The following is a 72,089-nucleotide window of genomic DNA, read 5'->3' as shown; positions in this document are numbered from 1 at the left end:
CTCATCAATATGAATTCAGCTTTTGGTGAGTGTATCTATATTGTCCATGTCAATAAAGCTCACTCATGAGTGGTTACTTCCCTCATCAATATATGAACTCAGCTCTTGGTGGGTGTATCTATATTGTCCATGTCAGTAAAGCCAACAGACTTTCATATCTTTTTTATGTTATTTGATTTTTCATCAGCATTTGAAACTGCAATTCTCCTTTTTGAAATACTAATAATCCTTGGCTTGTTTGATAGTATTACTCTATTGGTTTTACTTTTTCTCCTCATTTGACTATCTCTGTAGAGAGATAGTGGGTGGGGAGGGCAGATGTACACCCAAGTTATATGACCTGTGGTGTTGCCGATACTGCATCAGTTTGTAGTCATTCCCTTTTCCAAGTAAAATAATGTCCACAAATGAGAATGAAAAGCAGGGCACAACTTGTCTAGGCAACCATTGTGAAAATCAAGGAATAGAGGAAGGAAGAAGAGAAAATACTATTAGAGAAAAGATGCTTAGGATGTAAAGAAGATAATTAAGTCCCTCAATTGATTTCACGTTCATCTCTGCTATCTTTATTAGAATTCAGAGTTGCCCACACATAATGTTCTAGAAGTAAATATGCAATTACCTGGGAAGCTGGTTAAAATTGATTGATGATTATATCCTGCTTTGGAGTTTTTTATTGAGTAGATTTGGAACAAGGTCTAAGAACAGATATTTCAAACCAGTTCTATGGGTAATTTTCATGAATATGGTTTGAGGACTCTAGTTTGACAAATGGGGTTTAAGTTTACATTTAACTTGAAGGAGATTATTGGAACATTTTGATACCTTCTCAGTTACTTGAAACTCTGTGTTATGGGGGAAAGAATAGTCTAACCATGTATTTCTAGGATATTGGAGCATATCTTAGTAGTAATGGAAAGGTATATTTTGAGATTATTATAAGAAAGAGACTTCTAAGATCAGAGACATAAAATATTGAAGCTGGTTTCTTTAAAAATTAGAGATACCTTTAAGCTCTAATAAATTAGGATGGACATAAAGAAACATAAGAAAGTGGTTATAGTCAAAGGAATGTTTGCATTTGGAGAGGGGAGGAGCTGACATCAGGATGGAGCACACGGCATAGATTTAGAGGTGCCTGTCATAGTTTTATTTCTTGATCTAGGTAGTGGTTGCAAGGGTAGCAATCTTTGTTTTTTCCCTATAATAATTATTTAAGTTTTATATTTGTTTTATATAGTTGCATGCCTATTAAAAATATTTATATAAAGACTGAATGATTGTCCATTGGTAAGAGCTATAATAGAGACATACATGATGCATCCCTAAGGAAACATCTAACTCAAATCTTGTAATCCTAATGATCAAAATGCATGCTTAAAATTTTGCAGCTTGATGGTTTTTCTGAACTGTAATGTACTTGGAAAGAAAAATATTGACTAAAGACAGAAGGTCCTCCACACCCCCCAAACTGTTACTCTGTTGTGCTTTTGGTTCTGGTCAGGGTGTGATTTCATAAATTTTATTTTCTTACATGTAGGTTTTTGTTTTTTGATGACCCAATTCTGTCTTCAAAGTCAACAGGTTCTACTCAAAACGATTGAAAATTTTCTTCATATTTTCAATATTTATGAATATGTGGATGAAAATAAACACTTTAAGTCATTAAAATCTATAAAAGAATAAAGGAAATAGTCTAAGGAGAATCATCACTAGAAATATAAGTTGTCACCTGAGTAAATTAGAAATATCTCATAAATGTCAACAATTAGCAAATTTATTAATAGTCATTGACTCTAGGAGACATATTCAGACTAGTAATTAAAGTGTATTTATTCTTAAAAATTATTCAAGAAATGTTACACTGTACGTGGAACTAGAAATTATATAAGAGATTAGAATCAAACAAATGTTAATGTTGAGGACCATTTTGAGTAAGTGAGAAACTTTATATATTTGTTCAAAAGCAAATTAAGACACTATGGAAAGATAAATTCCTTTAATACAGTCTATTCCCAATTTTGGTATTCCTTGAATTTCATAATTGTCTTTATTATATTGCACATTGGTTTACAGAGTCTAATATCAGAAATAAAGTAAATTGTGTTGAATTCTGAAGCACTTTCTTTGTAGACTTAAAGATTAAATTTCTCTCTTATGACTGCAGAATGAATATTGCATTTTCAGCTGGTTAATCCTTATAATCTATTGTTCAATCTCAATTCCCACAAAAAATAAAAAGCTTGTTAAAAGAAGATAAGAAGTTATCACCTCACTGAGGACTAATTCTTAGGTTCTGAAAAAACAAAACAAAATAAAACATACTCCAGTGAAATTCTCATGTAAATTAAATTAAAGGTAAAAATGCACCTAATAAACACAAGATAGTTCTAAAGAGATTAGTACTGAATTGAGATCACCACTATGTCCCAGTTAACTCAGTTGGAGAATGTCTTTATGAGACCAAGATCACGTACATCACACATCACGGGCTAATTAATTTTCTCAGAGAAAAGCTGTTTCCTCTTAACTGACTTCAGTGGAGCCAACAGTTGCACAAACATGAATCATTTATTGCAAATAAGAGGTGAAATATTTTAATAGATTTGTATAGGTCAGTGATTTTTAAGTCTTTGGGGGTTACAGAGGTCAAAAAATGATCTGACAAATGTTGTGGTCTTCTGCTTAGAAATTCAACTTACACTAAATAATGCAAACAATTTCATATAATCCATAGAACTCAGGGGTCCATCCATTGGCTGCCTGCTGTTTAAGGTTCAGAGTAAAAATACCCTAAAAAAATCCACTCAATAGAGGAAAAAAAAAAGATAAAAACAAAATTAGAACATCTATTACGTTTGGAGTAGTTTGATTTTCATGTATATAAAAGGGCATATTAATTCATACTATTTATTTTAAAAATACCACAAAGGTTGTTGAAGAGTTACAACACTTCCTTGCAGATCAATTGAAAAGCTACCCAAGGTGGCGATTTATTCATTTTGATTTATTTAATTCAGCAATTTCCTTTAGGCTTTAACACTTGAACAGGTTTTAATAAGAAATAACTTTCTTAAAATTAAACATTTGGAAACCAAAGCAGTGAGATGAAGTCTCCAATATCCTCACGAAGAGCAGTACCCTGACCTATCTGTTGCTTACCTCATGAGAGTATTTAATACAAAACTAAGGAGCATTATTGCAAACAAACCTGTCTGCAATTTATTCTCTATTGTCTAAACATCACCTTGCCTCTGGTCATCCACCAAAAATTCTATCAGAAAATTAACTATTAATCAGGAGTGCTTTTTTATTTCATTATTAATACTTAATTTTCCTAATTAGTAGCTAGGTATTGTAGAATGGCACACCAAAAGCTATTTCACCTTCCAAATGTACTCTCATGGACTACAAAGACTAGAAATTCATAAGCTGCATTGACAAATCTTCTTGCACCTGGGGTTTAGATGACCTCCTTGCAACTCAGGCTCTGGATGTGTTTTGACCACCAGGACAATTTATATGACCACTGAGTTAGAACCTATTTAAAGAGTATTTTAAATCTAGGCCTCCAGATTGCTACTAAGAGTCTTAGAGAGTCCAGGGTTAGATGGTTTCCCAGGGGAATTGTACCACACATTTAAAGAAGAACTAATACCTATTCTTCTGAAACTGTTTCAAAAAATAGAAATGGAAGGAAAACTTCCAGTCTCATTCAATGAGGCCAGCATTACCTTGATTCCAAAACTAGACAAAGAATCCATCAAAAAGGAGAACTACAGGCGAATATCCCTGTTGAACATGGATGCCAAAATTCTCACCAAGATACTAGCCAACAGGATCCAACAGTACATTAAAAGGATTATTCATCATGACCAAGTGGGTTTTATTCCTGGGGTGCAAGGGTGGTTCAACATTCACACATCAATCATTGTGATACATTACATTAATAAGAGAAAGGACAAGAACCCTATGATCCTCTCAACTGATGCAGAAAAAGCATTTGACAAAATAAAGGATCCTTTCTTGATTAAAAACTCCATAGTATAGGGGTAGAGGTAACATACCTCAATATCATAAAAGCCATCTACAAAAGGCCCACAGTGAGTATCATTTTCAATGGTGAAAAACTGAGAGCTTTTCCCCTAAGGTCAGGAACACGACAAAGATGCCCACTCTCACCATTATTGTTCAACATAGTACTAGAAGTCCTAACCTCAGCAATCAGACAACAAAAAGAAATAAAATGCATTCAAATTAGCAAAGAATATGTCAAACTCTCACTCTTTTTTTTTTTTAACCAAACTCTTACTCTTTGCAGATGACATGATACTTTATGTGGAAAACCCAAAAGACTCTACCCTAAAATTGCTTGAGCTCATACAAGAATTCAGCTAAGTGGCAGGATATAAAATCAATGCACAGAAATCAGTTGTGTTTCTATACACTAACAATGAAACTGAAGAAAGAAATTAAAGAATAGATCCCATTTACAATTGCACCAAAAACCATAAGATACCTAGGAATAAACCTAACCAAAGAGGTAAAGGATCTATACTCTAAAAACTACAGAACACTTATGAAAGAAATTGAGGAAGACAGAAAGAAATGGAAAAACATTCCATGCTCATGGATTGGAAGAATAAATATTGTTCAAATGTCTATGCTACATGGGCAATCTACACATTCAGTGCAATCCCTTTTAAAGTACCGTCAACATTTTCCACAGGGCTGGAACAAACAATCCTAAAATTTGTATGGAACCAGAAAAGACCCCAAATAGCCAGAGGAATGTTAAAAAGAAAAGCAAAGCTGGTGGCATCGTGATTCTGGTCTTCAAGCTCTATCACAAAGCTGTGATCATCAAGACAGTATGGTACTGGCCCAAAAACATAAATCAATGGAACAGAATAGAGAACCCAGGAACGGACCCTCAACTCTTTGGTCAGCTTATCTTCAACAAAGCAGGAAAGAATATCCAATGGGAAAATGACAATCTCTTCAATAAATGGTGTTGGGAAAATTGGACAATCACATGCAGAAAAATTAAACTGGACCTTTTTCTTATACCATACACAAAGATAAACTCAAAATGGATGAAAGACCTAAAGGTAAGACAGGAATCCATCAAAATCCTAGAAGAGAACACAGGCAGCAACCTCTTTGGCCTTGGCCGCAGCAACTTCTTGCTAGACACATCTCCAAAGGCAAGGGAAACAAAAGGAAAAATGAACTATTGGGACTTATACAAGATAAAAAGCTTGTGCAGAGCAAAGGAAACAGTTAATAAAATTAAAAGGCAACCTATGGAATGGGTGAAGATATTTGCAAATGACATATCAGATAAAGGGCTAGTATCCAAGATCTATAAAGAACTTATCAAAAGCAATAACCCCCCCAAAATAATCTACTCAAGAAATGGGCAGAAGACATGAACAGACATTTCTTCAAAGAAGACATACAAATGGCCAACAGATACATGAAAAACTGCTCCACATCACTTGGCATCAGGGAAATACAAATCAAAACTACAATGAGATACCACCTTACACCAGTCAGAATGGCTAAAATTAACAAGACAGGAAAAATAAATGTTGGCAAGGATGAGGAAAAAGGGGAACCTTGTTACACTGATGATGGGAATGCAAGCTGGTACAGCCACTCTGGAAAATAGTATGAAGGCTCCTCAAAAAGTTGAAAATAGAGCTACCCTACAACCTTGCAATTGCCCTACTCTGTATTTACTACAAAGATACAAATGTAGTAATCCGAAGGGGCACCTGCATGCACCCCAATGTTCATAGCAGCAATGTCCAGTAGCCAAACTGTGGAAAGAGCTGAGATGTCTACTGACAGATGAATGGATAAAGATGTGGCATATATGTATGTATATATATATATATATATATATATATATATATACACACACCATTTGCATTGACATGGATGGAACTGGGGATATTATGCTGAGTGAAATAAGTCAATCATAGAAAGACAATTATCATATGGCTTCACTCATATGTGGAATATAGGAAACAGTGCGGAGGCTCGATCATAGGGTAAGAGACGGAAAACTGAATGCGAAGTTATCAAAGAGGGAGAAAAACCATGAGAGACTTTCAACTATAGGAAACAAACTGAAGGTTGCTGGAGGGTAGGTGGGTGGGGGATGGGGTAATTAGGTGATGGCCATTAAGGTGGGGATGTGATGTAATGAGCACTGGGTATCATATGCAATTGATAAATTATTGAACACTGTATCTGAGACTAATGATGTACTATATGTGGGCTAATTGAATTTATTTTTTTTCAATATTTTATTTATTTGAGAGGGAGAGAATGGGAGATAGGGAGCACGAGAGGGAAGAGGGTCAGAGGGAGAAGCAGACTCCCTGCTGAGCAGGGAGCCCGATGTGGGACTCGATTCCGGGACTCCAGGATCATGACTCGAGCCAAAGGCAGTCGCTTAACCAGCTGAGCCACCCAGGCGCCCGGCTAATTGAATTTAAATGAAAAAAAGAATCTTAGGGGTTCTGGCATAGTTTGGGAGCTAACAGAATTCGACAAGAGGTCTGGGAATCCCTGAATCCAGATTATAGATAATTAAGGGAGAGCCATCTTGGAGCCTTCTGGCTCTTGTGAATCAGTGGTTTCCAGATTCTTTTGCATCTAAACAGCTTAAAAATAGCAGCTTCCCCAGGAAAAACACACAGGTGGCTTAAGCTTGGCTTAAGCTTGCATCAGTATTCTGTTTGTTAACATTTTATTGGGCATATACTATATATCAGGCTCTGTTGCTAAAGTTATGACTTTGTAGGGGATGAAAAATAATTTTTCCTCTCTCCTGAGCTCTTAGCTGAGACTTCTGTAATAAAAGATGTATTAACAAGAAAAAAAAAAATAGCAGCTCCCTTGGCGGAACAATTCTAGATGCTGTTCGGAGAGTATCCATATAGTCAAGCCTGGAGTCTCTCTTCTCTAGCCATTGCAATATTTATGTAAGTACCTAAATCTCTGTATTAACTTCAAATCCACTAAATTTATCAGTTTATTTTCTCTTATGTGCATCAAGCACTGACTGACACACATGATATAGAAGCAAAAGAAAATACACTAGTGAGAGTGTAATACAGAATGTTGAGGTTGTATATTTTTCTTCTCAGTCTGCCACAGCAGAATACCACAGACGGTATGGCTTAGACATCATTTTATTTTCCCATAGTTCTGAAAGTGGGAAATCCAAGATCAAGGAGCTTGCAGGGTTGGTTTCTGATAAGACATCTCTTCCTGGATTGCAAAAGACTGCCTTTTTGGGGGGCACATGGGTGGCTCAGTTGGTTAAGCAGTTAAGGTCTACCTTAAGCTCAGGTTATAATCCCAGGGGCCTGGGATGGGCCTGGGATGGAGCCCTGCATCGGGCTCCCTGTTTAGCAGGGAGCGTGCTTCTCCCTCTGCCCTAACCCTTGCTCTCTTTCTCTCCCTCACTCTCAAATAAATAAATAAAATCTTAAAAAAAAAAAAAAAGACTGCCTTTTCTCTATGTTCTCACATTTCCTTTGTGCAGAGAGAAAGGTTTCTGATGTCTCTTCCTCTTACAAGGACATCAACACTTTCAGATTAGGTCTCCATCCTATGATTTCATTGAATCTTATTTACCAACATAAAGGCCCTATTTAAATATAGTCACATTGGCGATTAGGGCTTTAATATATTAATTTTGGAGGAGGGGCACAGTTCAACAGCTTGTTTTCATATTATATACCATATGATTTTTTTAATTTGAAGATTTAATTGGCTTTCTTAAATGATTTATGAATTGGGCAGCATCTCATCTAATATGTAGAGTGGAGCTCCACCGATCTAAACAAAAGAAAGGTTTTTGTTTTTGTTTTTTTAATTTAAATTCACGTTAGTTAACATATAGCATATTATTATTTTAATGGGTTGATACCATATAATATTTTAAACACACACACACACTCAGCCTGAGATGTACAAGAATAGAGAACACTTACCATCCTTTTACCCTCTTCCGTAAATGACAATCACTGTTGTTAGTACTGTTGACATTGAAGAGAGTTAATTTTCTCTCTGTGGTTGACTGCTATAATCTCTGAGGCCTAGAAGAACACCTGGTATTGAATATATGTTCAAACATATTTGCTAATATTGATTGTCAAATCCTCATCTTTCTACGTAAATTATTTTCCTTCTATATACTTCAAGAACTGCCCTGCCTTTTCTTCATTTTAACAATCTGTCAACATCTTAGTACCAACATATTTAAAAATAAAGAATCATATCAGATTCACTTTTATCATTGCCACCTGTGGGATCAATATCAAGATTTAACGTTGCCTCTTTCTTTTTATTTGAGAACCTGATGGTCTGCCTACAAACTACATCTCATTCCTCCTTTCCAGTTGCTTTTGGAGACAAAACAAAACAAAAACTTGAGTATCATTTAATCCATCTGAGAATTTTGTTGGCTCTACTTTGAAAATATATTTGTAACTTATCACTTCTAACAATTACTATTTACATCACCCAGTTTAAGCCCCTATACCTTTCTCTTTGATTAATGCAACAACCTCCAAAAAAGCTCTTCCTGATTCAGTTCTTGTCCTCTTCTCATTTCTTCCTCAAGAATAATCCTGTTAAAATTAAGTCCAGGGGCGCGTGGGTGGCTCAGATGGTTAAGCGTCTGCCTTCGGCTCAGGTCGTGATCCCAGGGTCATGGGATCAAGCCCCACATCGGGCTCCTGGCTCAGTGAGGAGCCTGCTTTTCCCTCTGCCTCTCTCCCTGCTCATGCTTTCTCTCTCTGTATCTCTGTCTCTCAAATGAATAAACAAAATCTTTAAAAAAAATTATGTCCAAACATGTTGCACCTTTCCAAAAATGTCACATTAATTTCCTTTCTCACTCATATTAAAAGCCAAAATCTTTATTGTCCAAGGCCCTCCCCATTAACACCCTGACTCCAGCCTGATTTACTGCCTGTACCCTTTGTTCATTCCACCCAGTCATCAAGGTCTCCTTGCTCTTCTGGAAACAACTCACAGATACTGCATTTGCTGATTCCACTGCTTAGAAGTATCCACTTGGCTAGAAACTTCATGTTCTTCAGATTTGTTTAAAAGCCATCATTCATTAATAGTCTGTCCTGGTAAGAGTTGATTTCTTTTTTTTTTTTTAAAGATTTTATTTATTTATTTGAGACAGAGAGAATGAGAGAGAGAGCACATAAGAGGGGGGAGGGTCAGAGGGAGAAGCAGACTCCCTGCCGAGCAGGGAGCCCGATGCGGGACTCGATCCAGGGACTCCAGGATCATGACCTGAGCCGAAGGCAGTTGCCCAACCAACTGAGCTACCCAGGCGCCCCGAGTTGATTTCTATAAGGAAAATTTTGCTTACTTACTGTTTATTATTTATATTATTTGAATGCTATTTAAGATTGTCCAATCAAATCTCTGACTCCATTTGCTTATGTAAAATTCTAAATATCTAAAATAACTTGAATGCTAATTTTCTTCTACATTTGTACAAAGTGTGTTATGTTTCTACATTAAAAATTGTGCAAAGAACCCAGTACTTACTTTCCATTTATGTTCTAGAGATAACTTTATGCCAAGATGACATAAATGTATTAAGTTTAGATTTTGTTTTTTGGTTAAAGCCTATATTTTCTTCTTTTAAAGTTCATTAGGCCTACTTTATATTTTCTATTTCTCAACATGGATGTTATAAAATGTTAGTTTAATATAACCCATTTAAAATGAGCAATAAAACAAGTTTGTGATGGAGGATGTGGAAAAACATGACTAAAGAAAGTCAAAATTCCAATAAATCTAACATACATACTAATATTCGCTGGATAAAAGCATGTGGAGAATGGAATCTCTGTCTGGAAGAATTTAAGCACTATTGCCCTGTCATTAGAATGTCCAATGGGATATGAGAGACTTTTGAAGAATTCAGTAATAATGAATGTCACTTAAATGTTTGTGTCTGTTGAATACAGCTATTTTATATCTCTGATTACTTGTTTTGTTATTGTTCAATATGCAGTGTGTTTAAAACCAGTTAAATAAAATTCAACATCTTAAATAATTATGTCTATGTGGAAGTTGATTTCTGGAAGAGGATTTTCCAACTTGCTCTTTCTCATTTATATGTTTTGAATGCTATGTAAGATTGTGTAACTATTTATAACTATGATTACCTTGGATTTTGCCAAATTTTAGAGTTATGCAATGTACAAGAGAAGAGGATTTGAGGGGATAGAATAGGAATGTTGATGAAAAATACTTATATTAATATTTGACAGTCTGCATTTTAGCAAGAAGTTCTGGGAAGGAAAAGAATAAAATGATTCTGATCTTCTTATAGTGGTAACAAGTATAAAAATTAATTCAGAGTTACTATTAGGTGAATTTTTTTTCCACTCAGGTATATATATTATGGAAATAATGCCATAGTGTTTGCTGAAAATGGCTTAGCATTCTAATGAGTTTTGAAAATCTTATATGCTAATTTTCTTATATAAATATTGCATCTCTGATTAGCCCAATAACTCTTGAACCCTGCAGTAAAAGAACATATTATATTAATCAGATTATCATGCCTGATTTTTTTCCTACTCCAACACTTAATTGTGTAGCATGCCCTTCCCTCATCTAGGGTCTAGATTTGAAAAAAGATTAGATAACAGATGGGGAATAACTTTGGTGTCGCAGGTCAAAGCAGATGCAGTAATAGAAATATCTCTTATGGAAAATTTGCTAAGAGGAAATCAATCTTGAAGACTTAAAAGATTTTATTGTCTTATAGTTACTTAGCATTAGGGAATTTATATACATATACATGTATATATAAACTTTTTGCTTTTCTGTTTTTTTGTTTGTTTTTGTTTTTTGTTTTTTTGTTGTTGTTTTTCCTTTGTCTGTTTGCCATTCATTTACTGCTGGTCTGAAATATGAACCTGGATATAATAGAGTAACTGGTAACACACACTAAAGACTGAAGAAAAAATACTAGGGAAGGAGACTAGGGATACTAGAGAATTGAAATGTTTGAGGATAATTAAAGGAGGTAGAAGAACAGGGTTCTAAAAAAACAAATAGATGTCCTACCAATAAGAGGAAAACTCATCCCTTGAGAGGGAGGATCTTAGAGAAGAAATCCCTACTTACTTAGGAGTCAGGAAAAATTGGACTAAGTCAGAGGACCAATCCAATATACTAACTCTAATTTGAAGGTCTATGGATTAGAAAATGTAATTCACACCAATAGAAAGAAGTTTTTTATACGTTTTTCTGGATTCTGTCCATGTGGAATCAGCTAACAGTAACTGCCATTAATTTTATTATTTCATTCTCTTGTGTTCTAACCAAAGTTATCATGAAACAAAGTTCCCCATCAATCAAGGTAAAATCCCTCAGGACTGATTCTTCTGACATCCAAGTTAGTGGAGAAAGTTAATTCTACCTGAAGAGATTGAAGAGTATGAGGTAATAGAGATAGGTTTAATGGACTTTAAGCACAAATCCTATTAATTGGCAAGCTATTTGTTATATTCTGAGGAATCTGACTTCCCTTTGCCTCTAATTCCTAAAACTTGGTTATGGTCAAGGCAAACCTACTTATAACTCAAATCACTTCCCCTGCCTATTGTCTATAGGGCAGCTATATTACAGTTGAATTCTGACCTCTCAACAAGAATCTTATTTCAATCTGATAGTCACACAATACATCACTATTTCACTTAACACCTGTATAGAACGATAATCACTTACTGGTACAGACAACTAAAATTATTTATGTTCTTCCCATGAAATGCCTACTTTAAAAAATATAGAGAAATATTAAATGCACATGTTTTATCAACATAACCCTAAACCTATGTTTAACAGCAAAACTAAAAATAGCATGGGAGATAAGTTTGATACTTTTACATCCTTTTAAATTTGCCACCAAGCCTTCGAGTTACAATTGATTAAGGAAACACCTTAAGAGAAAAAAGAAGTCTCCTCTTCAACCGAAGTGTTCTGCTTTACAGTTTATTACAAGAAGACACATTTAAAAGCATAATAAAAGCTCTGGAGATTAATCCTTAAACTGTACCTATTGTGTTAAAGATAAAAATAACTTCAAAACAGAGACTCTTCAGTATGGGTTTCATAGATATGTAGAGCCCATTATGGATGAGACACCAGAAAACAAAATCCTTTAGCTCTGCTATCAAAGATCTGAGATCTGAATGACATGATAGAAAAAGTCCATCTGAACAAACCAAACACATGTATCTTTCAAAGAAAAATTGGTATCTCAAAATGGAAAGAAAACTATCATTTTAGATTCTAAAATATGGCCTATAGAGTTCAAACAGAAATATTTTATTCCTTTTCAGTTAAAAATAAATCCTTGGTTATTTCTACAAAAATAGACTGTTCAACTAATAAGGTCAGAGTATGATGTTGCATTTTTATGGCTACTACCAAGGGAATGGCACAGTATCTGTCTGAGCCTGATTCTATAGTTCAAAGATTAAGCCAAGAAAAATTCTCCCTAGGATGGAAAATTGAACCAACAGCTTTCTTAGGAAAACAGGAAGATGGTAGAATCGGTGAGACCTATAAATCAAATATCATTTTTTTTTTTATTGGTGGGTAAAATTATGCCTTGCTCTATAATTAAAATTATAAATACCCCAATGTGCAAGTGCTTATCATATATTTACCTATTTGTGCTTGCTAATTTCCCACTGAACACAGCTTCTCTTACACAAATATTCTACATGGATATGAAAGTATTACTTGTATATAATGTGTAAAATAATCTTTCTTGTTTTGTCCCAATCATGTGACAAAAATATTTAAATAAATTAGGTTCAGATCTTAGGAAAGAAGGTGAAACCATGAACTGTATGATGGAAATGGAAAAAAAAAAAGGCCAAACAGAAGTGACATTAGAATAAAGGGTTAATGTACCTAAGATGTAAAGCAAAGTTCTTTATAGCAGGAGCCAACTTCCAGTAACAATTTTTGTTTCAGTTTGTATTCAGTTATCAGTATTCAGTTTCTAACAAAACTTTATTTCAAGTTTTGTTTCAGTTATCTATTTGTATCAGTTACAGTTATTTTCAGTTTGTATTGATTTGTATCAAATCAATACAAAATTTAGTTGATTACAACAGGGATCAGAAAACTATAGCCTGAAAGCCAAATGAGGTGCAACACCTGTTTTGGTATACCTCCGAGCCTAGAAAGGTGCTTTATTATTAAATGGTTATAAATATTTTGTGACATATGAAAATGATATAAAATTCAACTTCCCATGCCCACTAATAGAGTATTATTGAAACACAGCCATGTTCACTTATTTGCATACTGCCCATGGCTGCTTGTGTGTTACAGGATGGAACTGAGTTATTGGAACAGAGATTGTATGACCCACAAAGCCTAAAACATTTATTACCTTTACAGAAAAAGTTTATCTACTACTGCTGTAAAAGAATATTGATTTATTAATTTTTGTGGTTTTATGGGTCGAATGGGCTCAGTGTCACCATAGTTAAAGTCATCTACATGATTACACTCAGCTAGATGCTTGGCTAGTGCTAGAACATCCATGATGGTCTTTCAAACACCCTGGCTCTGTTTTCCAAACTCTTAATTCAGTAGTATTTCCTAAGACTTTTTGTAGCACGGAGGCTGATTTCTAAAAGGGAACATTTCTAGAGAACATACCCCAATGTGCAAATGCTTATCATATATATATATATATATATATATATATATATATATATACCTATTTATGCTTGTTAATTTTCCATTGACCAAAGCAGGAAAAATCATCAAACTCGGAGTCAATGTGGGAGATGGCTCAACAAAGCCTGTACACTGGGAGATATGAAATATTGGGGCAAGCAATGTAAAAGACTCCTATAATACTTAATTGTAATGCATTTATGTTTTATTTACTTTTTGTTACTTATAAATAGGAAAATACTTAATTCATATTCAGTTTTAAAAGATCAATTTCAGGCCTCTTTTTTGAGTGTTATTCAATGTTCCGTTGTTTCTACTATCTCTCACTTGTCTTATTTCCCTGTATGTTTTGTGATTTTTAACTGTGAGCTTATTTTCCATGGAACTTTATTCATGCAAATTCTTTGAGCATGCAGACTTCCTTCAAATGACTTGTATTTACTTTGTATCTGATTATTATTTTTCAACCAGATTAGCTGAATTCAGCGTGAAGAACTATTAAGGCTAACATCATTTATTAATTTTCAGGGAAAGTTTTTTCTTCCCACCTAGCTCTTCATTTTGAGGAAGATTTTTTTTTTTTTTTTATCTAGCATGGGGTGAGAGAAAGTGACCTGATATTTAGCGCACGCTTACCCTGAAGTTATAGTCGTTTGAAGTCCCAACTATATTTAGAAGTTCTGCTAAAAGGCTTACCACCTTGAGCCGGTCCCAGAAATACCTAAAAACAAAGTTCAATTTCCTTAGGTTTCATTTTACAATGTCCTCAGGGCAAGTAGCTTGTTCTAGTACAGTGCTGTTTATCTCTCTTCTTTCTTGCTTTTAAATTAGTTTTTGGTCTCAGGATTCTTTATTTCCTTGCTAAGTCCTTAATGCAATTACAAAGTTGGTTTACTTTCATTTATTTATTTTTTAAAATTTTATACAGTGTTTTTAATACTTCTCAGCAGGAGGATGGTCATGTATATATTCCAGCTTTATGCTGGAAACATAGAATAAGATTACTTCTAAAAATGTTTCTAAATTAAATTTTATTTTAAGGAATTATATAAAAGAGGAATAATTTTCTATAGAGTATTTACTTAGATTCAATTGTTATAAAGATTTTACAACATTGCTTCATCTATTCACATTCCTGTGGTATTTTAAAGAAAATTCTTGACTTTATATCACTTTACCATATATATTTTTATTAACATCTTGTAAAATTATGGAGCTTTCCTTGCATAACCACAGTGTCCTTTCTATACATCATGACATGGAAATTAGCTATTTTGTATCATCTAATATCATGTCCATTTTCAAATTTCCCCCCTTATCTCAAAAAATGACATTTTGTAACTTATTTGAAACAGAATCAATGTTCACATTTATATGTATTATGTCTCTTATGTCCCTTTTAATCTAAAACTGCCTCCATCCTCTGTTTTTATTCCCTCTTGCTTGTTGAAGATACATTTTTTCTATAAAACTTTTAATATTTTTCCTCATGCACTTTTTAAGCAACTTTAATCCTGTTTTTGTGTGTCTCCATATCTGTTCATATAGAAATCACCGTGGAATACATTTTGCCAATCCAATGGAGATTCTAAGTCCCCATCTTGCCTGACCTCTCAACAGCAAATGTGCATTTAGATAGAGACTGATCAGCCATCACCCCAGTAGAGGAAGCTGATATTGAGTGAAAAGCATGAAGTGAGTATAAAGATCAGCAATTACAAAGCAGAAAATATATGAAAACAAGGAATAGTTTTCTCAGCTAAATATATTGCTGTGCAAACATACTATATTCCATGAAATAAATTTAAAATGCATATCTTATATGAGTCTGATCTTCTAAGAAAATCGCCTTTTTAAATATGGAGCTTTATTTTAATATGTGTGAAATATACCATATTACATAAATGTGAGGCATTGGTAGTGGTTAATTCATTTGCACTATCTATAAAAGGCTTATTGTGTACACAATACTTAGTTACTGATGATAATAGAAGTCACATTTGTTGAAAACTACTAATGGAGTCACTCATATGGATGAATAACCCAACAGTATAATAACTATTTCCTCCTTCCAAGGTCCAAAATGTTAATGAATATATAGATGGTTGCACAAGTATTGAGTAGGAGATAGCATTTAAACCCTCCCTGGATTGCAGCATGTCTTTATTACTTTCTGAGGACCTTTGGCTTAAAAAAAAAAACCCTTCTAATTAGAAGAAAACACCAATAATTCCTTGCAGTATAGAATAGATTTTTTTTTCTTATTTGAAAAAGAGCTAATTTCCAAAATGCCTTTCTAATTTATCCAGTGTTTCTTAAATGGTTACTGAAGAGAAAAGTTTTTCATCTTATAGTATCAGCTCTGCATCCTGGCAGATAAAATAAACTAGTTAGATTTGAGTAAACTAGCCTGACAGCAGAATCATTCTTAAAGAGTACGGAGATAATGCGTAAGAATTTTTTTTAGATGTGATTCTTTGATAACATTAAATTTAAATATCACAAAAAAGTAAGTAGAAATCATTTAACTATTTCCATACAAAGTTTTCGTCTAAATTGAGCTAAGAGGTAAGAACGTTGTTCTTCATGTGTCTTTTTGTTGATGACTTTATGAAAATAATGTAAGCCTCATGTGTTCCATTCTTTCAATTACACCTGCCTTTCTTCCTCCTGATTTCTTCCCCAGTGAAAGGAAAATGTAATACAACAATGAACTTGTTCAAAATTTAACTGCCTTTACATCCTTTGAACCAAAAGTGATTTGAGGAGTAAAGAGTTTTTGACATGTAATTTAAATCTATCGTAGATAAATGAGTTAACTAGGGAGAAGTTGTTTTAGGAAAAATTAAGGTCAATGAAAATGGGAAGCACATTAGAAATATTTGAAAGGGATGTTCTCCATTATTTGTTCTATGTAAATGTGACTTGTTAAATGGTTTCTTACTTTTATTTTTTAATGCAAATATATTTTATTTGAAATAAACAAAAAATGCTTCTATAGCTCAATGGGTCACTTGGAAACAAACTTGCTTGACTGTATTACTGAGGAAAGAGAAAGCTGAAACAAAAGCCCCCTTCTTTTTTGACATGTATCTGGAGGCAAAGAGGGAGACATTACCTGTTTTTTGAAAAACTGACCCTCCGTTAAGGCCTGGCCATAGAAGTGTAAACAATATAAATGAATCTACCATTAGCAGTTGTCATATCATATCTCTGTTACCTGTGTATTCTGGGAGATCATGCATATACCTGCCAATAAGCCTGGGAAGAGTTGCTGCATCATAGTTACATTTGAGTTCTTGGCAGACAGGACTGAGGAAGAGTAATTTGGAACAAGTTGTGCATCCTATTTAGAACAAATCACTAGTATTCCCTTAAATAGCAGGTTACAGTAGAAAGACACTGCCTGGAATAGATCCTTTTCACTTTGGTTCATCTTTAGTTTTTGTCTGTGATTTACATAGTTTGATTCATTTGCTTAAAGTACAATCCCACCACAAAGTATTAAAGTACAAGATACCTATTATTACTTCAACATCTGCATTTTTCAAATTTTATACTCTACTACATCCCTAGTATGTCAGTAGTTCATGAGTAATAAAAAAAAATACTAATAATTGAGTAAAACTCTTCTAAAAATGCAAACTTATGTCTACAACTATAATGGTACTAGATGGGAAGGAGAAAACAAGGGAAGAGGAGAAAGCCAACACATTTATGTGCAGGGACAGTGGCTGAAGACTCTGGATTAAAATACAACTTCCCCATAGAAGTTGGTTATAATGGAATTTCTAGACAACTTCTTTTGCCCCCACAAAGGGACCTGAAAAACTCAAATCCAAACTTTTAAAAAACTACAGTTATGAGATGTTTATGTTTTTTTCTTTTTGAGAGAGAGAGAGGGAGTGAGAGAGAGAGAAGGCACAGACTTAAGGGGAGGGGCACAGGGAGAGGGAGAGAGAATGTTAAGCAGGCTCCAAGCTGCCCAGCATGGAGCCGGACATGGGGCTCCATCTCACAACCCTGAGATCATGACCTGAAATGAAATCAAGAGTCGGATGCTTAACTGACTGAGTCACCAAGGTGCCCCCACTTATGAGATGTTATAAATGATGATCAAAGGAGTTGGAAGGAGAAGGATGAATGTGTCTTCTATTCAGCTAGTTTATAGCGTAGCCTCTTTAGTTCTTGGTGGATCAGTAAAAATCACTGAAGCACCAGAAGTGCTTTGAAGGACATGGGTAGAAAAATACGGGGCACATTACCTGTCTATATCAGTAACAGGGCTTCATGGCTAGGAAAATGATCTAAACAGGAAGATGACTCCAGGATACATCACTCTCTTCATCACTAAATATGGCAGAATTAAAAAAAATTACAAGTAGACATAGTGAAAACATGAAAATTACAAAGCAGAGAGCACAAGAGAATCAAAATGATGCTATAGATTCAACAGTATTCTGTGAGGGCTAGAAAACGTGTTAACTAAAGCCCTAGCAAAATATCACTCTTGTTTATAAATCACTTATTTATCACAGGACCACATATTGAATCCTTTCTTGCTACGTACTGAAGAATACTTACATTCAGCCTTTAAGCATTCCACATTTCTTTACCAATCTTGTTTCAGTTGATTTTGGTGTGGGTAACTGGCAACTGATGGCACAAGGCGGTGAATGTGGTGTCTGACGTTGTGTGATATTTGTCACTAATTGCTGCCTGCTACTCATATTTTGCATGCTTTATGATTTTAATAAACTCTTTGGCACTTTGGACTTCCTTAGAAACAGTTACTGAGTCCTATACATCTTCATGACTAACCAACTGAACATTGCCATCTTCGTACTAGTGAACCTGAATCTTGAGTATTCCAACAACCAGGGCTGTAGATGGTGTGATGGTGAGCTTCCATTCTGATCTCGAATGACCATTCCAGAAAATTTTAGGCTGAAGCTAGTGGCTTTGATACATGCAACAGTGGTCTTTTGCCATCTATAGTTTTAACATAAAGAGTACAGAAGTCGTTGAAATAATGATCTTTCTCATAGACCATTTTAAAACATCATCACAGGATTCTCTGTAAGAGTTCCTACCTCCATCTATGTCCTCTGGCTGGATGGATGTCACTAGCTTCTTTAAGTGATCACACTTAAAGGAAATATTGTTTCTTGGATCTAAAAATCTGCTATTACCCAGGTCACTGTGCTCTGTAATTAAGACCTGACCTTCGCATCCTTCTATCTTCCCAGGCATGAACAGGGCAAACACATGTGCTGCCCCTTCCCTGAGGAGACTGTCATTATTAAGTAGTAGCCAGACATCCTTGAACACGTCTTTAAATTCCTTTGTGGGTGCATGAGTGATGAATTCACTCACCTGACACCAGATTCTCCAAATTAGTAGTATTGGGCTGTTCTAAAATTTCTCACTTTTAGAAAGCCTGCTTCCTTGATTAAAGATGTTATCCTCATTGTATAGCATATGTGTCAATGGTTAATTAGAGACACATTTAACTAAATATCTATTACTTGACCCAGAATGTGCTCCATTCTGAGGATAGATGAGTAAAGATAGTTCTGGCATGGCAGAATTTACTTAAATTCAAATAAACTTTACAGATGACTTAGCAGAAGTCTTCTTGAATATTTACTAAATGCTTGAAGGGCTTAAGAATAAGTGAAAAATATTAAGTTGAATATTAGTATTTGCAGTGAAGTTTTGTAACAGATTTCAGGAGAGGAGACATATTCCTCAAAAATAATCCCGATTTTATTTGCTTCAATGGCTTTTATAAAACATGTTATTATATTTGTGTTTAGTTCCTCATCATTCTCATTCTCTTTAACTATAATTTTACTCATTCTCCTGAAATCTCCAGAATATATTTCTGCCCATATTTGAACCATTGTGTGCATGTGTGTGTGTGAGAGAGAGAGAGAGAAGTTGATTGACTGATTAGTTCCATATATTTGACAATTGTATCCAGAGAGAGGGGAAAATCCTATAAAGAGCCCCTGAATAACAAAGGCAATATTTGGAGCAAAGCAAGCCCCAGTACGAATTCCTTTTGGGAAGATAAACATCTTATAAAATAGTATTTTCAGACAAAACTGCAATTAAATGGCACAACCATTTCAAAGAAACAAGCATAGCATCTCCTGTATTGTGAATGGACTTAAAATCAATCTAAAATCCAAAAGTCTTGGTGAAGCTAGTTCAAGTTAGGGCAAAGAGGAAAACAAAAAAATTAACACTCCAGTCTTGTAATATATTTCATATTTTTATTGTCCTAATCTTCTATATTTACTATATTTTGTCATGTTGCTTTAATTTTTTTATATTCCTGAATTCTAATCTGAACTTCATAAAATATTATGAATTATCTCATAGGATGACGAGAAAATGATAACTACCATGTATTATTACAGTCTGTTTCAAGAATTAGAATCAATATATTATCTTAAAACTTATTTTAAAAAATTAAATAAATGAATATTTTTGAAAATAGCAAAACAATTTTCATATCCATTTTAAATATTTTAAAGTCATTAATGTTAAAATGCTTTTAAATGCTTTTAATATTTCTTAATCCAAGAAGTGTCCTGTAATTGTCTTTAAAATTATTATATAACCACATTTTAAAAAATAATGAGATGGAACCATAGCTTCTTTTACTATTCTTGAAGAATGATTTTTTTTGTATTGTTGTAATTATGAACCACACACATAAAGACAAAAACTTTTTAACAATCCCCATTGGCAATTCACATGATTTTATTATTAGAAAATTATTGTTATACTGAATACATTTCAAGAATACATTTCTAGTCAAAAAAGTCTGAACAGTGTTTAATGAGGGAAGACACTGCATTTCACCACTGAGTTTCTACACAAAAGACATGCTCTGTTCTCACATGGAAAGGAGAATACTGTCACAAAATATCTTCTCACATTTTAAAATCACAACTCCTCGGATCTTCGTGTGGTTTTGCTTTTATAGATTGGGATTTTGAATGTTTGGGATGACTGGTGCGGGAAAAGGGCAGAGGTTGAGACCTTTAGAGCTAATTTTATTTAAAGATGCAAGAACAGAAATTGAAAGATCTCTGTTCCCCTTCACATTACAATAAGTGAGTGAATGGGTGAATAAATAAATAATAAATACATAATGAAAGAATACATAAACAAATAAAAGAGTACTATCTTGACATTAACAAGAACCACATCTGGTGGGTGCTAGACAGTAGTTTTAGGTTGGCCACAGCAGGAAACAGTTGGGAAATCCGAAGTTGGGATCATTCAAGCAGAATGTATTTACAAAAGATTTTACAAAGAGTCATGTGGCTATGCAATAAATAAGCTTCCACTACTCTTAGGCCCAAGGGAACAACATAGAGAAAGTTACACAAGGAAGCCCCCTTTGAGTGGAGCTGGACACATCAGTCAATAACAGAGCCACAAAGAGGCAACCTCAAGTGATGCTGGGTAGAAACACTCTGCTCTCACTCTGCTTTCTACCTGGTATCTTCTGCCAGGGCACCAACTGACAGCCCAACAGAAACAGAGCAAGGGTGTAGTTCATATAGGTCAGCTTCATGAGCCACGAATCTGTTTATTAATGCGGGGTATGGATCTGGAAGGGCCAAATACTTAGCTCAGGATATACAAGTGTATTTTGAATGGACAAACAAGGGATGAATAATAAATGACGAGTTCTCATTTGTTGTAGAGTGTTTGTTACCAAATATTGTGGGGAAACTAGTCCTTTATTTCTCAAGTTAAATAAATGCATTAGATGTTTAATTTCTGTATAGGAAATTATTATGATAAATATTTTAGTGGAATTTTATTCTTATTAACATTTAAGCACTTTTAGGATTATAAATAAATGTTATGTTTATGAATTTAGGGATATATATATATATGATTTTCTTAAGGTTTCTAAGCTAATTTCATATTTGTTTCTATTTCTTTTGAATAACTGGCAAGATCCTTCACCTGTTGTTTAAAGATAATACTAACACTAACACTAAAATTGCTTCACAAAACAAGGGAGTTTATCATAGCAGTGCTAATTAGAAGTAATATTTTTAAAAATGTCAAACAATGAACAATGTGACTTCCAAAATTAAAAATCAATGAAGGGGTGCCTGGCTGGCTCAGTTGGTTAAGCAACCGAGTCTTGATTTTGGCTCAGGTCATGATCTCAAGTTTGTAAGATTGAGCCCCATGACTGACTCCCCAGTCTTTGAGGAGTCTGCTTCTCTCCCTCTGCCCCTCCCCCCACCCACGCTCTCTCTTTCTTTCTCTCTCAAATAATAGATAAATTTTTTAAAAAAATCCATGAGGCATTTTGCACATGTATAAAATTTGTAGCAATTTGTTTTTGCTGAGTCTGTCAATATTGGTCCAATGTGCCAAAGAATACACACTTTAATATATAGCTAATTATAGTCATAACAAAACTTAAAGTAAACCAATCAAGGAAATAAATGTGAACTGTAAATTAATGGAAAATGGAAAAATGAATTATTATTGCAAATGATACAAAATTCTCAAATCTATGTAATTATTTCTTCAGATAAACAGTATCTATTTGTGAGAGGCAGATATAATTGGATGAATTCAATGTGCATGATCAAACACCTACAGATGATTTTCTAAGATAGAGCATCTAATTTGAAATGATAGAGTATAAAAATAAAATGATATTATAAAATAGAATTATAAACTAGTATATGTCTGGTATATAGTATATAACCATACTTTGCTTTTGAGAAGCATATTCTGGACTACTTTTAAACGGCACAAATATTAAATAAAATGAAAGGTTGCACTGTACTTTTTAAATTTTCTTAGTAGAGGGAGGCGTTCTTAAAATTTCTACAAGAGATTCTCAAGCCAAGGAGAGAACATTAATTTGAATTACATTCTGTGGAGTGCATCAAAACTTTTCAATAAAGTTTGTTCCATTCAAAGTCAAGGAAGTAATTTCTTGAGTAGCAATAATAATACTGACTGTTCTTCAGATCTTACCTCAGGGGTCAATTCTTTCCAATTGTAAAAGCAGAAAGGTTTTGTAAGTGTCACTCTAAATTACTCAGAATATTTTGAATTAATTTAGCTCCTGATCCTTTTCAAAGTTTGCTTAGCCTCATGCATTTTAACCATTCTAAAAGTAATCCTCTCTGTTATTAAATATTATACAAGTCATTTAAATAACAAATTCAGTAATATGTTGGCAAAATATCCAATTCCAGATTTATTAAATTTTTAATTGAAGAAGAAAAATACTCTGCTGCTTATATCCAACAGTTTGATAATTTGAGGATTAAGGCAATGAGCATTTATTATTTTTTATTTTTATCTTTTTTTAAAGATTTTATTTATTTATTTGACAGAGAGAGAGAGAGCACAAGTAAGTAGAGTGGCAGGCAGAGGGAGAAGCAGGCTCCCTGCTGAGCAGAGAGCCCAATGCGGGATTCCATCCAGGACACTGGGATCATGACCTGAGCTGAAGGCAGACACTTAACCAACTGAGCCACCCAGGCACCCCAATGATGAACATTTTTTTAAATAAACTATTTTAGTGTTGTGGTTCAATCAAATTTTGCTCATATATTTATATATTTCCCTTTACAATCAACTATATCTTGGTCAAATTAAACTATTAAAGTAAACTTCTACATGTAAAAGAAATGTATTACTATAAATATACAAAATTAAATTTTAATTGTATGTTAATAATTTGGTGGAAAATATTATTAAGTGTGCAGTTAAAACAGTTTGCCTTGATAAAGAAACAAATAAGGGAACATTCATACTTTTTTTTTAAAGATTTTATTTATTTACTTGAGAGACAGAGACTGATAGAGAGAGAAAGCACGTAAGAGGGGAGAAGGTCTGAGGGAGAAGCAGACTGCCTGCTGAGCAGGGAGCCCGATGCGGGACTCGATCCAGGGACTCCAGGATCATGACCTGAGCCGAGGGCAGTTGCTTAACCGACTGAATCACCCAGATGCCCAGGGAACATTCATACTTATCTGAACATTTTGATTCTTTCATCTTTAAATAGGAGAACTGAAATGTTTAATAACCATTGCTTATTACCACACCATGACCACTAGATTTATTACATGTGCTTTCTTTCACCTAAGGCCAATTAAGTATGCAGGTAACTTTTATATCCATGGCATTGTATAAACCTCTGCTCTCTGAGCTTAGACACTAAGCCATTTAAGATTTTTACTAGTGGCAGGAAAGGCTGTATTAGCAGTACATACTTCTCAACCCTTGCTTTTTTCCTATTCTGTTATCATTGTTAAGCTATTCTTTTCTGCTTCCACTTGTGATTTTTCATTATTCCCTTAAAAAAATCAGTTGTGGACTCTACAGTTTGCAATTTTGAAATGTCTTTGAGATTATTATTTCTAGAGAGTCCTGGGATCCATTTAGTTTAAGTGACAGAATTTTAATTGTCACTGACATATGAGACCACAGTAGTTATCTTGTGAGCTCACTCATTTGAGTAAGTTCTGCTTAACTTGCCACTTCTTCCTAAAAGAAATGTGGGGGAGGTACAGAATGGGAAGGAAGACCTGAACGCAGTAATGTTAAAAATAGAATATAATGGGGAGTATCAGTGATTTTTCTTCAAGAAATGTTCCTTATCTGATGGAAGTACTAACCACAAACGACTGGAATGCTCACAAATTCTCCAATCAGCAAATCTGCAAGTGCCTAATAAGCGTATTGTCCTAGAAAGTGGGAAACTATGAAGTATAAAACCCCCATGGCTTCTGCCTTCGTGGAGTTTATCACCTAAGAAAAGTGACAGATATTTGTAAATAGTAAGTAGACAAATACATATAAAACAAGAAGCTGTGATAATTGCTCTAAACCAAAATCACAGGGTGTTCCAAGCATATACATCAAGGAACCTACCAACCAAGTTTCAGAAGTAATTTTCCTAGGAAGTGATATTGGCACTAGGTTCTGATAAACTTGTAAGAATTGAGTAAATGAAGGCCTACAGGAAGCAGTCTATGCAGAGGGCCTGGAGCTGTAAAGGAGGTAGATCAACCAAAATTAAATCTGATGCTGGAGGATGGGGAAGAGGAGCCTGAAGAGGTCTGAGGGGGTAGAGAACATAGATTAAAAACCTATCTCACTACATCAGAAACTAATGATGTCCAGCAACCCTCAGGTTGTTTCCTGAGAGTGGTAGGTGGTGGGGTGTTGGGAGGGATGGGGTGGCTGGGTGATAGATATTGGGGAGGGTATGTGCTATGGTGAGCACTGTGAATTATGTAAGACTGCTGAATCACAGACCTGTACCTCTGAAACAAATAATATGGTATATGTTAAAAAAAAAATAAGAAGGTAACAGGAAGGGAAAATGAAGAGGGGGAATCGGAGGGGGAGACGGACCATGAGAGACTATGGACTCTGAAAAACAAACTGAGGGTTCTAGAGGGGAGGGGTGGGGGGATGGGTTAGCCTGGTGATGGGTATTAAAGAGGGCATGATCTGCATGGAGCCCTGGGTGTTATACGCAAGCAATGAATCATGGAACACTGCATCAAAAACTAATGATGTTGGGCACCTGGGTGGCTCAGATGGTTAAGCGTCTGCCTTCAGCTCAGGTCATGATCCCAGGGTCCTGGGATCGAGTCCCACATCAGGCTCCCTGCTCCTTGGGAGCCTGCTTCTCCCTCTGCTTCTCTCTCTCTCTATCTCTGTCTCTCATTAATAAATAAATAAAATCTTAAAAAAAAAAAAAAAAAACTAATGATGTAATGTATGGGGATTAACATAACATAATAAAAAAAACTAATAATGTAATGTATGGGGATTAACATAACATAATAAAATTAAAAATAACTATTTTTTTAAAGATTATTTATTTATTTATTTGACAGAGAGAGACACAGCGAGAGAGGGAACCCAAGCAGGGGGAGTGGGAGACGGAGAAACAGGCTTCCTGCCGAGCAGGGACCCTGATACAGGGCTTGATTCCAGGACCCTGGGATCATGACCTGAGCTGAAGGCAGACGCTTAAGGACTGAGCCACCCAGGCACCCCAACCTATGTCTTTATAGCAGGGAATTCATAAGCCCTAGAAGAGTTTCCATTAGGAAGGTGACATGGTCAGGTTTGCATTTTGGAATTTCACTGATTAGATGATGTAGATCAGATTACTGGGGATCAAAACAAAGTGCCTATAGGTTGAACAAAAATGGTAGATTATTACAAAAAACTAATCACAGCATGGGAATCTAGATAAAGGAATTATTTCTGGGTTTCTAGTGCTTAAAGTAAGTAATCAAAAATAATACACATTTTCCTCACTAAGAGGAATGGGATTATTTATACAGACCTAATTTAAGAGTATTTTCATCCACTTTGAATAGTTTGAATTTAGAGAAAAATAGTAATTTGTTTAAGGAGATTAATTTAGGTTGTAGTGGCCAAAACTTTTGGGAACAGAACTAAAATGGAGAATTATGACTAAGAACATGACTCAGTGGGCAAAAGTAATCCATGATGTGGAGAAATTAAAATTAATACATTAGAAAGTCTAAATCAAAATATAGCATATGGGAAAACCATTTTATTTTAGTTTAGTTTTTTTATTTTTTAAAGATTTTTATTTATTTATTTGTCAGAGAGAGAGAGAGAGAGCACAAGCAGGGGGAGCAGTAGAGGGAGAGGGAGAAGCATGCTCCTCACTGAGCAAGGAGCCCGATGTGGGACTCGATCCCAGGACCCTGGGATCATGACCTGAGTCGGCAGATGCTTAACGACTGAGCAACCCAGGCATCCCTGGGAAAACCATTTTAAAGTAGTAAAGAGCGGTGCCCGGGTGGCTCAGTTGGGATCGAGCCCCACATCAGACTCCCTGCTCAGCAGAGAGCCTACTCTCCCTCTCCCACTCCCCCTTGCTTGTGTTTCTTCTCGCTGTCTCTCTTTCTCTGTCAAATAAGTAAATAAAAAATCTTAAAAAAAATAAAGTAGTAAAGAAAAACAATTCATTTATGACAAATACTTTTTGTATGGAGTATTTCAAACTACATGCAAAAAGAAAAAAGACTGTAATGAACTCCCATGGACCCACCACTCAGCTTCAATAATATTCAACCCACAACCAACATTATTGTATCTACACACCACACACTCCTGGGTAAGTTTGAGGCAAATGCCAATAGCATATTAATTTATGTGTGAATATTTCAGTGTGTCTCTAAGTTATAAGAATTCCCCTTTTCCAACACAGCATCAGAAACTTATTCCCGCCCCACAAAAAAAGAGAGGAATTCCTTGTTTTAATATTACATGTCCAGTTGCGTTCATGTTATTTCTGTAATTGAAACATAAATGTTCTTTTCCTTTGTTAGTCTCTTAGTTTGAATTGGAACCCCAAACTTCCATATTCTATTCTAGATGCTTCCAGGGTCTTTTACTTTTACTTCAAATCTAATTATTTTACCAGAATATGTCTTAGTGTTGGAAATACTTGCTTAACTTCCCAAGGAACTCACAGTGTTCTGTCATTATGTAGTTTCACATCATTTTTTTGTTGATTTCAGGAAATTTTCTTGGATTATACTTTTCATATTTGTTCTATTCCATTTATTTGGTTTTCTTCTTCAGAGGGGTCAATTACATGTATTTTGTTTTATCTTTCTTTCTTTTTTCTTTGAGTAGGCTCCACACCTAATGCAGGGCTTGAACTCACAAGCCTGAGATCAAGACCTAAGTTCAAGAGTGGGATGCTATACTGACTAAACCACCAATGTGCCCCAATTGTAATTCTTAATGAAGTTCATTCACTTCTGTTTTCATATTTTTCTTTTCTCCAATAATTTCATTCTGATCTTTTATAATATTGATTTATGTTGTTGGCTTATACTTCTGTCATTTCCTTTATTTCTCTTTGCTCATTTCAAAATATTAGGCTGTATTTTTCATTTGCTTTGCCAACATAAATTTCCAACACACTTTCCTCATTTGTAGGAGGCTAATTCTTTTTTTTTTTTTTTTTGGTAGCTTTTAAAGGACAAAACCACAATCTTTTTCACTGGTTCAGTATGAAGTGAGATGAATTTTCATGTACCTCAAAGAGAAAGGAATGGACCAATATCACTTTTCTAGTGTCACTAACCTAAGGCTCCCTTTCTTCTCCTTTCATGCAGATTAAAACAGTAGGATTCAACTTCTAGAGGTCTTCACCCTTTCATCTGAACTCTTCTAATTCTTTGCCTACTATCCAATCCAACTCTTTGGGGATATTCTACTCCTCACCTTGACTTGGGAGACCACTTGGTTTGTTAGCCTCCAAGGTTCATACTCACAAACACCTCACTACAACTTGAGCACTAGCGACCTTCCTTTATGTCACTGCACTCATTGGGAATTAGAAACCTCAAATGCCACCAACCTCCACAACCACCAGTTTCAGATGCTGTGTTAGGATTGCCCCCTGACTCTTCCAGTATGTACATGATGATGATTTTCAGTGCTCTTCTTCTCAGAACTATCACATGATTTTCTTCCATATATTTTGGTAACAGTTGTGTCTTGTAGGTGTTGGTGTTTATCCCAAACCATTATATTTGGGGGCTCATGAGAATGAAAATGCTAGTTTTGGAATAGGAGTTGTCCTACTTATTGTCCTACTTGATTCTGCTATTCTACTTGCTTATTTTTTTATGAGTGAAATTCGAATAGATTAACAATATCTACCACTATCAATGTTGCCTTCACAGAATAACTTACTAAAAGAGTGTTTTAATTTTAAATTAAGTGCTATAGCTCATTTAAGAAAGGATCTGCAGCTGGTTTTCTTATAGTAAAAAATCATATACAAGTCCTTTTATTCTCAGCTCTGGTTAGATATTTATAAAAATAAGAGATGCCTTCAATTTAGTGTAATATGCATTATTGAGCAACTACTATACTGCCAAACTCCTTTTGGGCAGAATAAATGTTAACAATCAAATATTTGTATTGAAAGACTTGAGAGAAATGAAACACTGTGCAGCTGGTACAAAAATATAAAATAATATTCCTTAACCCAGAAATACGTCAACTCTGTACTTCTGAGGAAAAACAAAATCTGTACAAAACACTCTATAATGAATGATCTAATTTTAACAACAACAACAAATATATGGATGAAAGTAAAGATGAGTGTTTGCCAAAATAGTAGATAGTAATAATCTCTAAATTTTGGGATTAGACTTTCTTTATACTTTTATCATGCTTTTGTAATATTTTATTATTTTTGTTTACTAGTTTTTTTGCAATGAGCCAGCATTATATTTAAAATTAAAAATAGGCTCTATTTTTGCAGACTAGGAACACTGGAAAATCAGTGAAAAATCCTTTTGCATATCTACAAACTATGTAGGATGTATGTGTGATCAAGATATTATAGACAGTGTGTTCAAAATATGTAAGAATCAAAAAAAAAGAAAAGATATGTAAGAATGGATTATTTTCCTATGGATACATTTCAGTCCTATTGTGAGTAAGAAGGAGAAAACGAGGAAAAGGAGGGAGAAAGAAGACAACATAAGCCATTTGTTCAAGCTCAGGTCCTATAATCTCTCTCTGGGTGTGTCTCTCTTTTTTCCTCCTGCTCTCTCTCTGGTCAGCCACCTACACAATGCAGGACCTATCTCAAAGTCTTCTGATGAACATAGAAGAATTGCAGTATGCATGGAGGGTAACATACATTCCTGAATGACTCCATGAAGCTAATCTTACCTGCCATCTTCACTGGACTATGATAAGATAGAACTATCTAAATCACTGAGTTTTGGGAATGTGTCTGCTACACAATTAAGAATACCATCTTCAAAGTCATTTTCAGATACCTGGTTGCATTTTTCTTGTATTTAATTAAAAAAGAATTCCTTTAGCAGCGTAAGATGTGAATCAACCAATGATTTGTTTTTCATTGATTGAGCTAAGTATTTTACCTTAATAAGCCTTGCTTCTAAAAAGTGCATACTTTAAAGGAAATGGAAAGAATATATGGTTTCCATAACATTTTCATGGATTAAATCATTTTCTCCAAGTTACTTTTCTTAATCTCCCATTGGGTTGCAATATAACTGTGAATTTACACCTTTGAGTCTTTCAGTAAATTCTACACAAATTCTTGACCTCTAACTTAAAGTAACTAGGGTAAAATAATGAGTTAAAGGTGTTGTAAGATATTTAAGTATAGTTTATGCTTTATATAAATTTAGAAGATAGATGTGGCCTACCTTGCTCCATGTGGTTATTTTAATTCAGAGACTAAAATGGTGGTTTGAAAAGTTCTTCAGTTGAGAAAAACCATAAATCTGCTAGCTAAAAATCACTGTCATTTTTTTGGAAACAAACTTTTCAGCCTGAGAGGTGTTGGCAAGTTAATTTTCAAAGTGTTTGCAGTGCCCTAAGAAAATATCAATTTATATTAAAAACCAACAGAAATATTTTATTTTCTCTGCTACCATAATAAGAATCATTCCAAGTAATTCCTTTTATAATAAGCTTATCTTGATATTTCACTTTTTGAATTTTTGGTTTCTCTCCATTTCTTATTTTAATAAATATGCACACCTGGAACTTAAAAAAAACTCATATGATTGAGAATATTGGACTTGTGAGAAGCATCAAATAATTTAATATGAGTTTGTTTTGCTCTAAAATTTTATTTGCTTAAAAGTATTAAATACATTTATATCAGTTTCAGAATTTTGTTAAAATCAAAACAATTTTCCTACAGAGGGCAGCACTGGTAGAAATACAGTGAACATATATATATATTTTTTTAAGATTTTATTTATTTATTTGACAGAGACACAGCGAGAGAGAGAACACAAACAGGGGGAGTGGGAGAGGGAGAAGCAGGCTTCCTGCCGAGTGGGGAGTCCGATGCGGGCTCGATCCCAGGACCCTGGGATCATGACCTGAGCCGAAGGCAGCTGCTTAACGACTGAGCCCCCGAGGCACCCCTACAGGGAACGTATTATATTAATAGGTCAAAGAAAACTTTAAAAAGCACATCTGCTATGACCAAGGCAGTGTTAGCACAGTATCCCAAAACAGACTGCTGGGAAAGAGAAGCAAACAGGCAATTGTGTTTGTATCTTGAGGTCATTATCCGATTTTTTCCTATATAAATTCAATTTAGAACAAATTGATAACTTGAAAATATGAGCACCTAACATTCCATGTAGACAACTGTCAATTTCTCTAGATAGTTTTTCTTTTTTTTTCCTCATGAGTTGTGATGATTAATTTTATATTTCAACTTGACTGGGCTATGAGGTGCCCAGATATTTCATCAAATTTTTCTCTAGGTATATCTGTGAGCATGTTTTTGGATGAAATTGACATTTAGATGGGTAGAATGAGTAAAGTAGATTGGCTTGCTCAATATGGGTGACTTTCATCCAGTCAGTTGAAACTTGAATGGAAAAAAAATTGCTGACCCTCCCCCAGATAGAGGGGAATTCTTTCTGCCCAATTGATCAGGTGTGACATTGCTTTTTTTTTTTTTCTTTTTAAGACTTTTTTTTTAAAAGAAGTTTTAGTTTCAGAGCAGAATTGAGAAGAAGAGATTTTCTATATACCCCTGTTCCTTCACGTGCATAGTTTCCCACATTATCAATATATCCAACCAGATGGTACATTTGTTACAACTGATAAATCTACATTGACACATCATAATCACCAAGGGTTATAGCTTACATTACAATTCACTCTTGGTGTTGCACATTCAGTGGGTTTGGACAAATGCATAATGATATGTATCCATCCTTATGGTATTATACAGAGTATTCTCACTGTCTTAAAGATCTTATATGTTCTACCTAATTATCCCAAGGTCCCTACTTACAACCCCTGGCCACCACTGACCTATTTACTGCCTCCATAGTTTTGCCTTATTCAGAATATCATATAGTTGGTACCATGCAGAATAACACATTTTGGTTTGACTTCTTTCACTTAGTAATATTCATTTAAGTTTTCTCCATTTCCTTTCATGGCTTGATAGTTCTACTTCAGGATTCATTAGGAATTTTGGCTCTTCAAATAAATTTTAGAAATCAGTTTGTTGTTATCCACAAAAGAGCTTGCTGGGATTTCCAGTAAGATTGCATTTAATTTATGGATTAAGTTGAGAAGAACTGACATCTTGACAATACTGAGTATTCCTATCTATGAACATGGAACACCTCTCCATTTATTTAGTTCTTTGTTTTGTTCATCAGAGTTTTGTAGTTTTCCTCACATAGACTTGAACATATTTTCTTAGATTTATACCTAAGCATTTCATTTTTGGGGGGTGCCAATATAAATGATACTGTGTTTTTTGTTATTTTTTTCTTTTAATTTCCAATCCATTTGGTCATTGTTTGTATATAAGGAAGCAATTGACTTTTAAACTTTAACCATGTTTTGTGTTCCTTGCTATAATTGCATGTTAGTTCTAGGATTTTTTTCATCAATTCTTTTGGATTTTCTATGTGGATGATCATGTCATCTATGAACAAAGACAGATTCATTTCTTCCTCCCCAATCTATATGATTTTATTTCCCTTTCTTGTCTTTTGCAGTATCTCAAGCTTGCAGTACAATGTTAAAAAGGAGTGATGAGAGGGGACATACCCGTTTCTCATCAAGCACAATAGTGTCTGCAGGGTTTCTATAGATATTCTTTATCAAGTGGAGGTAGTTCCCTTTTATTTCTAGTTTATTGAGAGTTTTCATTATGAATGGGTGCTGGATTTTCTCAAATACTTTTTTTGGCATCTATTATATGACCATGTGATTATTCTTTTTTAATCTGTTGATGTGATGGATAATAATTAATTTTCAAATGTTGAACCAGCCTGGGATAAATCCCACTTAGTCATGGGCATTCTCTACTTTATCCATTAGAGCTTTTAGGATATTAATCATAGTTGTTTTAAATTTTTGGTCTGATAATTCTAACATCCCTATTATATAGTTCTCACTTTTGCTCTGAGTCTTCAATTTATTTTTATTTTTAGTTTTTGTTTTTTGGTATTCCCTATTATTTCTTCTTGATTGCAGGGCATGATATACCTGGTAAAATGTTTTGCTTCTGAATAGGCCTTTAGTAATGGGGTGCTGAAATGTGAGGAAAGTTTTCTATGGTCATATGTTTAAGTCTCAGGGTTTTAGTTAAAATTTGCCTCTGCACTGCGAACTTCACAAATAGTTCTTAGGCTTTTTGTTTTTTGTTATTTTTACCCTCCTTTAGGTGGAACAGGATGACTAGAGCCAGCAAGAATTGGGTATTTTCTTCCCCAGGTCAGTTAGTTTCCCCAGCAAATTAGGCCCTTTTTATTTTTTTGTTTGTTTGTTTCAAGTTTTTATTTAAACTCTAGTTAGTTAATGTATGGTGTAAAATTGGTTTCAGGAGTAGAATTTAGTGCTTCATTAATTACATATAACACCCAGTGCTCATCACAACCAGTGCCTTCCTTAATACCCACCACCCATTTAGCCCATCCCCCACCCACCTTCCCTCCATCAACCCTCAGTTTGTTTTCTACAGTTAAGAGTCTCTTATGGTTTGTCACCCTCTTTTTTTTTTCCCTTTCCCCTATATTCATCTGTTTTGTTTCTTAAATTCCACATATGAGTGAAATCATATGATATTTCTCTTTCTCTGACTGACTTGTTCTGCTTAGCATAATACATGCTACTCCAGTCATGTCATTGCAAATGGGAAGATTTCATTCTTTTCTATGGCTGTGTAATATTCCATCTATATATATATATATATATATATATAGATGGAATATTACTTCTTTATCCATGCAGTAGTCAGTGGACATTTGGGGTCTTTCCATAATTTAGCTATCATTGATAATGCTGCTATAAACACCAGGGCACATGTGTACTTTTGAATCAACATTTTTGTATCCGTTGGGTAAATGCCTAGTAGTACAATTGCTGGATCGTAGGGTAGTTCTATTTTTTACTTATTGAGGAATCTCTATACTGTTTTCCAGAGTGGTCGCACCAGTTTGCCTTCCCACCAACTGCGTGAGAGGGTTCCCCTTTCTCCAAATTCTCACTGACATCTATTGTTTTCTGTGTTGTTAATTTAAGCCATTCTGACAGGTCTGAGTTGATATCTTATTGTAGTTTTGATTACTATTTCCCTGATGATGAGTGTTATTGAGCATCTTTTCATGAATCTGCTAGCCATCTTATGTCTTCTTTGGAAAAATATCTATTCATGTCTTCTGCCCATTTCCTAACTGGATTAAATATTTTTTGGGTGTTGAGTTTGATAAGTTCTTTATAGATTTTGGATACTAGCCCTTTATCAGATATATTATTTGTAAATATCTTCTCCCATTCCATAGGTTGCCTTTCAGTTTTGTTGATTGTTTCCTTCACTGAGCAAAAGCTTTTTATCCTAATAAAATCCTGATAGCTTATTTTTGCTTTTGTTTCCCTTGCCTCCACAGACATAAACAGTAAGAAGTTGCTAATGCCAGGGGTGCCTGGGTGGCTCAGTTAGTTAAGCATCTGCATTCTACTCAGATCAAGATCCCAGGGTCCTGGGACTGAGCCCCACATTGGGCTCTCTGCTCAATGGAGAGCCTGCTTTTTCCTCTTTTTCTGCCTGCTGCTCTGCCTACTTGTGCTCTCTCTCTCTGTCAAATAAATAAATAAAATCTTAAAAAAAAAAAGGAAAAAGAAAGAGGTTGCTAAGGTCAATGTCAAAGATGTTGCTGCCTGTGTTCTCCTCTAGGATTTTGATGGTTTCCTGTCTCACATTTAGGTCTTTCATCCATTTGAATTTAGTTTTGTGTATGGAGTAAGAAAATGGTCCAGGTTCATTCTTTTGCATGTTGCTGTCAGGTTTATCCAACACCATTTGTTGAAGAGACTTTTTTCCATTGGATATTCTTACCTGTTTTGTCAAAGATTAGTTGATCATTTCTGGGTTTTCTATCCTGTTCCATTGATCTATGTATTTGTTTTTGTGCTAATACCATATTGTCTTGATCACTACAGCTTTGTAATATAACTTGAAGTCTGAAATTGTGTTCTACGGTTTTCAGAGTACAGATCTTTTTCTTCTTTGGTTAGGTTTATTCCTTTTCTATGTATCTTATGGTTTTAGATGCAATAGTAAATGGGAATAATTCCTTGATCTCTCTTGCTGCTGCTTCTATTGGTGTATAGAAATGCCACAGATTTCTGTACATTGATTTTTTCACCCAGCAACTTTACCAAAATCATGTATCAGTTCTAGCAATTTTTTGGTGGAGTCTTTCAGGTTTTCTACATGGAGTATCATGTTGCCTGCAAATAGTGAAGTTTGATTTCTTCCATGCTGAATTGGATGCCTTTTATTTCTTTTTGTTGTCTGATTCCGGGGGCTAGGACTTCCAGTACTATGTCAAATAACAAAGGTGAGAGTGGACATCTCTGTCTTGTTCCTGTTGGTAGAGGAAAAGCTATCAGGTTTTCTCCATTAAGGATGATATTAGCTGTGGGTCTTCTATATATATATATGTATATATATATATATATAGACCCTTGTTAATTAGTTTTCCCTGAGGGCAGGCCTTGTTAAGAAGCAGAGTGCTCTGGGACTTTTCAAAATGGTTTCTTTTTCACTCCCCCTGTTGGAAGCATGAAAGAATTTTTCTCTAATACTGTAAACATTGTAAATTTCACCATACTGTGTGGACTCCTTTATGAGTGGGTTTGCTTGGAGTTTTTAACTCTCAAACTTATTTTTATTGAGCCTCCAGCAATGTGTAAATTTTTTTTACTACTCTGGCACTGGTTCCCATGGAATTTTCCATGTATGAGTCTCTGCTGAAGGAAACTGTGACTCCCTGTATTCACTTGTCTGTCTCCAATTTTGGGAGCCATGAATTACCTTGTGTACTCCCCTTTCTTACAGATCCAAGAAGAGTTGATTTTCTGTCTGTTCATTGTTTTACTGGTTGTTAAGATGGAGTGGCGATTCCAAGCACCTTATATGTAGAAACCAGAAGTCTGGAATGATTTTTTCCTGCCTTCAGTGTCAGCCTGAAAAATTAGCTCTTCTTGGGTCATAAACCTGTGGACTTTAAGACTGGAACTTATACCATCAGTTTTACTGGCTCTTAGTCTTTGGTCTTAGACTAAAACTTCCTCCCTTTGATTTCCGGCTTACCTACTGTAAACTTTGGGACTTCCTAGCCTCTGTTATTACATGAACCAACCCTTTATTATATATATCTATATACATTTCCCATTGTTTCTTTTGTTTGGAGAACCCTGACTAATACAACAGTCTTTCCCATTTTACATTCCTCTGATAGCTAATTGAAGATAAATGAAGTAATTTAAGTTCTAAGAAAAAAAATCCTAAAATACCTGTTGCAGGTGTTAGAACAAACCTTTATTCAATAATTAGTACAAATAGAGTCTCTCTGTTTCTCTCATTCTAAAGAAATGTGTCTCATTTTTCTCACACATCAGGTGGCAATATAGTGAGTGGAAAACATGTAAGAATAGTGGGGGTGTGCAGACAATAATGGTAATACCTTCCCCTGCATTGTAATTACCCAAAGCATTCCAACATAGACTTTAGGCACACAAAATAACTAGACGGAGGGGAGAATAAATATTTTCATTCTTTACAGATGAGAACATGGAGGCATAGCAGAGAAAAAGTAAGTGGCAGAACTAAATTTTCAACCTGGATCTTCTGACAATAAATCAAGTGTTCTTACAATTGAATGACTCTGCTTATAGACAGAGTCTGCATTAATAATGTCATTCAAGAGGGAGTTGACAGTCATTCAAAAGAGAAAGGACAAATAAGACCCAGTGGATTTCTGCTCCAAAAGGCAAGAGTAATTTAAACTTAGAGAAACTAATAGCTATGTAAAACAATGTATGGCAGGGTGAATTGTAGGTCATTGCAAAGAGGTACTCACATATATTCTAAATAAAGGAAAAAGAGTTTAAACAAGTATATTAATGAAAAAATAATAATATTAAAAATAGTGGTAGCAAAATCCAACATTACCAAACACATATTAAATTTGAAGGCTCTTCCATGAATATTTGGTATTTGTAAAAATGATTTAGCCACAAAAATGTTACTCTTTCATTTTAACATACCTGGTAAAACTGAGGCTGAGAGATTAAATAACCTCTTAAAAGTTATGATATCAAGGATATCATATACCAGAATCACTGAATTCTACTCCTGAAACAATCAAACTATATAAAATTATATATATTTCAAAAACCAAGAAGTATTCCTGAAATGAATGGAATTATATATATTTCAAAAACCAAGAAGTATTCCTGAAATGAATGGAAAATAGACCAGCAAATTTATATACTTATTTATTTATTTATGAGAGAGGGGCACACACATGCCTGCACATAAGGTGGGGGGAGGGACAGAGGAAGAGGGAGAGAGTGCCTCAAGCTCACTCCCTGCTGAGCAGGGAGCCTGACATGGAGATTGCTCCCAGGAACCTGAGATCATGACCTGAGCCTGAATCAAGAGTCAGCCGCTTAACAAACAGCCACACAGGTGCCCCCCGGCAAAAGTTTTTAAGAATTCTGAAATTATTAAACAAATTGCTAAGTACTTAGTTTCTTTTCTCACTTATTATAAATGGAGTATTTAGAGCTTAACAAATAAAAAATTAGGAACTAACTAAAGTATGTGCTACCATCACTAGTTGTCTTAGATTTTACTCTCCAAGCCTGAGACAAGGGCTCAAGTAAAAATTTATTCATTAGGAAGATTTCCAATAGGCTTAATATTGGTCAGGGAGATGAAAAGTGGAAATAGGAAGCAAAGAAACCAAGGAAGACTAGCAAGTCAGCAAGGTTAAGTTTGGTTCATTTTTGATAAAGGAGATTTGGAGAAAATGTTAGTCATATCTCAACTTTCTTCAGTCAGAGAATATTTATTCCCCTGTGCCCCTAATTCCCTGGTTAAAAGCAAGAGTGTACAGGCAGAGAGGAGTCCTGTTCTTCTAGACTGAAGACCAAGAAAGTTGGGGGAGCCTAGGGCATCTCTGAAAAAAAGATGGAGGTGTTGGCAACTGGAGGAAAAAGTCACCAGATGCCAGTTACTGATATACAAGGACATGAAAAATTAACCACGAGGATATGAGCAGAACACTGACACACCTATTATTCAAGTGATTATTTGCTAATGCTTTTATATAAAGCATATGAGCTTATCCGTAGACACTTCTTGGCCTCCCTCACTTATACTGAAACTTGACTTCTCTACTCACGTATCAGTGACCATGAAGCAGTTATGAGAGATGAAGGAGGGGATTTCTCCTGGTGCATTTTAAACTCCACAACAATGTAAATCTCCTAAGTTAAATGTAGGAGTTCTAGAGAGTTTCTCCAGCCCACATGGCTCAACCATATGCAATCAATATTCAAAATGTGCCAGGCTGTTCCATTGGTGGCCCCCAAATAAACACCTTGTGTTATACCTTTCCACATTTTCTGTGGGCTTGGCTCTATGATTTGCTTTAGTCAATGGATATCAGCTAGCAAATGCACAGATACTTGATGAGCGTTTTCGTATTGGGGCCTGTCTCTTTAAAATAATTCCTCTGGGTATCAAGCTGCCAAGTTATGAGAAGTCACAGAATATCTTGCTGGGGGTGGTGCACATTGGGAGGCCTTGGGGGATGAGACACTATATAGAGCGAGAGAGCTCAAGGAGGAGAAACAATGTGTCCCAGCTGATTTGCCTACTGAATGCAAATAGGCAATCCCAACTCATGACAGGAGAAGTAGAATTGCTCAATCTCCAGAATCATAAAATTAAACAAATTGTCCTTGCTTCAAGCTACTCCCTGTGTTTTGTTACACAGTAACACATAATTAATGTAATTTTAATCTAAGGGAATAGGAACTCATATGATTCAAACAAAAAACACCAAAGTAGTAATAATCATACAGGCCTCTTTTGACATTACAACCAGTCATCCAGATCATGCTTTGGTTAATGCACCATTAGTGTAATTCTGAATTAGTCCTCCATATAACCTATTCCTGCCTAATCCTGGAGCTGAGGAAATTGAACCTCAGAGAGGTTAAGTAACCTAAAGCCACATAGTAATTTTCAGACTCATAATCTGAATCCATGTTTACCTGGCTTCAAAGTCTATTCTTTTCCCTAATTCTCTGCCACAAATTATAAAAGGGGCCCTGAACGTGAGAGCATATGTTGCCATTAGGCCTGTCAATTTGTGAAAGCAAAATTAATGCACATCAGTTATCTGCTTTTACAAGTCTGTCTTTGAAAAATCTTTACAACCCCAAAACAATAAAAAAATGGAAAAAAGAGAGATGAGAAGAAAATTCTTTACATCTAAGAAGGACAAGAATAAACTGGTGAAAGTGAACATTGATTCTTTTCAAACAAAAATGTTCTTACATTAGGAGTGAAACCCCCTAACCCCCCAAAAAGCACTCACTTGTAATGATGAGAAAATGCAAATGTGTAACTTTCCCTGGTATAATGCAATAGTGTAGTGTTGAAGATACAGGCTGTAGAGCCTAAAGTCAGTCCTGGTTCTTTCTCTTACTAGTTATGTGACCCTGGACAAGTTATTTAAACTGTGAGTTCTCAGTGTCTTCATCTGTAAAATGATTATATTAATACTATCAACATTATTAACCTCATTATTTGGGGGAATTAAGACAATTATTATATGTCAAGTGCTAAGAATAGTGCCCAACATAGAACATATTCTATGTGCTAGCTGTTATTACTACTATTATTGTTATGATCATTATTATTAACTTCCTTTTAGAATTCAAAATAACCTCACATTCATAGGTACAATATCTTACATTCATAGATACAAAATCACTCTTAAAAATTTTCTCAGAAGTTTAGTTTCTGAACAACTATTTTGTATATCAAGTACAACAGGTTTGGCAAAATAATGGGCTATTTTATTTAAAAAGAATAATTTTAATGAAAATTTAATTTTATCAATACATTTTAATAAACTGATATTAACATTTGTCTTTTATTTTCTATATTCAGGGCATCATGGGAGAAGATCAGAAAGTGAAAACAGTAACAATGGAAGTACAAAGAAAAGACTGCATGCAGCTTTGATGACTTTGGGCCATCCTCCACCATGAGTATCCTCATCTACGTTTACCCAGGGCCTCTGCTTTCCTTTAATATACCATTGAGCTCATTTGACAGAGATTCACTGGCATGCAATTGTCTCTTTAACTTGACTAGTTAGTTGTTCTTTGAATCCAGAGACAGCTTACTCAACACTGTTACTTTTGTGCTGAGATGTCTGCTAGGCACTGAGAGTCCTTTCAGTAACTATTTGCTGAAGGAATGAACAAGTAAACTATAATCTGTAGGATTCATTCCTGCTTAAACATAGGGTTCTTTTGGTTAATAATGATTTTATCTAATGAATCTTCCTACAGTATCAGTGATTGTTATAGGAGGTAATAAAAGACGGAGTTACATAAATACATTTACACTAACTTTAAGTATTTTCTTTCTTTGAATGGCTTTAGAAACAATTTTCCTTAATTCCTTGGGAACAAATGATGACAGAAATCCAGGGCAATGTGCTGATGGAATGGTCTCAAAGTTACCGACTTTCTAATAGAGTTTTAACATGAGGGAAGACTCATCTAGCAACATGAGTCTTCAAAATCCAGATGCACATTTCCCCAATCCTATGTGATAGCTTCAGTGAGGGCATTTTAGTAGTAGATAGACACTGAGACACTGAGACAAAAGGTAAAACAAAGTAATTGTCATGATTTGATTATTAATTTATATCCAGATCATGAGTACCATTCTTGATCAAAGAAATATCTGATATGATTGTGAAATCAAATACATACCTTAGCCATTACATCTTCCTCATATAATGCAGCTTTGTAAATCTTTTTTTATCTGTTTTGTTTTATTTTTATATCTCATTTCAGCAATGAAAAAAGTCTCTTTAACATAAGCTTATGGCAGCTATTACTGTCACTCTGCTCGTCATATCAGAGATAATATCCTTCTGTGATAATAATGAAAATGAGTGTAAGTCCACGTGTCTGGTTCTCTGTAATTCTCTGAGCAACTCACAGCTCAGAATAATGTTGTTAGGACTGAACTGAGGTTAAATATAAAGCAAACAACTTGAAGACTTTTATGTCTCAGTAATTAGTTGGTCTAATGAAGATGTTTTACATTTTTTCTTTCCCATTATTAAAGGCAATCAGTAAAATAATTTCTCTGTAGAGAAATCACAATATCAGAAAATCACTGTAATTTAAATTAGAAAAACAGACTGGCCTTGTGTTCTCCTGGAGGAGACACTGTCTTAGATCAGGAGGTTTTTTGTTTGTTTGTTTTTATTCAATTCTCCACTAGGTGTGTGACTTTACACAACTTACATAGGCTTCTGTCCTCAGTTGCCTTACTGATAAATACCTTCCTTCCCTGAGAGCAAAGAACTATACCTTAAAAGCACAAGTTCACCTCCAGGTTGAATTACACCAATGAAGTAGTTACAATAAGAACTACTTCATAATTTACTCCATCACTGATGTATTTATTATATTCCTCCCTCAACTTAATTTCTGAAAGATATTCAAAAATTCTCAATAAAGGGTAACTCTGTTCATCAATTTCTCAGGCTCAAAATCTTGTAGTTATTGTTGATTATCCTCTTCATCTCCCACTCCATATCCAATTCAATAGACAATTTTGTCAACTCTATCTTCAAAATATCTACTGAATCAGATCATCTCTTGACACCTTCACTGCCAACTACCCACTGATACTCAAACATATGTGGCATGCAGTATGATAGTGGGATTTTAAATGGTCAATTTATACCCACTCTTGCCCCATCCAGTGTATTCACAGCATGCAATAACAATGATTCTTTGAAAAACAAATTAGGGGTACCTGGGTGGCTCAGTTGGTTAAGCGTCAGGATCTTGGTTTCAGCTCAAGTCATGATCTTGTGGATTGTGGGATGGACCCGTGTTGGGCTCTGTGCACAGAGGAGAGACTGCTTGAAGACGCTCTCCCTCTTCCCCTCCCCCATTTCTCTCTCTCTATCTCTCTCAAACAATGAATAAATAAATCTTAAAAAAAGAAATAATATTATGTCACCCCTTTGCCCAAAGCATTCCATTGCCTTTCCCTATAATTCACAATAGAAATCAAAATCCATATTATGACTACTAAGCCCTGCATCTCATGGCATTCTCTAGCTCTTTTACCTTATCCCCTAGCATTCTTCCTGTGTTCACTTCACTTTAGCCACACTGAGCCCCTGACTGGTCCTCAAACAGTCATATTCTTTTTTGAGGACTTTTACTCTTACAGTTGCTTCTCTGGATATCTTCAGAGTTCATTCTTCACTTCTTTAAGGTCTCCCCTCAAATATTACATAATCTGAGAAGATGTCTCTTGTCACTTCAAGTAAACTAGAGCAATGCCTGCCATTCTTTTATATTGTGCACTTTTTTTAATTGCATGCATCAACTTAATATTACACACGTTCACGTACACACACACATACTTGTTTTCTGTCACCATCTTCCTCTTCCACTCCCATACTAGCAGTAAATTTATCTGTTTGGGTCTATTTTATACTCAGTGACTAAAGTAGTGCTTGTTGTCCAGTTGACATGAAATACATATTTTGTGGAAGAAAAAAGTGAATGAAGTGACAAGAAGAGAAGAAAAGGAAAACGGGACAGAAGCAAAAAAGGAAATACAAAGGAACAAGAAAGGAGTCAAGTAAGACACATCTGTTGGAAATCTGTATCAACAGACGTGTTGGGAAATTAGATCTCCATATGCAAAAAATAAGGTTGGACCTTTACCTTCTACCATATAAAAATTAACTAAAAATTGATCAGAGACATAAAAATGAGTTAAAACTACATAACTTTTAGAGGAAGACAGGGTAAAAAGAATATGACTAGGATTTGATAACAGCTTCCTAGATATTATCAAAGACAAGTAACACAAGAGAAAATAGGTTGGATTTCATCAAAATTAAAGGATTTGTGCATCAAAAAAAATTTTTTTAAGTACCCCATTGACAGAACAAATAAACAGTTTACAGAATGTGATAAAATATTTGTCTAATCTAATATATTTAATAAGGGATTTTTTTACCCAGAGCATATAAAAAATTCCTATAACTCAACAATAACAACAAAGAAAACCAGAAAATTAAATTTAAAAAATGAGGAAAGGACTTGAATCGTTGTTTTTCTAAAGAAGATAGAAAAATGGCCAAAGAGTATATGAAAAGATACTCAATATCACCAGTCTTTAGGGAAGTACAAATAAAAACCACAAAGGGATACCACACTGTACCCATTAGAATGGCCATTATTAAGTATGTATATATTTAAAGAAATATATATATAAAGAAATTAACAAGTATTGGCAAAGATATGTATAAATTGGAACCCTTGTGCATTGCTGGTGGGAATGTAAAGGATGGAAAACTATAAGACAATTCTTCAAAAAAAATAAACATCTTAAGCATAAAATTACCAAATGATCCAATATGTCTCTTCTAGATATATATCCAAAAGAAATGAAATAAGGGACTCAAGCAAATATGTGTACACCCATTTTCATAACAACATTATTGACAATAGCCAAAAGGTAAAAGCAATTCAAGTATCTTATCAATGGAAAGATGGATAAACAAAATGTGGTAAATCATATAAATTGTAAAATAGAATCTACCGCAGCTCTAAAACGGAAGGGAATTCTGACACCTGCTACAACATAGATGAACCCTGAGGACAAGGGATAAGACAAATAAGACTAAGATGTAATTTTCCCAGGTTACACATGTGTTAATTCCATCTTAGATGTACCTTGACCCCGAATTCCATGTTCCTTGTCTGAAATGAGCAAGTAAGCAAAGACATAAAAAAAAAAGAAAAAAGAAAGCAAGAAAGCTCTCTTTTTGTAGGTGTCTAATGTATGCCAGCTCCTATATGATTTTAATGTAAGAAATATTATCTTTTTCTTTAATTTTGAGTGATTTTCCAAAAATGCTATATAATTTGTTACAACAAATTATGTTTTTGTTACAACAAATTATTAAGGTGTATAATCAAGAGTGTGAGAAGTTGAAATTTGAGTGTATTGTACTTTTTCATATTAAGCCCCAAATCATGTTTATAATAAAATGCATACACTCTCAGATTTTAGGGATTGTTTTAATGAACATTTTCAAAAAACAATTCCAATGTTTGTTAAAACACATAAATAGATGCTATAATTAGAAAAATAGATATTTTATGTGCTAAAAATTGCCAATTGGATAGAGAAAGCAGACATGCCAAGGATTAATCCTCTGTGAACCATTAAAGAATGTATTGCTAAGAAATGTCATATTGAAGTAACTCACAAATATCTATAATATTTAATTTTGTGTATTATATTTTGTGATTCCTATTATTTCTTTATTTTGTAATTGAAACTTTCTAATAATATATAGCATATTATAAAACTTCATTTAGGGGCGTCTGGGTGGTGCATTTGGCTTAGCACCTGACTCTTGGTTTCCCCTCAGGTCATGATCTCAGGTGGTGAGACTGAGCCCCATGTTGGGCTCCATGTTCTGCACAGAGTGTGCTTAAGACCCTCTCTGCCCCTCCCTGGTGAGTATGTGCTTACATGTGTGCGCTCTCGTTCTTTCTAAAAAATAATTAAATAAATCTTTTTTAAAAAGCTCCATTTAGTAAATGTAATTATCCTTAGCCAAACAATATTCTTTATTTCTGGAGACATAATAAATTAAGAAACCCCAGGTTGAAACTACAGAGAGCCAATGTGGTTTTAGAAGACTTGAAACATCAGACTCAAATTCAGCCAGGCAAATAAATGTTACATGATGATTCACATATCAAAAATTTCTTTATTCCATGGATTGCTCCCAATTCTTTACGTTAACCACTCTCATTCCAGAGCTACATTTTCCCTAGACACATTGGCACCATGGTTGACCATTTCAATTTCTTAGTCATCACTTTTTTCATCATCATCACCATCACTACCATCATCATCATCATCCTCGTCCTTATGTTCAAAATGAACCACTTTCTATGTGTCAAGAAATGTACTAAGTACTTTGCTCCCATGAGAAGGAAATTATCATTCCTTTTTGCTGTTACAGAGAGCTTAAACAGCTTGTTTAACATTAGGCAGATGGTAAATCGTGGGACTGACATTTTAAATCCAGTTCTCACTGACTTATTACAATGTCCTCCTCAGAAACTTGCATTCACTCATTTCCATGCTTATGGGTGTGACCTAATTACAAAACCAATTTACAATAGATGCTATGGCAGCCATTTTATTTCTCTACATTTCTTTTCCTTTTGGAAAAAAAAAAAAGGCCTCGATTTCTTTCCTTCCTACACCAAACACAACTCAGTGTCTATGAAAGATACACACTTCCAACTTCAGAAAGCTAATCTCCTGAAGTGAGTTCTTAGTCACCTTCTTTCTACCTCCTTTGGGTTATTTCTCCACTTGACTCCTTCTCTGTGTCCTCAGTTGCTCACTTCCAGAGGATGGAGAGTTTCCTGATTAATATATCACTGCCGGGATTTCTTATACGGCCCATTGCAAAGAATTTCCTCTCAATTTCACCCAAACTACTTTAGAAAAATATCATAAATATATTCCTAATTTTCAAGTCACTTGGCCTGGTTTTTAATTGTCACCTCTATTATTTCTATATGTCATCACTATTCTTGACCATTGGAGCTTAATGATCATCTTTCTCCTCTTAAGAATACTTCTTTGCTTTCTTTAGTGTAATTACCTTTAATTTTTTTCTGTATTTTATTTATTTTTTAAATAATACCTTTTTTTTAACATCTACAGTTTAAATGTTGGTGGACAATGTGGACTTCTACTCATTCTCTGCATTCCCTACATGGACCTCTCATCCATTTTCATGGCTTTTAAAATCCTATATAATGGAGATAACAAAGTTAACTCTCCTGTAGAACTTAACATGAGGGAGATTCTATTATCTCCATGTTATAAATGGGAAATCTAAGGCATAGAGAGGATAAGTTACTGACAAAGCCAAAACACTAGTAGGAGGTGGTGCCAAAGATGTTTATAAGCAGAACAAAACAAATGGAAGAACACAGACTGCCTGGTTCTAAACCCAATTTCTGCTATATTCCTTCACCTTAAATCATTCAAAGACTGAAATTCTCATATTTACTTCAGTGTTTTCCTTTACCTGAAATGCCAAGATCAGTTATTAAATATAACTAATTACTTGCTTGTTGTCTTTCAGCTCCACACCCATCCTCAATATACTGCTCTTGGTTGCTGGGACTGAGCCTCTGAAGACTGAATTCCTAACACTCCTTTATCCCCTGATTTCTTCTTAGGTCTGGACAAATGGAAGCCATAGTGGAATATGTCAAATAGGGAGAACAGACTTCTTCTTTTAGAGTCCCTGTTGGCTTCACTTCAAAAGAATCAGAAAGCAGACTCAGCCCCTAACTTCTTTGAACACTCTCTGCATTAGATTTGCTGAGTCCCCTCAGATGGACCAGGAACAACTAGGCAGGACCCTCCTCAGAGGTCCAAGTGCAAATAGTGCTGAGGTCTGCCCTAAAATAATGAATGCCAGCCCTGTAGGGCTTGTCAACAAAATCCTAGGTTCTGATTATTCTACTTTTTAACCATTAAGGTGTAAGCTATTTCCTCCAATTATTAATTATAGTATATTCTTTTTACTTTTATAGCTTACCAACCTCTAGTAACCGATGGCAAGTCTTAATTTCTTTTGGTTTAAAATATTTAGTATGTTTTCTGTTTTCCTAACTGAACCCTGACTGACACCTTAACAGTGGCATGGCCTCAGAATGATTCTCATTCCTGCTGCCCACTCATGATATCAAAGTCCCACCAACTATACCTGGATGGTATCTCTTCAATCTGTCTCACCCCCTAACTTTTCCAGTCACTGCCTTAGTTTATACCATTGATCACATAGAATCTGATCAATCATCTAGATTCTATCAATCTTTTGACTGGAGATTCCCAACCATTATCCTCATATCACTTAAGAATATGCTTCATACTTCCTTCCATATTACTAAATAAAAAAGAAAAAAATGATAAAGCCATAATTACCATTGATTTCTCCTGATCCATAGCATAAATTTAAATCTTAATAGGGAATGTGAGGTCTTTCACCGCCAGCCGCATTTGATATCTATCTCTTTTACTGTACTTGCCAACCATACTAGGATTCTCTTTAAAGTCTCCTTCTATTTTTGGCTAGCATATATACTAATCCTTTGAGATGTAACAGAAAAGTCCCATCAAAAGAGTAAGTTTCAAGATTCTCTCTGTTTCCATAGAACCCTATGTCTACCTTTGCACTTATTACTTTTACATTTTTCAATCCAAATTTTACTACTGTCTATGACAGGGATAACTCACATGTTCTTCCATCTCTCTAAGCCTGAAACTTCACAGCACATTTTAAGTACTAAAAATGTGTTCAGTGAATAAGCTAATGGATTTTACTGGTTATTTTATTAATTAATCAGGGATAAAAAATAAAGAATAAATGAGGAAAATTGTGATACTTTGGCTTGGTTTATATACTCCAGCATTCACCTACTCTAGCTTAACACATTCTCACAAATGGTAACCACTGATACCTGGAAGATGTCAAAACTTTATCTGATCTAATATTTTACATTAGGTAGCTCTGCTTCCCTTTTAGCTGAACTTGTAGCCACACTACAAGATCTTGACACCAATAAAAGTTCTTGCTTTTATTACGTCTCTTTCATCTTTATATCTTTTCGGTGACTCTTGTCTGTCTTGAATTGTGGGTTATGTTATGTTAACTAATGGTTAAAATTAACAGACTGACCCCACAAGCATGAAATACAATAGACAAATTAAGTCTATTAAAAAAAAGACCAGTATTTGCACAGTAAAGTTGCTGATCATTCATTAAAGGCACAGAGACTCTGAACTGATATATGAGCCTAACATAAAGTAATGAATATTAGTGAGCTGAAGATCAGAAGAGTGAGTGACCAAAATCTATGAATGGAACTCATTACCTATTATGTTTTGTCAGATTTTCCACCTGCACTCTATTTATACCATTCTGAAACTGAAGCAAAGTTAAACAAGAAAAAGAGTGGTTTGCCTCTTGACCATTTAGATGTAATGACAAATTTCCTGCAATACTTAACACCTCCTTGAACACTAGAGTTGATTCAGCTGATGAGGGTTTCTAGGAGGAAATTTCTTCTTCCCTCATCACCCATACCTGGATTTGTTCTCCTAAGAGACCAAAAGGCAATTTCAGATTTGCATTTCATCACCATAACTTTAAGCCTGATTTAATTTTTTCCCCTCTAGGTTTGTTATCCCTAGTTAAAAATGTCAGATTCAATTTCAACTTTTTATTTTTGTCAGGCTGCTTTCAAAGTCTGTAGTTGCTCTGGTTAATAAATCAAATAGTTGTGATTTTTAAAGTACTATATTATGGAAAATAGAGAAATACAAAAGTATAACTGCAATGCTAAAGGAAAAGTCTAAAATAAGTAGTACATAGAAGCCTACAGATACCTACATCTTATATAGAAGCACCCAGTTTTATGTGTATACTATCATCATTATATCCTGAGAATTGTAACTCAAGAGCAGCCTACTATTCAGTTACTTGAAATTTTTCATTGTTTACTTTTTTAAAAAAATATTTTATTTATTTATTTTAGAGATAGAGACACAGAGATAGTGTGAGCAGGGGAGGAGCAGAGAGAGACAGATAAGCAGATTCTGCACTGAACACAGAGCCCAAGGTGGGGCTAGATCCCACAACCTTGAAATCATGACCTGAGCCAAAATCAAGAGTTGGATGCTTAATTAACTGAGCCACCCAGGTGCCTCTCACTGTTTACTCTTATTAGAAGAAAGACATTTTAAGATTTTGAGCCCATAAATATATGCATTATTGGAATGCATTTATATTATCCATATTTATTTATAATATATCTCTATGATATCTGTACCCAACTAATAAAGATACTATTTTTCTTCTTCTCAGTGATGAACTTCATTGTAGAGTAATTAGCTGCAGCATATTCTAACATTTTGTTAACTAAAAAGATCTCAGAAAATTATCGGTAAAGTTACACATTATATCACTGGGAGCAGAATTTATTAAATTTAATCAGTGCAAGCAAAATAATTACATAAATTATGAATATGGAAAAACTCCTTGACTGTATAGATAGACTCTCTGGACCATCTATAGTGGAGTATATTAACATATTTTAGTATATCTTAGTCAATAAATAAACGTTATCTTTAGGATAATTTGTTTTTTCCAAAAATTTAAGAATGCCAAAATATTATACACTTTTAAATTCTGATAGAGGAAAACTATAAATTTATATATATACATGTAAACTCTCATAATTTAACAAGATATATGTTTTGTGTGTGTGTGTGTGTGTGTGTGTGTGTGTGTGTATACACATCTAACTCTCATTATTTAACAAGTTAAAGAGGACATATTCTCAAGGAGTTCATATGTAGGTTATGTCTTTGATATTTAATGTATAATTTCTCATGGGGTTTTGGTAATATTGAATCACTCTTACTTAACTACTTAAAGGGAGATTTGCAGATCCCTGAAACAAAAATATACGAATTTCCAAAATTCCAATAATTTAACAAAATCAAAAGCCAGTTGAAATTAGATGATTAGAAATGTGTTAAAATAGTACATAATACTGCACTGTTATAGGACAACATGAAAATTTAGCTTCCTTCCTGGAAGACATGGTCATCTGTTTATCTCCTAAGTCAGAGTGACATATGAATACAAATCTGTTTACACACAAAGTGGGAGATTGGCAAGCAGAGTGTTGTTTCTAAGGTTTGTTTTGTTTGTTTGTTGTTATAATTTTCCTTCCTGATATTTATCTCAACAATGTGATTTTGATAGATCCCAGAATATATGTCCATATTAGGTCATAATTACAGTGCTTAATAATTTGCCAAACTATTTTCTGAATTTTTTACATATATTAACTTCTTTAATAATTACAAATAACCTTTAGACAGCAACTACCTTTGTCTCTATTTTACAAACAAGAAACTGAAGCACAGAGATATGAAGTTATTGTCCACAATCACACAGTTAATATGTGGAGGTGGAGGGGTGGATAGGGGTGGTCTAGGAATTAAATACAGATAATCTGTTTCTGAGATCTTTGTTCTCAGACATTATGCTACTCTCTCAATAAATATTAAATTTGTAGTTCTGGAAGAAATACATCAATTGTTCCAACCCAGAGAAAAATAAATTGCTACCGAAATCAGAGTTTTATATACTTAAAAACAGTAAAATAACACTAGGTGGGTTTCAACATTCTATTTTTATATGTTTCAATTCATATTAAACAGAATTTGAACAAAAGAGAATATTTCTACAAGAAAATTACCAGTTGGAATATGTCTCGAGCACTTGATTAGAATGTAAATACAGGTTTGAATACTACATTCTTTCATGATCTAAAGCATGGTTACTTGCTACTCAATTCACAGGTACCTCATCCACAAAATCCTTGAATTGCAGCACTTTTTTAAAAACTAATCTCAATTTTTAAAAGATTCTCATTTATTTATTTGAGAGAAATTGAAAGAGAGAGAGAGAGAGAGAGAGCAAGCAGGAGGAAGGGACAGAGGGAGAAACAGACTCCACACTGAGCAGGGAGTCCAACGCAGGGCTTCATCCCAGGACCCTGAGATCATGACCCAAGCCAAAGGCAGACACTCAGTGGACTGAGCCACCCCGGTGCCCCTGAGTTGCAGCACTTTAAAGTCATCTGAAGTTTTGCCAGATTAACTTCAGAAAGCCATAGAAGTGTTCTGTAGCACCACACTCTGTATTTTAAGTGAGCACTGTGGGTGTTCAGAAATGATTGTTTGATGGCACAAAGTGAAAATGATAAGCAAGATTCACTTCCTCCTACTTCACCTCTCTTCCATTACATAGCCTGTTGACATCTAGATTGTCAGTAAATAAATAAAACTTTCCAGATGATAAATCAAAATATCTGAAGGAAATTATTAAGTAGAAAATGATGGAATTTTCCACTGGTTTAAATTGTGTTATACAAATACTCACAAGAAATTCAACCTTCACAAATATCCGTGACGTGAAAATTAAGACTGCAAAAGTTAGAGTTGGAAGAAACAGAAAGTCTCCTTGTGCAAATACCACTTACAGTGGCAACGATCATGATTTTGTCCTAAGGCATCTAGCCAAGCTTGCTATTTGCTACTGCTGAGTCCTGGAATTTTGGCATGACATTTAGTTCTGGCAACTATTAAAGCCAGAAAAGTGTATGAATGTTTAGAGAGCAAAATGTATCACATGTAGGATAAATGTATAAAGGGGATATTTAAATGCAAGATTAGAAAAGCAACATCAAAATTCTAGAACCAGATGATTTATTCATAAGATCTAAAGGAATATGTTATTTCTTTTTATAAAATGATGTCAAACATTTCATTAAATTAAAAACTTTCTTCAGATATGTAGATCTTCTTGACTGTTAAGTAAACATATCACCCTTTTTCCTGTTTTTAGTTAATGATAAGAATCAGGAAAATGGAATTGATCCTTTAAAAACATCAGATTTTGAGGCATAATGAATTGAACATAAAGCTTTGAGTCAGCAATCAGAATATAATTGCCATCTCTTTTGCTTACTAACTATGATTTTCAGAAATAATAATGTCTTGAATATACGTATTGGTGGCTGGATATTAAAATTTCCCCAGGACTCTGCTCCCATTCCAAAAGGATATGATAATACTGCTCCCATTCCAAAAGGATATGATAATACTTTATGTGACATGTCATGTAATATTCAGCATCTCAAGAAATATTGTAATTGAAAGTGCTTTGTAAACTAGTAAGTATTCTACAGATGCAGGTGAATATTATCACTCATTTGTGGTATTTTATATTAAAAATGAAATTATACACATGTACAAGGGGCTCATTAGACTATAAAAGCACTGTTTTTCTCATGATTTGAAATGGAGTGCATTCACTACTACCATTTACCTCTATCTAATTGTATTAGATTCCAAGGCTGCTGTAACAAAATACCATGAACCGGGTGGCTTAAAAGCAGAAATTGATTGTCTCACAATTCTGGAGGCTAAGAATCTGAAATCAGGGTGTCAGGAGAGTCATATGCCCTCTGAAGCCTGCAGGTGAGAATCCTTTCTTGCTTCTAATAGCTTCTGATATTTGTCAGCAATCCTTGGCTCTTCTTGGTTTGTACACACATCACCCCAGACTCTGCCTCTGGCCTCTCAAGGCCATCTTCTTCCTGTGTATCTTTGCCTTTGCGCTGTGTTTTCCTCTTATTATAAGGATATTATAAGGATTACAACCCACTCTAATGACATCATCTTAATTTGATTATGTCATGAAGCAACCTATTTTTAAATAAGGTCATATCCACAAGATATGGAAGTTAAGACTTCAATATACCTTATGATGGTATTTAAAAACAAGCACTGGGAAGAACATTCAGGCAGGTTAAGGGCAATCCAAGGAAATGGGAAAAAGCTTGAACTTGATTCCAAAAGTACTTGGGAAGTAATTAGAGATAATACTGTAGGGCAGTGGCATGATGCAAAAATATTTTTGAGGGCACTGGATATAAATGTGGGTTAGGAGTTAAAGCTCAGACACAGAAAGTGCAAGAAGGAGGCTACAGCATGCATCTAGTGATATCAGGCACCTGCAAACTGTGTGCTGACATTTCCTGGCATTCACAGAGGGAAGCACCCCAGGGACATCTGTAAGAAAACCAACAATCTACTCCACTTAGATGTATAGACCCATTTCTTTAATGAACAGAGCTATTATGTTTTGGCTTAGGATTGTTGTAAAAAATTACTTAAACACTAGTATAGCAATGAACCCAGTTTATAAATTTATAGCATATTAATTAAATTATTAAAATGTATTTTTACTTCTTGATCTGTACCTAAGTATAATTTTATATACTCTTCAATACCTTTCTTAGCGTCTTCAGATAGATTATCCTTAATTGTAAGTCAAGGACACATGGGTGTCTAGTTGGTTAAGTGACCGACTCTTGATTTCAGCTCAGGTCATGATCTCAGGGTCTTGGTATTGAGCCAGAACCAAGACTTGGGCTATACACTCAGCAGGGAGTCTGCTTCTCTCCTGATTCCTCTCCCCCTGCCCCTCACCATGCTCTCTCTCTCTCTCAAATAAATAAATAAATCTTTAATTGTAAGGCCACATTATTTTATGTTGCACTGGTATAAAACTAGTCATCTCACTTTTTTTTCTTCTGGTATTTTTTATGAAGACTAGGGAAATGACATTTTGCCCAAATTCAGTCATCTCTAAATTTTATAAATTTTATGCATTTTATTTCAGTACCGTCAGGTCGTTTTGGCATTTTTTAAAGACCAGTTCCAATAGTATCATTGTTACTTTTGTATTTTAACTTTCCCCATTAGCTCTCAATTTTCTAATTTAATACACATATTGCATATTACTATCAGGTCTATTTGATTCCTGGGTCAACTCTAATATACTTACCTATGTTAATAATGAACATGCATATGATAAATAGAAGTTTGGTTATGATCTATGCATCTTTACAACAAACCTAATGGATTAAATATATCTAAAATCTAAAGAAAAAATAAGTCATTGATTCCAAGATCAATCAGAGACTATAAATAAGTCTACATAAATAAAAGTAGGGAGGTGTGGATAAACAATCACCCTTTCAAAACCCAGTAGATTTCAAAAAAATTCCTTGTTCATTATAATATATAGAAATATGTCCCCATTATTTCCCTTTTGTTGTTTTTCTTTTCTTTTAGATTTTCTTTATTTATTTGCAGAGAGAGACACAGTGAGAGAGGGAACACAAGCAGGGGAAGTGGGAGAGGGAGAAGCAGGCTTCCTGCCGAGCAGGGAGCTCAATGCAGGGCTCGATCCCAGGACCATGGGATCATGAACTGAGTGAAGGCAGATGCTTAACGACTGAGCCACCCAGGCACTCCATCTTTTTTGTTTTTCATTAGTAAGGTAACTAAACAAATGTAGGTTCTCACAATGATTGTCCATAATATTTTAAAATACTTTCCTCTTTGAGTTTCCTGTTTCTCCCAATGAATATATGCAGTGATTTTCTATAGATACCTTTCCCTCCTGCCATAGAGGAAACAACAATAATAGCAGAACTGTCAACAGTGATAAAAAGCAAAACAACGACAAACATCAATAGTTTTACTTTACAGTCCTGCCCTAACATACCAGGTAGAATTTTTTTCCATATATTTTTATACATTTCTACCATATATGGAGCTTTACCTGAAAATCAACTTGAAATACCTGTCCTTTTCGATGCAAGCAAACCTCAGCTGTTCAGTTGTACATCCACTTCTACTGTTTGCTATTTCTGGTTTGCTCCACTTATCAATACCCAATCAAAGCCTTGTCACCAGGACCATCCTTATACCTGGGCAAGAGTAGCCCTGCTCTGAACCCCCTGACTTGGGACCAGCTCTGGCACTGTGCCAGATCAGCACTTCTCATGATAGGAGGAGGAGTCCAAGAAGTTCAGGTGACAAATTCAGCACGGGTCTCTACCATACATCTAGACCACATAGATACTAACAGGACAATAGAAAAGGTGAGGATACATCCAAGGCCAAGAATTTGCTAAAGAGAAGGTAACTGAACTCTGTTCAAGCAAAAATTTAAATACACTTCAGAAAGGAAAGATATTAGATAAACAAATATCATTATAAAGTCTACATAAACTCATTTAATCTTTACAACATCTCCGTGTTATAGGAACAGTTATTGTCCTCATTATTCAGAAGAAAATGGAAATGCAAAATTTTGTACAACTTGCCAAAGCCATACATGGATTTTCATTCAGCAAGTGTAGCTCTCTAGCAACAACTAAGCAATATGGTCTCTAGAAATAAGCCTTAGAAAAAAAGAAGCGTATATCTCTGTTTCCTCATTTGACTGGAGCATAAAGTAGCAGGAAAGGAAACATAAGGAAATGTAACAAGAAACAAACCTAAGGAAAAGGAAGAAGATCACTATAAGGGAAGTAGTATAAAAATTGCATTTTCTAAAACTGATATTAATTTACCCATTTTGGTTCCCAAGAAGTATGAGAGTCTGTTTTTCAATAGTGTGCCTGTCAACTATTTAATTAAGAGTTTGATTTCAGAAAAAAATGACTTAGCCTCCAGGTTTATTCCTTTAATAAAGGGCCCCACAAATAACTAGAATTGTGCATTTTTCCGACACCTCTTTCAGCAGTCTGATTTCCTTGGAGTCATTTATTCCTGAGTTTGTTTTTTTTAAATATCACAAATTAAAAAAAAAATCAAAAGTAAATGTGATTCCATTTTTTCCAAAATAATGATGATGATGATGATATCCCATAGATTTGTTCTGGTTATTTAAGTAATTTATCTGAAAAAAAACATTTTAATCAAGCTCCTTTGATGGCCATTTAATCAAAGCTGTATGTTATATAAAATTAGAAATCTTTCTTTTATGATTTCTGGATGAGAAAGTTACGAGGTTAACCAAATTTTATTTGAATGATAAAAATCATTATTCCAGAGAAGGATTTATTTCTCCTTTTATATTAAGTCTTTATTAAATAATGCACATTTTCTGTATCTGCTTCTGTATCAAAATTGCAGAAGCTCCACTGTCATAGGAGATAAATTTAGGTGTCTTTTAACCAGGCCTTATGACTTTCAGATTCTCTAAAATCTAGTTCCGATTTCGAACATACAAAATTATTTTGGCAGATAGTTCCCTCACTCTTGTTTCTAGAAATATAGGTTAAGTATTTAATCATCAAACAACCACAGGTATTTAACAGGCTCATATTTTTCATGATAATAGAAATCCCTAGGGTTGTTTTGTAGTAGAACAGGTTATATTATTCCTAGTTCAAGTAATTGTAACATGTTATTGTATTCAAAATATTTGAATTCTTGTTGGACAGGGGACCTTTATATCTGGCCACTTGTATTGTTTTTATATTTTTATATGTTAAACCAAATTCAGAAGATGAATGTGTTGTTAATGGATATAGGAGTGTGCACCACTAAATTGGATTTGGGCTAGGCAGAATTTTGGATTTCTTTTCCCTTTTTAATTCCAAGTTTTCATTTATTACAAAATCAATTTGTACTGGATAAGCTATCATTAATATTGATTTGCTATTTTCTGCTCAATATATTCTATTCACATGCCTTTTGGTTAAGACTTTGCTGACATAATGAAAAGCATTCTTTTTAATTAAAGAACAAATGGTGCTTTCTTTTTTTGATGAATGCTTCAAGTTATGATATAAAAGCTTGCCAAGAAGTTTCCATTGTAAGTTATTTTTTTCTAATTTGCAGGAGTTTGTTTTGTAATGATTACACAGCATTTACTGGGAAAATGGCAATGTTTCTGAATATTCTGTTGTGTTGCAAACATTCATTCTAATATATAAACACATATTCAAACATGGTACACTATTTTTCTGATTTCACTCCCTCTCACTCTCCCCCTTGCTTCTTGCCCTCAGCCCCACATTGTCCTTCTAGCTACTTCATAAATATGTGAGGTAAAGATTCTGTATTAACAAGAAACCTTTATACTCAGAAGAAATACTTCTCTATTTGGATAGGTCCTTTGCCACTTCCTTCAGGTTATTGTTCAAATGTCACCTCATCAGTGAAATTGTCCCTGAAAATATTATTATAATGCATGCCCAAGAATTCATAGTCTACCTTCTTACCTTATGTTATTTTTCCTTCACAGCTTTTATCACCCCCTCTGACAAACTGTTTTTCACAACTAGAAGACAATCTCCACCGAAAGAGAATAATACTGACTTTGTTCTGTTCACTGCTGTATTCTCATGCTGAGGAAAAATGCCTGGTATAGAGTTGTCTCAATAAATATTTGTTGAGTAAATGGATACATGGCTGAAAAATCTGCTTTCTATGTCAGGAGAATAGTAGATAAAAGAGATAAGATTTACATAATATCTCATCTATATTCATTAACATCACCTCCACAACCACCGCCTCCACTATACCTCATCCCAAACACACACACAGATACACCTTGAATACTTGCTGACTGGCAGAAATTCATAGGCTCACTAGAGACCTAATCGTGGTACATGCAGGATGTTAGAAAGGTATGGGTTTTCCATAAAGAATGGTGAGCAGATAGAAATGTGGAGTTAAATGTTTTCTCCTTTCATGGAGAATTATGAAGGCCATAAGGGTTCATTGAATTTGCCTGTGATGTCAACTAGTAGAGAAGCAGTGGCTATAAGACAGCGTGAATTTGGTGTGGAAAGAATAAGTGAAGTTCCCCTGGGCAAAATGGATACCCACAGAAGGTGGCATGGTCTGAACAACCTTGAAAGGAATTTGCTCGGCAGGGTGAGAGTGTCTGAATTAGATGCAAAGGGGAAGGTTTTAAATTGGAATGTAGTAGAACTGGAATCATGTGAAAGTTGTTACTGCCAGAAAGAAATATTTTAATTGTAAATGAATAGAAGAATATGGGATCTGTCCATGGTCCTGTCTGGAGGAAGGGCATGCGCCAGAACATATTTGCAGGAAGTGATGGGAGAAAAATAAAGGCATTGAGATCTTCTGGATTGAACAAATTCAATAAACTCTTTTTATACACATGTTACGTAACATGCATCAAAAAGCATTTGAGTCTGAAATATGTTTATAAAAGTTAAGTAATAGCAAATGTTAAAGAAAATAGCGGGATCCACTGATACATACACACAAACACACAGGCCTTTGGAAAGCCAAAATCTGATACTCAAAAGAATATTTTTAGATTTATTCACACTAATAAATGAACTATTTTAAGTGAAAATGTATAAAACAGCAGTTGGAATTATCTGTCACTGTCATGAATAAGAACCAAATTGTATTTGACAATCCATGTTTCAGATGCATAGTGATCTTGGGTGATTATTTTAATTAAAAGCAAATGAAAAATATGTTAACTTTATTAATATATTATTTGTTCAGATGAGTCACTTCTATATTGATGTGACTTATGCCACAGATACACTACAATTAGAACATTTAGCTCTTGGTAGAGTTGATGGAAGTTTTTTCAAAAGTGAAGTGATTATCATCTTAAGGGAAATTTTCAGTTTAAAAACATAAAGAAATAAAGCTCTAAAAACAGACCTTCTAAAATCACTTCTTAAAAAAATGGATCGTTTCTTATTGCTTAACTTAGATTCTTTGATAAACCATGAAATCAATATCAAACATATTACCATTTGTACCTCTTTGAACAACTGTAACAAACCGTATATTGTTATAAAGCAGCAGAATTACTTACTATCATAATCTAAAAATGCGTTCAAGCTACTGAAAATATCTAGATTATTATAGGCATGCCAATAGAGGAGACAAATATTGGACATAAGTTTTACCAAACTAAAGTTATGGAGTTGGAACATTTTTTTCTTTTAGAATATATTAAGAATATGTGTTGAAATATATTTAACAAGTTTACTTATTAGAAACTTATTTATAATGCCTATTATCCCTACCTATATTTTATTCTTTTTATCCATTTTATAATGATTTGTTAGTAGATTCTACTTCTACAGATGGAAATGAGAAAAGAGAAACATCACCTAATTTATACAAAATTATATTATTCCTCAGGCAATTATTTCAATAAGAAACCAACATAGTGAACTACATATTTTTTTCATTTTTTAAACCAATCATTTAATTTCCATACTCAATGTACACAAAGTGAAATTCACCAATCAAATATGCATGTTTCATGTTTAGTTTTGATAATAAATTAATCTAGGAAGTATTTATAAAACATATACTATGTAAAGACTACATGTTTTATAAATAGTTTGGATATTATCAAATTGTTGCTTCATTCTGAGATGCTTCCCCAATAAATTTACGATATTAGTAGAGAGACAAGTTAACCACATACCAATTAAAAAAAGTACAATACCAGTGAATGCCACATGAAAATATGGGAAGTCCCAAAAGTAGGGTAGTGACATTATATTTGTGAATACATCATAAGAAGAGATAGTGCAAATATTTCTAATATGTTCAAACGTTGTCTTTTCCTGAAGACCTCCTTGGAAGAATGTATCTTGTTTAAAAGCACTGCCATCTAACTTGTCTTTTCTTTTAAGAGTATTTTACTTTTACGTATGTAACTCAAACTTACTGTTTAACTGCTGTGGCTCTTGTCCTCAGAATCTTTTACTTTTACGTATGTAACTCAAACTTACTGTTTAACTGCTGTGGCTCTTGTCCTCAGAATCCACTAAAACTCTTCCACGTAAATCACCAACCTGTCACCTTAAAACGTGATGTTTCCATATTCCCTCCCACCCTGCTCCACTGCTCTTCAGTGTTCTATGATGCATCTACTCTCAGTCACATTCCTGATTTTAACTGAGTTACAGCTACTATATTTCTCCATACATACACACAAACACTGTCTCTTCATTAACTTCCTCTAATATCTTTAAACTTTTATATTCAAATCACTGTCTAGATGTAAGCAATTGTCATGGTTTTCCTCACTCTTTTCCTCCCAGTGCCACTGTTTTCTTACTCATTGTTTCCTACTTTCTTGACCCAACTACTTTCTCCATATATACCAGCTCCTCCCATGTTCTCCTTCATTTTCATCCAAATCAAACCCATAATTGTTAAGAACCAATCCCATTCTTGACAATACTGTTAACTTATTGGTTCTATTTTGTCCTTCCCCTCCTTTGCATGACCCTTGATGTAATTAATGTTCTATTTATGTGGCTCCTACATCTGAGCTTTCTATCATAATTTATAAAAAAACATAGAAATTCAGAGTGTCCATTTACAAAGTTCTGTTTTCCAGCAGCAACTTAGTTCCTAAAATTGTGCTGAAATCTTTTATGTCTCTAGACAGCATTCTAACCAATTCAATTGTTTTCATTTTTTTTTCAGTCTTCTACTTTCCACAGTGTCCTAACTCAATGTGTACTCACACATGACAAGCATATGACTGAGATCCTCTTTCATGACATTAGAAGTCATTAGGTTACAAGAATCAATTCTCATCCAACTCACACAAATTTAGCAATGTCTATTCTAACCTGGTTTCCTCCATTCTATATCCTATCATTGATCATTGTACTAAATTTTGAATCCTTTTCATTCATATCCCAAAAATCTGGAAGAAAAATCATTTCCTTCCTTTCCTATCTGTCAACCCCTCCTCCACTATTCTCTTCTTCTGAGTGTTGAAACATATTCAGATTTCTTCCATCTAACTGAACAAGAAAACACAAAATATTTTTAGTCCTAATTTTCTCTCCAGCCTTTTCTTTCTTTGCCATAAGCATCACTCCTTCCATTTTACTTCCATTTCACTCCTCAACTCATTGCAGTCTGGCCAAATAATCCTCATTATTCAGCTGGCATTACTTTTCTAAGATCAACAAATAATTTCTTTACACTAAATGTAGAGTATCAAGACATGTCTTTTCTGACTTTCTACAATAGTTGACAGTATTGATTCAATTTTCATATTGTAAATAATCTGTCCTTGGCTTCAATATCAAAAATTCTATTGTTTTGTTTTGCTCCTACCTTTTGGTTATTTCTTAATAAGCTCTTCCGTTCATCTTTTTGTTAACCCTGTCTCCGGCTCCAGCAATGTCACATTATCTGCCCACTTCTCCCTAAACATTTTCTATTGGCTAGAAATTTTTGTCTTCAAAATAGAAGAAAAGTACTGTGGGTCCAGTGGTGGTTTAATGGCTTTGGGTTCTTTCAAAATCCTCTTATAGGAGAAACTAGTCTTTGTCATCAGTTTTGTAGCCACATATATTTAAGCTAGCTTAATTACGTCAGTTCATATTTAAGTAGAATTCCAAGCATAGCTTGGTAAGTTGTCCAATTGACAGTTGAATAGTTGAACAATAGTCTTTTTTTCCCCCAAATGTGGAGGCCTTTGTTATTTCATTTTCTTTGCCATAAGAGGATGCCAATGGGAATCTGGTAGAGAATAAAGCTGGGACATATTAAAAAGCCTGTCAAGACCCCAAAGCTTTAATTTTAGGCATAAATATGCAAGATCAGATTGCTGATTAAAAAGTTAACCCAGAATTTATAATCATGTGTTGTTTGCTGAAGACAGAAAAAGGTTCTTATTATTGCAACTCATTGTGGACTTTACATAAATGTTTTGTGTCATTAAATATTCTCAATAACAAAAAATGATAATTATAATCTCAATCTCCACAAAACCCCATAATCCTAACGATATGTTCTAATTATAATTAGCATATTGGGAAGATCTGCTCACTAAGCTCCTTCACTTATGACCAGGAGTTATTTCAACTGGAAGACAAGGCCAGGAACTAAACAAAGTTTGCTCAATGATTGATGCTTTCTGGTACCCTAAAAATGTCTTTATTTTGGTCAGTTAGTAGATTTTCTTGGAATTATTCTTTATTATTAAAATAGTTATTTTTCTATTTCAGTAACCACAACTTATTCTATCAATAATACTCAAAGTTGTTAATAAATCTAATGGAATCATCAGATTTACCAACAGTTACAATTATAGCATTTTCATTTTTAATTTAGTGATCTTTCTTTTCTTTTCTCTCCAACTGTCTCTTCTTTGGACTAGATTTTTTTTTCTCCCTTAGTTATGTGTATTTTGGTGTGGTTGTATTTCTGGGCAAGGAGCCAAGATTGGTGTAATTTTTGTTTGTTCCTTGCATAGTGTCCCAGATTCTGTTTTGAGAGGAGCATTATAAATTAATAATATGATTGCAGTGTTATTTCCATTATTTATTTTCTGTAGTATCCAGCACATTAAGGTATATTATTCACAGTACTTAACTCTAAATAAGGATACAGTATGTTTAGTTTCTAGTCATTGCACTTATAAGTACCTATTCTCTTTAGTATGTCAATCATATCAATTATGTCTTTTAGGAAAGTGAAACAAAACTGGTTAGTTTTCTAAACTCATTAGGCACTAAAGTTCTTTATGATCGAGGTCATATAATGTTCCTTCATTAGGAATAATATTTTCCATTCATGCCTCTGCAAATACCTGTAGGTGCATAAAATGAAGCCCTTTGTGGATCAGTGTGGGACAAGGAGAGATCCATTTTACTAGAAATCAGGGCATCTGAGATATATTTCTGCATTGTCCACCAAGGTACAGAAGGACTTAGAGAAATGGAATTGATGACTCTGGGCCTATAAAATACTAGTAACACTTTAAAACAGTCTCAAAATCCAGTGTTCCTTACTCCTTTGACACTCAACCTAAAATGATTTGGTATCTCTACTTCAGGGGCTAGAGTAGCTGGGCTTCCTAATGGGGATTTATTACTGCCTAAACAATCTTGTTGGTTACAAGCAGAAGCAAATTCTAGTTTTCCATTAATGACAGATAACCATCTTGTTTTACCTTGTAATCTGCTTAGCTATGAGTAGATCTTTTTTGGTATGCTCACATGTCCTACATATGCCTTCATTTAATATAATCTGGATTATTTATGATGGTGATGATGATGATGATGATGATGTTTTAATTGTATTCTACTCAATCCTTCAGGTTTATTCAATTTAACAAAGTGAGTTTCATCATTCCAAGTCCTCTGGGGATTGGTTGCTTTATTTTATATTTCACACTGTGAACTGGAATACAAAGGTTTCCAAAATTTCCAAAATTTGTCTCTTTTCTCTCAACAGAAGAGAAAAATACTCTTAGAAGCCTAATGCTTTGTTGAGAAATTATCTTGATGATACAAATGTGGTAAAAATGTACAGAAAAAGAGAAAGGAGGTGAAAAAAGTATGGGTGTTAAAACACTCTTATTCATCTGAAATGATTATTCAACGCACGTTGCAAGAGATCCATAACACAGGGTAGAACAACTATTTGATTGTTTTTCAGATTGTTTCTTAGCTTTGATAGGCATGATAGTAAGTTCTGTTCATCCATGAATACTACAGTCTTTTGTTTAAATCTCTTTTATATACAAAATGTAAGCTGTATACAAAACTTATAATCAAATTGGACAATAAGTGAGGCATTTTAAAATTGAGTAACTTAAATGTCAAAATTGAACTTTAGGGGGTTTAGTTCCCTCTAGTGGTAACTAAATAATCAGAATTCAGTTAAATTCATAAATGCCTCAAAAAGCAGGTTCAAATCACCTTAGGAATCTGTTAATAATCCCGTCAATCTACAAGTTGTTAAGGCCTAGAGACATCATATAGTCTGCAAAGATTGAAAAGTTGCATAACAACAGAAAGAATTGTTCTTATTTTCAGGTAATGCTTATTGAGAATAAGTGAAAATATTTTGGCTTATTTATTTCAGATTAAGACAATAAAACATGTTTTAATATCACAATTTTAATATATTTGTTACTCTTATAAAAATTAAAATTATAGTAATAACTTTTTAAGTCACATCAATAGATTTCTATTGTTAATAAAGAATGGGTACTAGAATGTCAAGAATAGAATAATAATTTGCTAGCTTAATAAAAATAAGCAATCACTTGAGTTCTTCTAAGACTTTGTTTTCCCTTGGGGCACCTGAGTGGCTCAGTTGGTTAAGTGTCTGACTCTTGATTTTGGCTCAGGTCATGATCTCAGGGTCCTGGGATTGAGCCCTGTGTCAGATTCCATGCTCAGCAGGGATTCTGTTGGAGGATTCTCTCTCCCTTTCCCTTTGTCCCTCCCCTCGCTCTTGTGTGCTCTCTCTCTCTCTCTCAAATAAATAAATAAATCTTAAAAAAAAAAGACCTTGTTTTCCCACACATGAATATAAAAATGTCACTGTCCTTAAGACTAAATGGAAAAATAAGAGGGGAAAAAAAAGGTCAAATAAGCAAAGCAATTCTAAAATGATTTTATTAAAATATTTGAATCTTTCAACTTTCATTTATTTTTCTTTTTTTTTAAAGAAAACTCATTACTTTTTGCTTGTTGAATGAGACTAGGAAAAGAAGGCAATTTGAGAATTGAATTTGATGATTTTTCTTACTGTCACAAATGATCTATAGGCTTCATTATCACTTTATGAACTTAAATCCTCATGCAATGGGTTCATGAAGAGAGTACAACTTAAACCTAAATATTTGAGATAAACATAACTATGTTATGTTATGTAACTATGATATATTGAAAGAAAGGAAATAAAATGAGCATCTAATTAACTTTAAATTCAGTTATTGAGTTTTGTGGAAATGCCACTAAAGTTATTGTTTTGTGAGTTTAGCATGTACACCCCAAATTATTTTGAAATTGTCTATACATTAAGCAATTTCAACACTTCTGCTCTTATTGTTGCTTTCGCCATCAAGAATTTATTTTTCCCTTTGTAACAACCACTATGCCAAATGGGATGTAATTTGCTTTTGACCTGTTTATAAGTGCTATATTGAGACCAAGACATGAGACATGTTACACTGATATATTTTACAGGGATATAAAGACAAATATTTTAAGAAGAAAAATAATAATAAAAATAAAAGCATTATTTTAAGATGTTTTATGTATATAATCATTGAAAAGTGGTGTTCAGTTATATATGCTACATTAATTAAAAGATTCACTCTGAGGAAAGCAAAAGACTTTGATTAGGGAATAAAAGACTATCATATTTGTAATTTTGACTTTGGCAAATAGTATTGTGTTTTACTTTAGGAAAGCCATATATAATGGGTAATTAAATAACCAACCAGATTCTTTAGTAGAAATTAGTATATATCTTACAGATACCAATCTTTTTTTTTAAAGATTTTATTTATTTGTTTGAGAGAGAGAATGAGAGAGAGAGCATGAGAGGGGGGAGGGTCAGAGAGAGAAGCAGACTCCCTGCTGAACAGGGATCCCAATGCGGGACTCGATCCTGGGACTCCAGGATCATGACCTGAGCCGCAGGCAGTTGCTTAACCAACTGAGCCACCCAGGCGCCCATTACAGATACCAATCTTAAATAAAAAAAAAAATTGGATTCATCAACCAGATTTTAAAAATCCTTAAGTTAAATAATATCTCTACCTCTTTAAGAAAATTAGAGCATTTACATCAAATCATCTTTATGAGTAGCTGTGTTCTAAATTTCATTTCCCTAATGTGATGAAATTTGGAGATAAGGTCTTTGGGAGATAGGTTTAGGTAAGGTTATGAAGGTGTGGCCTTTCTGATTAGTATAGCTTTGCAAGAAGCTACACCAGAGAGCTTGCTCTCTCTCTCTCTTTTTTCCTGCCATGTGAGGACACAGCACAAAGATGGCCATCTAAAGAGCCAAGAAGAGAGGCTCTACTGGAAATTAACCATGTTATACCTTGATTTTGACTTCTGGCCTCCAGAACTGTTAGAAAATAAATGTCTGCTGCTTAAGCCTCCCAACCTATGGTATTTCATTAAGGCATCCCAAGTTGACTAAGACACTAATCCTTCATATCATTATTACATAATATTTCAGTTCTGTCTTGTTTCCTCAACTATGTATGTGCGGGTATATGTATATATTTGAAATCCAGGAAAAATGGAGAAATGAGCATTGGATTTTCCTTCTGCCCGAAAAGAACCTGAAAGTAAATAAAACTTATGAAAAAATACTTTTCAAAACACTAGATATCACCAATGAACAACAGCAATCCCTAAAGTCCTGGAAATAAGGTAAGCACAAAAATGTTCTAGAGAATTTCCAAGAAACTGTTCAAGGAGGGGAAATAGAGAAGAAGCCTGGAAGACTCCCTGAATTGAGAAGACAGAACTGAGAAATCAAGGAGCACAAAACCGCTAAAGATCACAGACCACAGTACTAGCTGGGAGAGAGTTCCACTAAAAGAGAACTCCAGGGGGTGCCTGAGTGGCTCAGTTGGTTAAGTGTCTGCCTTCAGCTTAGGTCATGATCTCAGGGTCCTGTAATCATTTGAGCCCCGCACTGGGCTCCCTGCTCGCAGGGAACCTGCTTCTCCCTCTCCCTGCTGCTCCTGCTCTCTCTCACTATCTTTCTCTCTCTCAAATAAATAAATAAAAACCTTAAAAAAAAAAAAAAAGAAAAAAAAAAGAACTCCAGAAACCTGCAGCAGGCAATCCTGGAAAAATTAGTTGGTTATTAATAAACATGTGCATGTAAGAAAACTATCAGAGGGCAGGAACAGAAGCAGCAGTTATGATTAGAAGAGATGGTCACAGATATTCATACGAAGCACAGTTTTTTTTTCTACCAAACACATCAGAAATCCTCACAATCCAACCAAGGACACTGAGCCAAAAGCTTATCAAGATTCTGCCCCAAGGTAGGAAATAACAGCTTTACACTAAATGCTGTTATGGGCCCACATAACATACCTTGAAAACCAAACCAAACCAAAAAAAAAAAAAAAAAAAAAAAGAACCAAACAGTTTTCATGTAATTTAACTGCATTACAAAAAAATCTCAAGAATATTTATAGGAAGGGCGCCTGGGTGGCTCAGTTGGTTGAGCAACTGCCTTCGGCTCAGGTCATGATCCTGGAGTCCCGGGATCGAGTCCCGCATCGGGCTCCCTGCTCAGCAGGGAGTCTGCTTCTCCCTCTGACCCTCTTCCCTCTCGTGCTTTCTATCTCTCATTCTCTCTCTCTCTCAAATAAATAAATAAAATCTTTTAAAAAAAAAAGAATATTTATAGGAATACAAGAATATCAAACACAAAAAAAGTAAAATTTCCAATCTCTGGAATCCAGTCATAGATTATTAGGAATGCAAGAGGCAGGAAAATATAATCCATAAATAAACTGAGTCATAACTCTTTCAAATATTAGAATTAGCATAAAAATTTTAAATATAATAAGGTATAATAAAAGCTCCATATGTTGAAAAATAAATATATACAAATATATATTATGAAATACATATTTCATAATAAAAGCAGGATATAGTGATAAAAAATTACCTTAAATATAGAAAGAAACTTTTTTTTTTTTTAAGTAGGCTCCATGGGACACCTGGGTGGCTCAGTTGGTTGTGTCTGCCTCAGCTCAGGTCATGATCTCAGGGTCCTGAGATCAAGTCCCACATTTGGCTCCTTGCTCAGTGGGGAGCCTGTTTCTCCCTCTGCCTGCCACATCGCTGCTTGTGCTCACTCTCCCCCTTCTCTTTCTCAGAAATAAATAAATAAAATATTTAAATAAATATATAATAAATAAATAAATAATAAAGTAGGCTCCATGTCCAGTGTGGAGCCCAATGCTGGGCTTGAGCTCACAACCCTGATATCAAGATCTGAGCTGAAATTGAGTCAGATGCTTAACTGACTGAGTCATTCAGGCACCCCAAGGAAACAATTTTTTTTTTAAGATTTTATTTCTTTATTTGACAGAGAGAGACACAGTGAGAGAGGGAACACAAGCAGGGGGAGTGGGAAAAGGAGAAGCAGACTTCCCGCGGAGCAGGGAGCCCAATGCAGGGCTCGATCCCAGGACCCTGGGACCATGACCTGAGCCGAAGGCAGACGCTTAACGACTGAGCCACCCAGGCGCCCCGAAAACAAATTTTTTAAGAGTAACTGTAAAACATCTTTAGGCAGCTTACTCTATATGTAATTGCTGTTTCCATAAAATAAGGAATGGAGCAAAGAAAATAATACTTGAAGAAAAAAGGTAGACATGTTGCAAATTTAATGACTATAATGACACCACAGATGAAAAATCTTAACATGTACCAAGTACAAGAAGCATGAAGAAATTACAACTTAGGAGAATTTCTAGTCCATATTATACTGTGGGGAAGAGCAATATAGGATAAAGCTAGTAGACCTATATTATCAAACTGCAAAAAACATGATAAAGTGAACATATTAATACTAGTTAAATAAAACAAGTTAGGTCCAGAGGAATAAAGATATGGATGACAACAGATTTCTTATCAGAAACTTCTCCAATTATGAGACAGAAGAACAACTCCTTTAAATTATGGAAAGTTAACTAAAAAAGTCAACTGAGAATTTTATACACAGAAAAGTTACTTTTCAAAGTATAAAGTAAAAGCAAGACTTTCTTTATACATATAATTATACTGATAAGGGGAAGGAGCATGAGTCTCAAATTGACAATATCATGAATATCAGAGGTGACATTACTAAAGTTTTTAAAAGGATAAAGATATATTACAAATAATTTTATGCCAATGAATTTGACAATTAGATTAAATGAACAAATTCCATGAAAAATACAAACCACCATAAGATACGCAAAAAGAAACTGATATCTATTAAAGAAATTGAATTAATATTTTTAAAATGTTAAAAGGAAATCTAGATCTTGATATTTTTACTAGTAAATTCTTCCAAATATTTGAAAAAGAAGCCAAACAAATTCTACACAAGCTTCCATGAGGTTCTTACCAGTGAAATAAAGGAAAAAATTAATAAAAGGAAAGTAAATTGGAAAAAAAAAGTATAAGGTTTTTCTTCACAGAGAAAATGATCACTTATGTAGGGGATCTGACTGAAACTGTAAGGAGTTATTGTACTTAATAGTTTAGTAAGACTGCAAGATATAAAAACAAATACAAAGAGTGTCAATCAACAAAGAATCAGAAAATTAAAACATATTGCCATTTATGATAAACAAAAAACAATAGGAAGGGTAATTCTGACAAATTATATCAAATATCTGCACAACAAAAGCTATAAAACAAAGATGAGAGTAACTAAAGACCAAAATAAAATGAGAGAATTGTTGTGTTCATGGGTCACAAGATGTAGTTAGTCTATTCTCTACAAGTTCATCTATAGAATTAACATAATTCCACTGCAATCTCAGTAAGCTTTTGAATTTAAACTGACAAACTAAAATTAAAATTAAAATGGAAATGGAAAGAACCTACAGTAGCCAAATCAATAATAAAAAATAACAAATTAAAACTAACAGTCTGATTTTAAGAAATTGTAAACCCACAATGAATAATATAATGTAGTATTAGAATAAAGATAAACAAATAGGTAATGGCACATCACAGAGAGCCTAGAAATAGGTCCACTTATATATGGGCAGCTGAATTTTGACAGATGTGCCAAGACAATTATTAGAAAAAGGCTATACTTTACAACAAAGGATACTAGAAAAAAAAAATTGAGTCCACACTTTGCACCAAATACTAAAAACAACTCTAAATAGATCATAGACCTAAATAGAAAACCTATACCACTAAACCTCCTAGAATAAAATATAACACAAAATGTGACCTTGGGTAAAGCAAAGATGTATGAGATATGCCATCAAAAGTATTTATCTATATCTATCTTTATCAATTTACCTATTTATATGAGATATATAAGTGAATGCAAAGACAACTGACAAACTAGGATAAATTATTTACAAACCACAATCCTCAAAAATAATTTGTATTCAGAATACATATAAAAATCTCAGATTCCATGATAGAAAATGGTCCAACAAATATTGGGGAAATATGTAAATAGACATTTCACCAAAGAAGATATGTGGAACCAAATGATGACATGAAAATATGCTCAGCAACATTAGTCATTAGGAAAATATGAAATAAAACCATGATGAAATATTTCTTTACCCCCATTAAAAGAGCTAAAACCAAAAGACCAATCATACCAAGTGTTGACAAGGATGTGGAGCAACTTCAACTCTCATAGCCTAGTAGTGGGAATGTAAAATTGTACAATTACTTTGCCAAACAGTTTAACACACATTTACCATATGATGCAGTCATTCTACTCCTTGGCATTTAACCAAGAGGAAAGAAAGCATATGTGTGTAAAAGACTCAATGAATGTTCATCACAGCTTCATTTACCATAGCCAAAATCTGGAGACATAAATGTCTCTCAACAGATAAATGGTTTAAAAAAAAACCACACACAAAATTGTTATATATTCATACAAAGCAATAATACTTGGCAATAAAAAAGAATAAATAAACTGTTGGTACATGCTCTGATATGGATAAATTGAAAGATAATTATGCTAAATGAAAGGAGCTAGACAAGAAACAGTATATATGATACTATTCTACTTGCAAAATTTCTAGATATACAAAGTGATTTATAATACCAGACATCAGATAAAGAGATGGAAGGTAGTGAGAATTGTTAAGGAGGGATTACAAAACAGAAAGAAGAAACTTTACCAAATACTGGTCATGTCAACTACCTTGATTTTGCTGATAGTTGCAGAGTATATTTTTATATCAAACCATATTAAATTTTATACTCTAAATAGGTGTAGAATTTAAATGTCAATTATATTTCAATAATGGAGTTAAATTATAATTAAGTGAGAATATTAAGATACTTGATAATCCTTTAAAATATTACTTCCCATCATTCTTGCTTGTGTCATTGTTTCAATAAGATCTTCTAGATCTTAGTTTTTAAGAAACCTGATATCTGGCTACAATGATGCACACTTATCACTAGCTAAACAAGTATTAAAGAAAAAATAAATACAAAAAATTTGGACTTCCTGAAAGAGGAATTTGTGATATGAATTAGCCTAAACTGAAGTGGCAAAATATATGTACTAGAAGAGCAAACATCATTTGAGTTTTTTAAATATGAATTTGAACACACAAAATAGGAAAAAAAAGACAATAATATGATTACTAATAGCAAAGAAAAATAAAACAATAGTGTGTATCCAAATGTGGGTTTAATTTGTCATGTTTGCAAAGTAATGATTTACACTTTTATTTTAGCATTAAAACTAAAAAAAAAAAAAGGAGCAGTCAGTTTAAAATCTTAAAATTAGAAAAAAATTCCACTTTTTATTCAAGCTATGCATAATAATCAATTGAAGCAATATATATGGAAGTTCTTTATATGCTGAAAACAAGTGTGCATTGAAGAATGTATTTTCTGCATTACTTTGAAGAGTGCTTCACACATAGGTGTTTAAAAATAGTTGTTGACCAGACTTGATAGACTACTAACCCTATACATGAATCTGCAAAATTTAATAACCTCCTTCTACATTTTAAAATGATTGTTTGATGATATGCTAAGAAAGTATCAATCTCTGAATTTATTTTATAGGTTCAGGTGAAATTTAAAATGGGATAAATTCTAAAGCAAAATACTAATAATAGTCTCTAATTACACTCTTCTTTACTTGGATCCATTTTACCATCTGTATAGCTTCATTAAATCCATTACTGTTTTCCATTCTTTGTGGCCTTAGCAGTGAGGGCAAAGCATGTGTAATTTATTAAAGGTCTGATAAACTAGTTTTAGCCCCAAATTCTGACTTTTATTTCGTGCTGCTTTTTGGAAAAAAAGGAGCTATTGCTTACTACATTAAGAATAGGAAAGTATCCTCAAAAAGTTTAATGATAGAAAAAACATGAAGTTGAGAGAGTGGACTTATAGATAGATACATATATTTTAATCAAACAGTAAAATTGAGCATCATTATCTTTTTTTTCCTTTTTTCCCCTTTATGTAAATAAATTACCAATCAAATTAGAACAATTTCCAAATACTTTATGCTTCTCTGGTAAATCTTTAAAGAACGGTTATTAGATTTGTATTTTACTTTTGGGAAATAAGTGGTAACAGAAAATGTTATCAAAAGATACATCTTAATTGTGATATTTATATGTGTTAATTTATTGACCTCAAAACAAACTGTGTTGTTGATATTTTTGTTTGGCGTTTTGTTTCTTTTTGTAGATAACATTTGGCTACATTATTCTCAATATTAATAGCTAATAAGTGCTAAGAACTGAGATATGAACCCAGGTCATGTGTCTCTCTGATACCAAAGCCTATGTTCAGGCATATATTGTTTGCATTGTGTCTCTCCTAGAAGCAGATGAGCAGCTTGAAGGAGTGGTTGACCATGGAATGAATGTGAGTGATACATAGTTATTGTACCAGCTGAGAGAGATTTAAAGATGGAGTACTATAGGTGCTTTGATGGCAAAATTGAGATCTTACAACCACAGAAATCATCATTCCTAGCTCCATAGAGACAAGTTTATGTATTCTAAAATATATAAGTCATGTTTATCTGAGGCAATGTTTAAATTCTCAGTAAATATTAGTTA

At 34.2% G+C, this 72,089-nt stretch overlaps 1 pseudogene; it reads right to left on the bottom strand.

Annotated features, from left to right (window-relative positions):
• Positions 1-18,363: 18,363 nt before the first annotated feature.
• LOC114204731 (F-actin-capping protein subunit alpha-1 pseudogene) lies at positions 18,364-42,422 on the bottom strand (annotated as a pseudogene).
• Between the last annotated feature and the right edge of the window lie 29,667 nt (positions 42,423-72,089).

Source organism: Eumetopias jubatus, unplaced genomic scaffold, assembly GCF_037043125.1.
Source record: "Eumetopias jubatus isolate StellerSeaLion01/CBP00866 unplaced genomic scaffold, mEumJub1_p1.0 scaffold_5, whole genome shotgun sequence".
Classification (NCBI taxonomy): domain Eukaryota; kingdom Metazoa; phylum Chordata; class Mammalia; order Carnivora; family Otariidae; genus Eumetopias; species Eumetopias jubatus.
Note: the sequence above shows the minus strand (reverse complement) of the source record. Positions and strands in the feature narration are given on the sequence as shown.